Source organism: Pempheris klunzingeri, chromosome 17 (assembly GCF_042242105.1).
Source record: "Pempheris klunzingeri isolate RE-2024b chromosome 17, fPemKlu1.hap1, whole genome shotgun sequence".
Lineage (NCBI taxonomy): Eukaryota > Metazoa > Chordata > Actinopteri > Acropomatiformes > Pempheridae > Pempheris > Pempheris klunzingeri.
The window spans coordinates 6589338-6650285 of NC_092028.1; the positions used below are offsets into that span (position 1 = coordinate 6589338).

Sequence of the window (60948 nt, forward strand, 5' to 3'; positions counted from 1 at the left end):
TCGGTCGTTTTGAGGTCGCCGTCTCGAGGTCCCGCTGAATTTCTTCCTCTGCAAATATGCTCAAAAGAGCCTGGACCTCGTCGTCTGTCCACTTCTCATAGCTTCTCTTCTTTTGCTCCATTTTCCAAATGATCAAAACACAAATGAAGAGAAAGCTTGTAGAAATGTAATTAACAAGTTTGCAGCCACACTGGCTTAAACATGGTGGGTGAACGGAAGTGCGGAAAGTGTGTTCCACCAATCTGCGTTCTTAAGCACACAGCCCCGCCCCTCAAGGAGAATCTGAAAAGTCCTACCCCCCTACTAGGTACTTTTTTCAGGGAAAGTTTGGGGTTGAGGGAAAGTTTTTTCCCTGGGTAATTTCAGTGGAAATGCGCCGATGTTTTTCAAAATTCAAAGTTCCTGTGGTGCAAAAGGGGCTAATGACCTTCAGGAGCTTCTGTGTGCCATTTTTAGAATAATTTTACCAAGGATCAAGGGCAGGTTTTTTTTTAAAAAAACAAGTTAGCCATCTTGAAATTATCAGGAACACAGCGGAGGTGAGAAAGAGATTAATAATTGATGGTATTGAAAAGAATGCATTTGTGACGGTTTGGTTGTTAGACAAACAAACAGCGAACAAACAATTTCTCACCCCCAGCCGTCCACACACACAAGCACGTACACAAGCTCTCTCTCTCTCTCTCTCTCTCTCTCTCCACACTTGGCTCCCACCAAGATATCAGTGGCGATATCACTTTTGCAGCCAATACAGTTTTACTGTGTGCTGACTCATTCAGACTGACCTGAAATACTTGTTTGTGCCAAGTTGTTCTTTCAGTCTTGAATGAGTTTGCCTCTGCATTAGAGCTATTGAACACTGCACGGTTTGACGATGTTGTTAAGGAAGTTTTCAAGAAATCCTGTGTCAGTAGATGTAGAAAAGGCCCCAAAGTAGTGTGTAATTGTGTATATGTAGGTTATAGTTTGGTTAGAGTGCTGTTATGTTAATTTTCTGTTCCATTTCGGTGCTTTACGTTCGGCAGTGAAGGTGCGTCACCTGCGGTGTAGCGCTGGTGACGTCACACAGTAGGTAACAGCGTGGCGGAGTTTTTGCTAGGTAGAGGAGAAAGTTTGTAAGGAGGTCTTTGTTTCCAGTGTGTGTGTGTCAATGCAAAAGTGAGTATGCCCAGGTTACATGTCTTATATTGTGGTTGATTGCCTGAGATGTTATGTCGTGAATGAATGTAAAAGAATAACGTTTATTTCGCTATTAGAGGAAGTGCTTTGTTAAGAGAAGTAGAGTTTTTTTTGCTTTATGTATTTATGTATGTATGTATGCTTTAGATGGGATTGTAATGATAATATATTGTTCATTCTTTCTGTAGAAAAATCACAATTGCAACAACACATAGATACAACCAGAAGAGTGACAAGAGAAATAAATAGACCCTCAAACAATGTACTGCATCTTTCATTCCTATATTCTGGCGTACTTGGCTGCAAGTGGTGTTCTGGCCGATACCCCTGTGTGAATCCGGTGATAACCCCTGAACCAGTGACTGGATCAAGTTACACATATCATCTCCACTACAGTAGATAAAAGTCAAAGGCATGATGGGTATGTGCACAGGACAAGCATGGCTTCCATGCTGTAAGATTTTATCAACTTCAGACAGGTCTATCTGTATATCACATTCAATGTAATCAGTCTAATCACATTCACTTACTCTCAAAGTACACAGTGTCACATTAAAAAAACAAGAAGTGATGAAATGAATACACTGTCCAGGAATACCTTGCTTGTTCATTAACTTTCCTTCATAGCAACCTCATATTTTAGACTATAAGAGCTTTGCCTGCCTCTGCTCTGACTTGTGAACCAACTATAGCTCATTGACCTAAGAGAAAAGAAAACTAGAAACCTGAAAGATCAGATAAATAGCAGTTTAACTGGTTCCACAGCTGACAGAGTTAACATCAAGTTGTATTCAGGTGCCACCCAGTGATTTTTGCCCATTCCCACTTACTGTAAAGACATTGTTTTCCTTTAACCCACCAGGAAATGTCTTGTCTACCTGTTATAGTTTTTTTCAGCACGGCAGAACTATATATAAGCTGTGGTGTTTCTGCTTCGAAACACAAAACAGCTAACACTTACATCCCACATGAAGCTGCTGCTGGCTGTCTGTCTGACCTGCGCTCTGCTCTACTCAGGTAATTCTGATATGTGTACGATTAAATGACCAGTTTTTAGTTCAAGGCAAAGACAGTGGAGTGGCTGTGGCTTAGAGGTAGAATAGTTTGTTCACCAATTAGAAGATTGGTGGTTAGATCCTTGGTTGCTTGGGCAAGACACTGAACCCCAAATTGCTCCTGAATTGTGCTCTTGATTGGGAATGTGAATGAATGAACAGTCTCCTACAGTTCGACTAGGTTCCGATATAAATGGGTGAATATGAATGTTGTGTTGAAGTGCTTTGAGTGGTGGAAAAAAATAGAAAATGTCTATACAGTACAGTCCATTTACAATTTATTGATCATCAGAAAATGTATCAACATTTTTTAATGTAAATTAATTTGTTTGAATGAAGCAAAATGGCCAAATATTCACTGATTCTGGCTTTTCCACTGTGAGGATCTATTGCCTTTCTATATAAATGTAAATTAATTATCATTGGGATTTGGATGTTTTTGATTGTTTATTCATGATGTCATTAGAACCCACATGAACAATCTGTGCGAAGCAGATGCTGTCACCTCGGGTGTGTCAAGATGTACTAACCAATTTCAGATTTTTTTTAATGAAAGTTTGTTTTCATATATTAAGACTTTGATTTTTCTATGGCAAAAAGATGCTTTTGATGAAGGCCTATTTGCAAGAGTGCTGCTGTAGTTGTTCTGTTGCACTAGTTGTAAACTGCAGCAGGAGAGTCAGTTTTACTCCATGGGGTATGGATAAATACAAGGCTACATTACATGCAATAAATATTATGTACAACAAAACAGTATGATAATCTACACAGGACAATGTACAGTGTTGTGGGATATACAGTAATTGCATATGGAAGAAAAAAACTGTCATCCAGTGCAGTGAAGATAAAGAATAATCGAATATGTAAGAATAGGTATTTGATTATACTGATTTGGATGTAGCATCATCAAATCAACTTTTTGACACTGGCATTGTACAATATTTGTGACGAAAGAGAAAAAAGGTTTTAAATTGATAAATCTGGTCTACAAACAATAATCCTGCAATTTTGGAAGAAAAGTATTAGTATGTATGTATTAGTATGTTATTTTGGTGCACAATATGGAGATATTGTGTTTTGTGTGTCAACTAGGATAAGAATCAGGCTGAATGACTGACAGAAATAAAGCAGAAATTCATTTGATTCTGTAATTTTGTTCACTTTTCAGCTGAGTCGCTGCACTGCCATGTGTGTAACAATGAAATATGTTCCAACTCATCCTCAGTCCTGTGTCCTGCCACAAGTACAGTATGCAGGACTCTCACCTCAGGTAGGTGCCAGTATATCCTGTGCTTTTACATCATCAACTATATTAATGAAATATCAGGGAAACAAAAGAACAGTTTCATCCTGTTGTGATGAGATCCAGTGGGTTTTTGTAATAAAAAGTGAAAGAATCATTTAACAATAAATCTTTCTTTACTTCTGTCTTTCCCATTTTTTTCCTTCCCTCCTGCCAGTGAGGCTAAGTCAATCAGCTCCCAGTGTGACTGTGAACAAAAGCTGTTCATCGCTGCTATCCTGCGCCAGTCCTTTGAACATTGAGACTGAATGGTCTATGAACCGAGGATTTCTAAGAGAAGCCCACAATCAGATTTGTTGCATTACTGACAACTGCAACTTTCCGACACTGGCCAGTAAGATCTACTGTCCTAATCTTAATTCTCTTTATTCATTTATAAGTAGAGTAAGTAAAAATACTTGCCCTACTTAGACTTATTTTCTTTCTCCTGAGACTGATATTAGAAGATTGATACTATTCTGATGTTTGTGAGTTAAATATGGAGCTGAGGTCAGGATGTGGTTAGCCTGGACTGAATGTAAGGGGACACAGTTAGCCAGGCTTTCCAAAGTTCAAACAGAGCCAAGTTGATGTTCACCCCTGATTTCAGTATTAATGCTAATTTAAGCTAAACATGTCTTGACTCTAGTTGTGTGACATGAAATTGATATCAACAGTAATAAGTTATAGTAATAGTAACAGTCTGTTGCTGCTTTAACGTTTGAAGTTTGATTTCGTTCAGTAGCAAACAACATCAAACAATGTGTATATGGCTAACAGCTAAGTTGCTACCCATCTGCAACAGAGTTATTATAGCATGATTATTCGGTGGCTTTTGTAGTCTCTCAGTGATCCTTTAAAGGAGTGGTTTGACATTCTTGGACATACACCTATTCACTGTCTTGCCCGGAGTTATGAGAAGATTGATACCACTCTCATGACTGTATGCTAAACATGAAGCCTCTGTTGCACTGTTGATTCAGTTAGCTTAGCATGAAGACTGGAAACAGAGTAACTGGTCCCTCCAAAGGGAACTGATTAACACACGTCGTATAGTCGACATATCATTCATACAAAAATGTTTAAAAATAATAGTTCACTATTATGTGTTCATGCAAGCCTGTCTCCCTCTGTATTTTCGTCTCCAGTACCTAATATTTTAACGAATGGGAAGCAGTGTCCTTCATGTGCAAGCCCAGCTGACAGCCTGGCAGGGACCTGCAACGTTACACTATCCTGTATGGGAGTCGAGGACAGTTGCTTCAACGGCACCAGTGAGTTTCTGTTGTTTTACTGTGCTGTTTTCTTATTATATATTTTTAGATCAGATGAATACTGGGTTAAGAAATTCAACTCCTTCAGAATACTTAAAGTGGCAATCTTGAAGATTTTCAGTTAAATAAAAAAAAAAAAAATGCAATTATCGCCATGAGTTCTGCTAGGGTACAGAGAATGTATCACTGCATTTATAACAATAAAATATATCTGACATGGTCTGAATTCCCCTCTTCGAAATTTTCAGTAAATCATATCAGAAGAAAGACGAAAATCCAAACCGCATAAATTCAAAGTAAATGCTTAAATGCTACTAATTTTGATGGTATTTACATTTACAACTAGCATTGTGTTAGTGATTAAATTTTGTTTAAATTTAGATATCCAGTTGCTTAATGATGCCTGGTTGTAGTCATGAACTTTTCACGTGTCCAACCCTTCTCTCTCTCTCTCTCTCCTCATATTTAATATCTTTCTCTACACTGTCGACTTCAAGTAAAGGCAGAAATGCTGATAAAATAAAAAGATGAAAAGATTCAAATTATTATGGCAATTATTTTTCACCAATTAATAATGTTACACTTGTATCTGACAGGGCAAAATGCCCCTTGCAGCTGCATGCTAGTTATCAGTAAACAATACATCAATATAGTAAGATAGTTGTTACACCACTTAATGAGAATATGTGTTATAACCCTTCTACACAAAGAAAGAAATATTTCTCGTGTCCCTCCTCTGTAGCAACATCGAACTCCATGGAGGCGTTGCAGCTCGGCTGTGTGTCCGGAAATCTCTGTGGCATTCAAGCTGCCCTGGAAGCTATGCTTGGTGCAGACATCATCAAGATCACCTGTGGAGCACCGTGGAGTGTCAGAATCAGCACTGTGCTGCTGATCTTTGCTCTCACAGCACAAGCACTTGTTTAGATAATGGTCACAGGCACATTCTGAAAATATTTCTGTATCGGTACATAGAGAATTTCATAGAATACACCAATGAAATATGTGAACAAATCATCTAAAACAGCACCCACACACACAGGGAGGCTACAATCATGCACATGCACAACAGACACATTCATACACACAGACACATTCATACACACATGCAGGTTACACAGATAAAGTCACAGACATGTAGGCAGACAATAATTCTTACTCAATGTAGCACATAAAGAAATGAGTACACATACTGACAGGAACATTTGCTGTCTTTCAGACAACTCTTGCTTGGACAGTATGAGTGCAGTATTGAAAAGTGCGTCTATATCTGAGTTGTTCATGACTTTTGGAGCTTAAACCTCTGACATGTTTGAGGGACACATCATGTACAACAAGAACTGCATAGTTAGTTGCCAATGTGTAGCTGAACACGGTAGCTCTTTAAAAATGTGTGATACCTACTGTTGCATAATAAAATGACAACATCATTGTGGGAAATCCTTCTATTACTACATTTTATCTGCACTGTGTTTTGTATTACAGTTCATATCTTGTATAAATGAACTCTCTCTCAAGGACAGAACTCTTAATTCTGGGAACAGATGATTTAGCCTGGCATAACTTGTTTTTCTTAGAATTATGGTGGGTGGTGGTTTGTGTGACAATGTAATAGAGAAGTAGAACATTTAATCTTGTGATTCATGTGTAGGTATACTGGAATGAAATGTTTCAGTAGCTGCCTGAAAGTATAAATACTGTACCCTCTCTTTGGAAGTGGAGCTCCTCACTCACCTGTGACTGTGATTTCTGAATAAAAACTTTACATACTTGAAAAAACTAGTAAAAGACAGACTTTTACTGTAAACTGTGAATCATGTTTATTTACTTTTGTTTTGTTTAATCAAACTTATTTCAAAAGATTTTTTTGCTTATTGGTAATCTGCATACATACAATCTGTATAAGCACACACAATACTGGGTTCTTCAATTCAATTCAATTCAATTCAATTCAATTCAATTCAATTCAATTCAATTCAATTCAATTCAATTCAATTCAAATTCTCATATTCCCAGAGATTCTGGACGTGGAGGTGGAGTTGCAGCAATCTTTAACTCTAGTTTAATAGTCCAACCTAGACCCAAACTCAATTATAACTCCTTTGAAAGTCTTACTCTTAGTATTTCACACCCAACCTGGAAAACTCTAAAACCAGTGTTGGTTGTCACAGTGTACCGCCCTCCTGGTCCGTACTCTGAATTCTTAACTGAGTTTTCAGAGTTTTTATCAGACTTAGTCCTTAGTGTGGACAAAGTGATTATAGTAGGTGACTTTAATATTCATGTTGATAATGATAATGATAGTCTTAGCACTGCCTTTGTCTCACTACTGGACTCAATTGGCTTCTCCCAGAGTGTAAATGAACCAACTCACTGTTTTAACCACACTCTTGACCTTGTTTTGGCTTATGGTGTTGAAATTGAACAGTTAACAGTCTTTCCACATAACTCTATTTTATCAGACCATTACCTGTTAACATTTGATTTCTTCCTACAGGACTATGCTCTATATGACAGAGAGGTCCTCACTAGATCCTTATCTGATAGTACTGTTGCCAAATTTAAGGAGGTGATTCCTTCAGTATTTCAGCCAGTGTGTCCCTGTGCTGTGGATGACCCCCATGCTAATCTTAGCCCCTCCCAAATTGATTATCTGGTCGATAGTGCTGCAGGTTCACTGCGAATGGCACTAGACTCTATTGCCCCTCTAAAAAAGAAGAGAATTAAAGAAAAGAGACAAGCTCCCTGGTATAACTCCCAGACACGTGAGCTTAAGCAACACTCACGAAGGCTAGAAAGGACATGGCGGGCTACCAAAGTGGAAGAATCCCGTTTAATCTGGCAAGATAGTCTTAAAACCTATAGAAAGGCCCTCTGTAATGCCAGAGCCGCCTACTACTCCTCATTAATAGAAGAAAATAAAACCAACCCTAGATTCCTTTTTAGCACAATAGCCAGGCTGACAAGGAGCCAGAACTCTATTGATCCTTGTGTTCCTTTAGAGCTCAGCAGTAACGACTTCATGAGCTTCTTTAATGATAAAATCCTAACTATTAGGGACAAAATTCAGCACCTCCTGCCCTTAACAGGGTCTGGTCCAACCTCAAACCTAGGAACCATAGAAACAGCTGTTAGACCTGATGTGTACTTGGACTGTTTTTCTCCAATTGATCTTGCTGAATTGACCTCAATAATCTCCTCATCTAGATCGTCAACATGTCTCCTAGACCCCATTCCTACTGGACTCCTTAAAGAGGTCCTGCCCCTAATTAACACGTCCTTACTGGATATGACAAATCAGTCTTTACTAACAGGCTATGTACCGCAGTCCTTTAAAGTAGCAGTAATTAAACCTCTCCTGAAAAAGCCTACTCTTGATTCAGGTGTGTTAGCTAACTATAGACCTATATCCAACCTTCCCTTTCTCTCCAAGATCCTGGAGAAAGTTGTAGCTAATCAGCTGTGTAATTTTTTAAACTCTAATAGCCTATTTGAGGATTTTCAGTCAGGTTTTAGAGCGAACCACAGCACAGAGACAGCACTGGTGAAGGTTACAAACGACCTCCTTATGGCATCAGACAGAGGACTTCTCTCTGTCCTGGTCTTGTTAGACCTGAGTGCCGCTTTCGACACCATCGACCATCACATCCTGTTACAGAGACTGGAACAGTTCATTGGTATAAAAGGAACTGCATTAAGCTGGTTTAAGTCCTATTTATTAGATCGATTTCAGTTTGTACATATTAATAACGAATCCTCTGTCCACACTAAGGTTAGACATGGAGTTCCACAAGGCTCAGTGCTTGGACCAATACTCTTTATCTTATATATGCTTCCTCTTGGTAATATTATCAGGAAGCACTCCATTCATTTCCACTGTTATGCAGATGATACACAATTATATTTATCAATAAAGCCAGATGAACACAATCAGTTGGTTAAACTTCAAATCTGCCTTAAGGACATAAAGTCCTGGATGAGCAGCAACTTTCTGCTGCTAAATTCAGATAAAACTGAAGTTATTTTGCTCGGCCCCAGACACCTCAGAGACAGCTTTTCCACTACCTTAACTGCTCTGGACGGCATTAATCTGGCCTCCAGCTCCACTGTGAGGAATCTGGGAGTCTTATTTGATCAGGATTTGTCCTTTAACTCCCACATTAAACAGATTTCTAGAACTGCCTTTTTCCATCTACATAATATTGCCAAAATCAGGCCCATCATATCCACTGATGATGCAGAAAAATTGGTCCATGCATTTGTCACTTCTAGGTTGGACTATTGTAACTCATTATTATCAGGCTGCCCCAATAAGTCGTTAAAGACTCTCCAGTTGGTCCAGAACGCTGCTGCTCGAATTCTGACGAGAACTAAAAGAAGAGACCACATTTCTCCTGTACTGGCTTCTCTTCATTGGCTTCCAGTAAAATCTAGAATAGAGTTTAAAATCCTTCTCCTCACCTACAAGGCTCTTTAGGGTCAGGCCCCATCATGTCTTAAAGATCTTATAGTACCGTACTACCCCACTAGAGCACTGCGCTCCCAGAATGCAGGTCTACTGGTAGTTCCTAAAGTCTCCAAAAGTAGTTCAGGAGGCAGAGCTTTCAGCTATCAGGCTCCTCTCCTGTGGAATCTCCTTCCAGTTTGGGTTCGGGGGGCAGACACCCTCTCTACATTTAAGAGTAGACTAAAAACCTTCCTTTTTGACAAAGCATATATTTAAGGGCTGGATCAGGCCTTAGACCAGCCCCTAGTTATGCTGCTATAGGCTCAGACTGCCGGGGGACTCCTATGGTGCACTGAGCTCCTCTATTCTCTCTCCTCCTCTTCCTCTCCATCGTTATGACTCATGTCAGTCAAATGTCTGCCTTTAACTTGCTATCTTCCCCGGAGCGTTTCTGTGCTTTCTCATCTCTCAGGTTCCTGTGGATCCTGTGGATCCTGGTCCTGGCCCTGGCCCTGCTGATGTGGTTCTCTGGTTCCTGTGGGTCCTGGTCCCGGTCCCGCTGATGTGGTTCTCTGGTTCCTGTGGATCCTGGTCCTGGTTCTGCTGATGTGGTTCCCTGGTTCCTATGGATCCTGGTCCTGGCCCCGCTGATGTGGTTCTCCACCAGCCAATGGATGTGCGTCTGTCCTAGGCTACAGCCTGTCCGTCCTTGGGAGCTGGATCTCTCCTTCACTGTGGTGCTCCCGGAGGTTTCTCTTTTCCCACTGGGTTTTTTGAGTTTTTCCTTCCCGAAGAAGGAGGGTCATAAAGGGCAGGTGATGCCTCGGACTGATCCATCGGACTGATCCACTGGCCTCATCGACTGCTGGACTCTTTATTAGATTGTTTGTTCGCTTACACTTGTTTATTTCAGTGAACTTTGTAAAGCACTATGAGACACTCTGTTGTGATATTGGGCTATACAAATAAAATTGAATTGAATTGAATTGAACATACAGGATTTATTGAACAGAGGCTGGATCCAGAAATCCTGTTCTTCGTACTCCTCATCTGTAGTATGTGTCAGGAAGAAAGATGGAAGTCTTTGCTTGTGCATAGACTACAGACTGTTAAATGGAAAGACCCTGCCTGACCGTCATCCAATTCCAAGGATACAAGAGATCTTGGAAAACCTGGGAGGCAACTCCTGGTTCACGGTGCTGGACCAGGGGAAGGCTTATCACCAGGGTTTCATGAGTGTGAGAAGCAGACCCTGTACTGCATTTATAACACCCTGGGGACTTTATGAATGGGTCAGAATCCCCTTCAGACTCACCAATGCACCAGCAGCCTTTCAGCGCTACATGGAGGGATGTCTGGGGGATCTCAGGGATGAAGTTTCTGTCCCATACTTGGATGATGTGCTGGTGTTCAGCCACAGTTTTGAACAACACATTCAAAATGTAAGGCAGGTACTGCAGCGCCAAAAACAGTGTGGAATCAAGTTAAGACCCAAGAAATGTGACTTCTTCAAACAGGAGGTATGCTATGTGGGCAGAGTGATCTCTGAAGATGGATACAGAATGAACCCCAAGGAAGTGGAAGCAGTACAAGCCCTCAGACATGAGACGCCTTCAACTGTTCGAGAGGTGAGAAAGTTGATGGGTTTCCTCAGCTACTACAGATCCTATATACCAGACTTTTCCCAAACAGCCAAACCTCTGTATGAGCTGTTAGCGAAGCCAAAGTCAGGACAAAAGTACATCCCAAAGAAAAAAGGGGCTGGCTGTCAATCTGCTCAGCTTCCACCATCCCACCCAGTTCAGTGGACAGAAATGCACCAAGAAATACTGAACAAAATAGTGAATCAGCTGATCAACCCACCTGTCATGGCATATCCAGATCTGGAGAAGCCCTTCATATTGCATGTGGATGCCTCAGAGGAGGGCCTTGGTGCAGTTTTGTACCAGTGACAAGATGGAGCACTTCGAGTGATAGCTTACGGGTCCAGAACATTGACAGCGGCAGAAAAGAACTACAAGCTGCATTCTGGCAAGTTGGAATTTCTTGCACTAAAATGGGCCATAACAGAGCAATTTCGTGATTATCTGTTTCATGCACCTCATTTTATGGTGTACAGTGACAATAATCCACTAACATACGTCACCAAATCAGCGAAACTCAATGCCACAGGACACCGCTGGGTGGCTGAGTTGGCAGATTATAGGTTCACTCTTAAGTACAGGCCTGGATCAGCAAATCGAGATGCAGATTTCTTATCTCGGAGACCAAAGCCAATTGAGGAAATCATGTGGGAATGCACAGGAGGAGTGCCAGCAGGAGGTCATTGAATCACTTGGGAAAGCCTTGGAGAGGGAGAAAACAGAAGAAGTCAATTGGATCTCCGCTGTTACCTGTAACACAGACACACTGTCAGAAGGAAACAATATCTCTGAACCAATACAGTGTCTGGCAGTGGAGGACATCAGAGCAGCACAAAATGCAGACCCAGTCATAAGTAGAGTTTTGGTCCTGAAGAGAACACACGCTCATTTAAAACATAGACACAAACTGGCAGAGAGTGAGACTGTCAGACGGCTTCTCAGAGAGTGGCCCCGTCTGCAGATCGATGGAGATGGAATCCTCAGAAGAGAGACAGTTTCCAGAACACAGTTGGTCATTCCTGAGTCCCTGAAGCCTGTCATCTACAAACATCTGCACGAGGAGATGGGACACTTAGGAGCAGACCGCATGGTTGCTCTTGCCCGGGAACGCTTTTTCTGGCCGAAGATGAGGCAGGAAATGGAGCACTATGTTACTCAAGTGTGTTGCTGTCTGAAAAGAAAAAAACCAAACAGGGTGGCCAGGACACCGATCCAGAGCATTGAGACTTCTGCACCGTTTGAGATGATCTCAATTGATTACTTGCATTTGGAGAAAAGTAAGGGAGGTGAAGAATACATACTTGTAGTCGTGGATCATTTTACCAAGTATGCACAGGCATATGCAACAAGGGACAAATCTGGGAAGACTGCAGCCAGAAAGCTCTTTGATGACTTTATTATGCGCTTTGGTTTCCCATCCAAGATACACCACGACCAGGGAAAGGAGTTTGAAAACAATCTTTTTCACAAGCTCCAAGGTTACTGTGGTATTCACCATTCCCGCACCTCTCCATACCATCCCCAAGGCAATCCAACAGAACGCTTCAACAGGACTCTGCTGGGTATGCTGCGCACCCTCAAGGAAACTCAGAAATCCAACTGGAAAGAGCACTTGAATAAAGTGGTTCATGCCTACAACTCGACTGTGCACGAATTACAGGGTTTTCTCCATTCTTCCTACTCTTTGGTCGTGAGCCAACCCTACCAGTGGATCTACTGTTCCCTAGGAAGGATAAAGGGGAGCACCAGTCACACAAAAGCTACGCAGAGAAGTGGAGAGAAGCGATGCAAGAAGCATATGCTATTGCGATGGAAAATATGAAAAGATGTGCAAAAAGAGGGCAGAGAACCTACAATCAGCGAGCATGGAGCTCCACTCCTAGTAAGGTGACCACGTCCTAGTAAGGAACCTGACGCCCAGAGGTGGCCCTGGGAAGCTACGCAGCTACTGGGAGGACATGACTTATGTCGTCAAAGGAAGGAGAGGCCCAGAGAGCCCGGTGTATGTGGTTGAACCTTTACAAGGAACAGCAAGAAAAAGAGTGTTACACCGTAACCTGCTCCTGCCATGTCCTTACCTGGTTGAAAAGCCAGAGGTCAGCGACCCCAACAGAACAGTGAAAAGAACTCCAAAAGCCAGATGTGACACTCCGGTGAACTCAGACAGTTCCAGTGAGGAGGACTATCAGGTGTGGACAGCAGTGAGGACGGCTGACCTTCCTCTCAATGCAGCAGCGGATGAATTCTGTCCTGGTATGGGTAGACTGAGAGACGGACCTGCAGAGGCAGTCATTCCTGAGGAGAGCTCAGGGGAGGAGCGAGTGCAGGGGACACAGTGTAGTGAGGAACAGGCTAACGCTCTTGTTGTTGAACCGGAGAACGAGGACAGTTTTGCTGAATCTGAGAATGAGGAGAGGGAACCAGAAGCATGGAGGGAGAGGCTGATGAGAGCCAGACAACCCAGGCGCATCTACACATACGACCAGCTTGGCCAACCAACCTTGAAGCTGTGAAGGACCTGCAGTGTCGGTGTGAAGAAGCCCTTGAGGACCAGCCATGACCCCTCTACTAGATCATCATTCATGTATCCCTTTCATAATGATGAGTAGGAGGACATAAATGTGCAGTATAATAAGTTAGTTTAACTGGCTAGTTAATGTTTTGGCCATAGTCTAATAAATATTACAGTTCATCGTAATGTGAAAACTTTTACTAGTAAGGAAAACACGTTACTGTTAATATATACATAGGCAATCTGAGCATTTATTTGAGTAAAAATAAGCACAGAGATGGATTACTATCTAAGTACTTGGTTTAAACTAAGACAGTAGTAAGTACACTTATTTAGATAAAATGCATGGCACAGAGACGTGGAAACATAATGTTGGGTGTATACGGTAGTTTCCTTGTCCCTTTGTGAAGATTGGGGGGCCCACCAATACTTCTATGGACTGTTCACCCTTCTATACTGATGGACTATGGACATCTAGTCCTGTATTACTGCCATGAGAGTTCATGAAAAAGAGGAAAAAACAGAGACACTGAGAAGAGATAGCACAGCCTGACCCTGTAATATGTAATGTGTGTTAAGATACTTACCTGTTTATTCGCTACCAACCAAGTGTTCTATTGTTGATACCTTATTGTATCATTGTTGTTAATTATTATTGTCATAATAGAGAAAAGAAAATGTTAGGCAACATTTTTTTTTTAGTGGGGGAGGGTGTTGCGACCTAGAAATATCCAGCATAGTACATTTGAAAATGTTGTACATAAGGCATCTCTAGCGGAACACATTTTGATTTTGTTTATTGTCCAGCTTTAATTCATTGTTTATACAGACGAAGAGTGTGATAAGCAGTGAGCGACCAATGTCATTAGGGGGCGCCACCTTTTGTTTTTTTGTCTTCTTCTCTGTAAAAAAGAAAAACGGTTGCGTGTGAGTGTTGCCACGTGAGACCGGACTGCTATGAGAGAAAATAGAGAAAAAATATGCAGAACCGGGAAGAATAAAGTTGACAAACAGAAGACTGAGTCCTGTCGTCTTAAGGGTGCAACACATGCGCTGTACATGCGGGCCAGCTCTAGTAGTCATTTGGTATTGCCTCGCAGGCCAAATATAATTACTCTGCGGGCCATATTTGGCCCGTGGGCCAGAGTTTGACACCTATGCCTTAGGGGTTCTATCCAAAACCTTTCAACCATCAAAGGGTGCTAACAAGGGAATTCTAAACCTTTTTATATTCAAAGTATTTCTGGAACCCTCTTGTCTTCTGACAAGAACAAAATATAATATATATTTTGTTCAAGAGGCAAAGAAAAATTCCAATTCCATTGAATATTGTTATTGTTGATATGTTCTACATGACATTCAAATAATGAGTAAAGAAATGGCTAAGGAGGGGAAACTGTCTGAGGATAAGCCAGCAGAACAGGAGAGGCTGTGTGGGTCCTGGAGGAACAGGTCGAAAGTGTGCATAGGACCAGTTGAATTACCTCATAGATAGGACACAAGTCAAGCACATCAGGCAGGTAAATTCATGTTATCTCAGCAATGGTGACAGAGCAGAAAAAAAGACAGTGGCATTGTGCCATGGTACACTTACAATACCAGATGAATCATAAGTCATCTACAAACAACAAAGTAATGAAGAGCCACTCTTCGTAATCAACTAACCCTTTTTTGCCAACGGTGTGTAATGTGTTGGCAGAAATCCAGTATGAAGCACACAACAAAAATGTTATATTCCATAAAAATGGCACTACAATTTCTACAAATAAGATATAAGATTTTGTTGTTAGATTTAGTTTCAATCTAGCTTCTAATATCAAGTGGTTAGTTGTCCCGTAGTTTGGGAAGTTAGGGTTGGTTTGTGTATATGCTGTTAGGCCCTCCCTCTAGCACCACCAGCAAGCCTAGCAGGACATCTGCTTATTTAGAAGAATTCCTTTATTGTCATTGTGCAAGAAGCACAACGAAATTTAAATACAGCAGCTCTCATGGACAGTGCAAGACACACTGTGGTGGCTACTGATCCAGGGTGCCAGTCAGAGACTTGCTCTGATAAAAACGTATTTTCACATTTACCACGTACAACATTTGCATGTTGTCAATGAACTGCTGCATGATTCCCTGGAAAAAGACTGAGTCAACAATCCACTTCTGGAGCTGGCTGTGGAGAATGACCACATGAGGCATGATATGATGGAACAGTTCCAGGAAGAAGCTGAAATTGTCATCCTCCAGTAGCCTCACAAATCCTCCTGCTTCTCACACAATGGTAGGATCAAACTCGCTCTATGATCGTTTTAAAACACTTGAGGAAGTCATCTTTGTGTTCAAACACTCTTGGGAGTCTGTATTCCACCACTCTATCGAGCACACTGGTTCTCTTGCGAGATCTTGAAAAAAAGAAATCCAGTGAGGTAAGAGAAGAACTGACTAACTAATGTGAGATGTCGCCTGCTGCACTCTGGTGGTGGTGCTCCCCACCAGAGTCTGCTGTTTGAGGGAGGCAGTGTTGTAATCCCATGGCATAGCATGCATGTTTTTTTTCACTTGTTTTTTTGGTTGATCTCAGAGTGGAGCTGGAAAGCCAAATCTGTCTGTTACCGTGGCGTAGATCCTGTGCTTGCTCTATGTCACACTTTTTTAGAATGACCATTTAATCCTCTAGACTTTTATTTTGAATTTGCGACATTTTACTTCTGCTTCCAGTCTACTCACTGGGAAAAAGCAAAACTGGATGGTTGTTTTTGGTTTGGAGACAAAAAAAAACCCATGTGACTTCCGTTTTTTAATTTTAGACCTCTCGTTCTTCAATCAACAAAGACTAATGACAAAAGGAATTGGCAAAAAGAAGATTCTGACACAAAAAATTGTTTTTCCATTTTGTTTTTGAAACAAAACACAGATTTATGGAATGAGAGTTTCACACACAGGATATTTATAGCACATAGTGCGTGGGGTCAATCATGATCACTTATATCAAAACAGCTTATCATGTGAGTACAGCTGGGGTAGGAATGAGGTAGTTACATACAGTTGTATCACATGAAGAAGGCACAACTACTAACAAGACACAACTGAACATTGTAAGACTAGATTGTAAGATTAATTTACGGAGATTCAAAATGTGTCGTCATTAACAGTTGTAGTGAAAAGTGCAAGGCTGTCTTTGTGGAACACAGGCATTCCTGACAGTAAAGCTAAGAAAGAGGCAATTGCTCATGTTTGTGTTCTCTCTTTGCAGCATTTGGATTTCTAGTGTTTCCTTTGCAGATCCTTTATCACTACTTAGTCACCTGGCTTGAGGCTGTGGAGGGTTTTTGAAGCTGGTGATGGGAGGGCAGTTTTGGACTAGCTCCACAGCTACCTCCACAGCTCCACATGGTCAAGCCCATGTGTCAACACAGTCTTCTCCTCTGCTGTGAGGGAAGATGGAACATGGAGACAGGGAGCGCAACAAGCAAGCAAGCATTCCGAGAAGTCGCCTTTGCAGTTGATTCTGCATTTACAAACTGCAATTGCTTTTGGTAGTAGAATAGCATCAAGGAGTGCTCCAACAGCCTGAGGATTCAAGAATGGTTATCCATCAGATTTAAAATAAAACTTGCTATACTTCCACAGTGCATCAAAATCATGGACATGGAAAGCGTAACTGGAGTCAGTGTAAATAGTGACAGACTTCCACTTGGCCAGCTTACATGCCTCAGTAAGGGCAATCAGTTCAGGAGCCTGTGTGTTATGATCCTGCTCTCTCTCCCTCTTGTGTGTTTTGTCTCTCTCCCTCTTGTGTGTTTTGTCTCCCCCTGTCTGTCGTCGGAGTGGAGTCAGGAGGGTTACTCCCGGTCATCTATCCACACACCTGCAATAATCACACACCTGTTCCTCATCAGCAATCCAGCCACCTACTCCTCCCCAGTCTTTATTAGCCCAGTTCACCCTCTCCCTCACTGCCAGAATATCCGTTTCCCTTGTGGTTACCTACGGCTCCTTAACCTCCTGTTGTCCTCGGGTCAAAATGACCCGCCACTGTGTTAAAAACCAAAAAAAATTCCCCTAAACGATATTTTTTCAACTTGAAATTTGGGGGTCGGGTCAAAATGACCCGACAGTCAAATTGAGTTGAAATCACAGTCACAGAGTTAGTTACACACCACAGAATGTGAGAAGGTTTTAGTTCTGTCTCAGATCAATCAGTAGCAGACCTAAACAAGACAAGACAGGTGGTCTTCTTGCAGACTGCACTGCCTTTGATCTGACCCAAATGTAACAATATTGCCCCTTTGTCTGTGGATTCCCAGAGGCTATAAAGGTGCTGCAGATGACAGTACCCCGAATTATCTCTGTGCTGAAGCCATGAGTGCGCGTCATAACGTCGAACAGGCTCTAGAGCTGATTTTTTCAGATGTCCAGCAAGACAACTCTGATTCAGAAGAGGAAGTGGAGGATGTATCAGAAGAAGAAGATGGGGAGGAATACCCTATAATACCCACAATCTTAGCATGTGTATACAGTCATGTGACTGCAGCTAGTCTATGGGATGCAGAGAGTGGAAGACCAATTTTCTGAGCCACAATGCCACTCAAACTCTTTCACACCTACTCAAGACTGCTACGATTTGATAACCGGGAGTCAAGACAACAAGAAACAATAATACAATTGACAGTGTCATAGCAATGAGTGGTGTCTTGAATAAATGCAATCTTTCTGCCAGGTGAAGAGGGAAAACTCAGGTATTCACACAATTTGTGGTGAATGACAAGTTGTTTCTTCAAGCAAAATAAGATTTGGTGTTTCAAATTCAATTAAGTTGCTTATATTGGGGGTTTAACGAAGATGGGTCATTTTGACCCGGAGGACACGGGGTGTATACAGAATATGAGGACAACAGGAGGGTTAAATTGTGATTTCCTAGCGTTAGCCTTTGTGCTTCTTTCCCTCGTCCTGGTCCTGTCTCCCTCTCCGGTTGTTTCCCCAGGTCTCCAGCCCGTTCCCTCCTGGTCTCCCCTCCAGCCCTGTCTCCCTCGTCTCAGCCTGCTTCCTCCTGGTCTCCCCGACGGCCCTGTCTCCCTCGTCTCAGCCTGCTTCCTCCTGGTCTCCCCGACGGCCCTGTCTCCCTCGTCTCAGCCTGCTTCCTCCTGGTCTCCCCTCTGGTCCGGTTCCTTCGTCTCCCCCACGGTTCCGTCCCTCACTCCACCAGCCTGCACCTCCCGGCTTCCACCTCCTGCCCAGTTTACAATAAACGTACCTGTCTTCAACCTCTATCTGTGTCAGTCTGCATTGTGGGTCCAGCCAGCTCGGTTCTCATAAGAGAATATTCTGGCCAACTATGGATCCCGCAGATCAGACTCCCAGCCCCGCTTTGGATCAGCAAGCCATGGCTCACCAAGGAGTCCTCCTGGGCCACCATGACTCCATGATTCGGACTTTGTTCGAGTCCAACCAGGCTATTTCCCAGCAACTGTCCACATTAGCCTCTCAGTTCTCCACCCTTCTCTCCCTACAGTCTCCTGCCGCCCCGCCTTCCCCCCCGGAAAGCTCCAGTCCCGAGACTGCCCCGCCACTGCAGGATATTGGCGCTTCTCCACCTGAGCCTTTCTCCGGACAGAGTCACCAGTGTCGGGGTTTCCTCTTCCAGTGCGAGATGGTGTTCAAACTCAAGCCAGCATCTTTTTCCTCTGACACGGCCAAGATCCACTACATCCACGGACTGTTAAGAGGTAAAGCACTGGTCTGGGCAGAGGCGAGGTTTGACCGTGGTTCACTTGTGGTTCACCCATCTCCCTCAACTTTCCGACGCCCTGGCGCCTGCTGCTCCTATGCCTGCGATGCTCATTCCACGAGCTACTGAGGAGCCTATGCAGTTGGGAGGGACCAGGCTAACCATGGAGGAACGCCGCAGGCGCTTGAGTTCTGGTGAGTGCCTTTACTGCGGTCAACTCGGACATTTCCGCTCTTTGTGCTGAGTTCGGCCAAAAGACCGGGCCCGCCAGTAAATATGGGCGTACTGGCGGGCCTTGCTGCATTCACCGGGTCCGGCCCTTCCAGGTTTCAAATCCCGGCTACTCTCTGCGCCCAATCACGGAATCTTTCCCTAGCAGCGTTGGTGGACTCAGGAACTGAGGAGAATTTTTTGGATATTCAAGTGGCGAAACAGGCTGGTTTTGCCACAGAGGCTCTAGAATGTCCCCAGAACACCCAAGCCATTGACGGTAGGAGTTTAGGACGAGTCACACAGCGCATGTTGCCCATCACACTGGTGTTATCTGGGAACCATCGGGAAATCATTCAGTTCCTGCTCATTTCCACCCCTAATACACCTGTTATTCTGGGCTACCCATGGTTGTTACGCCACAACCCGCATATGGACTGGGCCCAGGGAAAGATATTAAATTGGAGCTTACAGTGTCATGAGTCTTGTCTGCAATCTGCTCTCCCACCAGTAGATGGGGTGCCTGTCTCATTTCCATCCTCTCCTGACGTGCCTGACCTATCCGGTGTGCCTGAGGACTACCTGGATCTCGTGGAGGCCTTCAGTAAAAGTAAGGCGCTTTCTCTGCCACCTCACCGTCCATATGACTGTTCTATTGACTTGGTTCCTGGCGCAGCATTTCCTTCCAGCCGCCTATATAATCTGTCTCGACCCGAGCAGAAGGCCATGGAGAAATACATTAATGAATCTCTGGCTGCTGGAATAATTCGCCCCTCCACATCTCCTCTCGGGGCAGGCTTTTTCTTCGTGGACAAGAGGGATTCGTCTCTGCGTCCCTGCATCGATTTCAGGGGGTTGAATGACATTACCGTCAAGAACAAATACCCTCTTCCCCTCATTGACTCGGCTTTCACCCCACTACAGGGCGCTACCATCTTCACCAAACTGGATCTTCGTAACGCCTACCACTTGGTGCGAATACGGGAGGGCGACGAGTGGAAGACGGCGTTCAATACCTTGTTATGCCCTTTGGATTGACTAATGCCCCCGCTGTTTTTCAAGCTCTGATCAATGATGTGCTGAGGGATTTCCTCAACCGGTTTGTGTTTGTCTATCTCGATGACATTCTTATTTTTTCCCAGACGCTCCAGGAACATCGGGAACATGTCTGGTTCTCCAGAGACTACTGGAGAACAAGCTCTATGTGAAAGCCGAGAAATGTTCGTTCCATGCCCCCCAGGTGACCTTCCTCAGTTTCATCAGAGAGTGGTCAGGTGAGAGCAGACCCTGGAAAGGTTAAGGCAGTGGCAGACTGGCCTACGCCCACTAACCGCAAGCAGCTACAGAGGTTTTTGGGGTTTGCTAACTTCTACAGGAGATTTATCAGGAATTTCAGTCTGGTGGTTGCACCTCTAACCTCACTCACCTCTCCTTCTCGCCAGTTTTCATGGACCCCTGAGGCGGATTCCGCTTTCACCTGACTAAAATCCCTGTTCAGTTCAGCTCCCATCCTGACTCAACCAGATCCAGCCCAGCAGTTTGTGGTGGAGGTAGACGCCTCGGACTCGCCTCCGGAGAACATCCTTCCAGCCTCCCAGGTTATTGCCGCCATCACCTGGGACATTGAGACCACGGTCCGTCAAGCCCAGATCCAGCAGCTGGATCCTGGTGGAGGTCCTCCTGACCGATTGTTTGTCCCAGATGCCGTCCGTTCCCAGGTTCTGCTTTGGGTCCATGCGTCCAAATTCGCCTGCCATCCAGGGGTTAAGAGGATGTTATCCCTGGCTAAGAGACACTTCTGGTGGCCCACCATGGACCACGACACCAGGGAGTATGTTTTCGCCTGCACCGTCTGCGCTAGAGGGAAGAACACCCATACCCAGCCCATTCCCTGTCCCGGGCCGGCCCTGGTCCCACATCGCCCTAGATTTGTATGGCGTATTTCAATACCAGGGAAGCACCGAGACAGTGGGGAGAGAAGCTCGCTTCAATGTGAAACTCTTTGTCCTTGTCTCGACAGGGCAGACAGGGGCAGATCAGAGTTTCTCCTTCATGTGGCGTAAGGGCTGGTCTCTGGGTTCTCTTCACTCAAAATGCTTGTCTTTGTGAAGGAGCTCCAAGGAGCCTCTGTGTAGTCCTCAGTGAATTGATTTTAGTACTTGCAAATACCCAGGAAGCATTTGAGTTCCAACACTGCTATCAGAGCTTTGATGTCTTGAATGGATTGAATCCTACCAGCCTGCCGTTGATGCCAGCCACACCCACTGTACTCAAACTTAGCGGTGATTGCCAGCTTGACTGCTGTGGAACAGAGCTGGTTGAGCTGGCCTGTTCTTCGAAAGGTTCGACTTCTCATGAGGATGTCATCCACATAGATGAGGTTCAATTCAATTCAATTTATTTTGTATAGCCCAATATCACAACAGAGTTGTCTCACAGTGCTTTACAAAGTTCACTGAAATAAACAAGAAGTGTAAGCGAACAAACAATCTAATAAAGCAGTCGATGAGGCCAATGGATCAGTCCGATGGATCAGTCTGAGGCATCACCTACCCTTTATGACCCTCCTTCTTCGGGAAGGAAAAACTCAAAAAACCCAGTGGGAAACGTGAAACCTCCGGGAGCACCACAGTGAAGGAGAGATCCAGCTCCCAAGGACGGACAGGCTACAGCCTTGGACAAATGCACATCCATTGGCTGATGGAGAACCACATCAGTGGGACCAGGACCAGGATCCATAGGAACCAGGGAACCACATCAGCAGAACCAGGACCAGGATCCATAGGAACCAGAGAACCACATCAGCGGGACCGGGACCAGGACCCACAGGAATCAGAGAACCACATCAGCAGGGCCAGGACCAGGATCCACAGGAACCTGAGAGATGAGAAAGCACAGAAAGGCTCCAGGGAAGATAGCAAGTTAGAGGCAGACATTTGGCTGACATGAGACATAATGATGGAGAGGAAGAGGAGGAGAGAGAATAGAGGAGCTTAGTGCACCATTGGAGTCCCCCGGCAGTCTAAGCCTATAGCAGCATAACTAGGGGCTGGTCTAAGGCCTGAGCCAGCCCTTAAAAATTGTCAAAAAGGAAGGTTTTTAGTCTACTCTTAAATGTAGAGAGGGTGTCTGCCCCCCGAATCCAAACTGGAAGGAGGTTCCACAGGAGAGGAGCCTGATAGCTGAAGGCTCTGCCACCTGCACTACTTTTGGAGACTTTGGGAACCACCAGTAGGCCTGCAGTCTGGGAGCGCAGTGCTCTAGTGGGGTAGTAGGGTACTATGAGCTCTTTAAGATATGATGGAGCCTGACCCTTAAGAGCCTTGTAAGTAAGGAGAAGGATTTTAAACTCTATTCTAGATTTTACTGGAAGCCAATGAAGAGAAGCCAGTACAGGAGAAATATGATCTCTTCTTTTAGTTCTTGTCAGAACATGAGCAGCAGCGTTCTGGACCAGCTGGAGAGTCTTTAATGACTTATTGGGGCAGCCTGATAATAATGAGTTACAATAGTCCAACCTAGAAGTGACAAATGCATGTATTAATTTTTCTGCATCATCTGTGGATATGATGGGCCTGATTTTAGCAATATTACGTAGATGGAAAAAGGCAGTTCTAGAAATCTGTTTAATGTGGGAGTTAAAGGACAAATCCTGATCAAATAAGACTCCCAGATTCCTCACAGTGGAGCTGGAGGCCAGATTAATGCCGTCCAGAGCAGTTATGGTAGTAGAAAAGCTGTCTCTGAGGTGTCTGGGACCAAGCAAAATAACTTAGCAGCAGAAAGTTGCTGCTCATCCAGGACTTTATGTCCTTAAGGCAGATTTGAAGTTAAGCCAACTGATTGGGTTCATCTGGCTTTATTGATAAATATAATTGTGTATCATCTGCATAACAGTGGAAGTTAATGGAGTGCTTCCTGATAATATTACTCAGAGGAAACATATACAAGATAAAGAGTATTGGTCCAAGCACTGAGCCTTGTGGAACTCCATGTCTAACCTTAGTGTGGACAGAGGATTCATTGTTAATATGTACAAACTGAAATCGATCTAATAAATAGGACTTGCAGTTCCTTTTATACCAATGAACTGTTCCAGTCTCTGTAACAGGATGTGATGGTCAATGGTGTCGAAAGCAGCACTCAGGTCTAACAAGACCAGGACAGAGAGAAGTCCTCTGTCTGATGCCATAAGGAGATCGTTTGTAACCTTCACCAGTGCTGTCTCTGTGCTATGGTTTGCTCTAAAACCTGACTGAAAATCTTCAAATAGACTATTAGAGTTTAAAAAATTGCACAGCTGATTAGCTACGACTTTCTCCAGGATCTTGGAGAGAAAGGGAAGGTTGGATATAGGTCTATAGTTGGCTAATACACCTGAATCAAGAGTAGGCTTTTTCAGGAGAGGTTTAATTACTGCTACTTTAAAGGACTGTGGTACATAGCCTGTTAGTAAAGACTGATTTGTCAGATCCAGTAAGGACGTGTTAATTAGGGGCAGGACCTCCTTAAGTAGTCCAGTAGGAATGGGGTCTAGGAGACATGTTGGCGATCTAGATGAGGAGATTATTGAGGTCAATTCAGCAAGATCAATTGGAGAAAAACAGTCCAAGTACACATCAGGTGTAACGGCTGTTTCCATGATTCCTAAGTTTGAAGTAGAATCAGACCCTGTTGAATCAGACCCTGTTGAGGGCAGAAGGTGCTGAATTTTGTCCGTTATAGTTAGAATTTTATCATTAAAGAAGCTCATGAAATCGTTACTGCTGAGCTCTAAAGGAACACAAGGATCAATAGAGGTCCGGCTCCTTGTCAGCCTAGCTATTGTGCTAAAAAGGAATCTAGGGTTGCTTTTATTTTCTTCTATTAATGAGGAGTAGTAGGCAGCTCTGGCATTACAGGGGGCCTTTTTATTTTATTTTTTTTTTTTTTAGAGGGGCAATAGAGTCTAGTGTCATTCGCAGTGAACCTGCAGCACTATCGACCAGATAATCAATTAGGGAGGGGCTAAGATTAGCATGGGGGTCATCCACAGCACAGGGACACACTGGCTGAAATACTGAAGGAATCACCTCCTTAAATTTGGCAACAGCACTATCAGATAAGGATCTAGTGAGGACCTCCCTGTCATATAGAGCATAGTCCTGTAGCAAGAAATCAAATGTTAACAGGTAATGGTCTGATAAAATAGAGTTATGTGGAAAGACTGTTAACTGTTCAATTTCAACACCATAAGCCAAAAAGTTCAAGAGTGTGGTTAAAACAGTGAGTTGGTGCATTTACATTCTGGGAGAAGCCAATTGAGTCCAAAAGTGAGACAAAGGCAGTGCTGAGACTATCATTTTCATTATCCACATGAATATTAAAATCACCTACTATAATCACTTTGTCCACACTAAGGACTAAGTCTGATAAAAACTCTGAAAACTCAGTTAAGAATTCAGAGTATGGGCCAGGAGGGCAGAATACTGTGACAACCAACACTGGTTTTAGAGGTGTTGGTAGAAGAACAAGGCTTTCAAAGGAGTTATAATTAAGTTTGGGTCTAGGTTGGACTATTAAACTAGAGTTAAAGATTGCTGCAACTCCACCTCCTTGTCCAGAATCTCGGGGAATGTGAGTATTAGTATGACTGGGAGGAGTGGCCTCATTAAGGCTAACATACTCCTCAGGACGTAGCCAGGTTTCAGTCAGACACAATAAATCAATTTGATGGTCAGATATCAGATCATTTACTAAAACAGCTTTGGATGGCATGGTGAGGTCCCAACAACACCATATAGTTCTTTATCAGAAAGTACAGAGTTGGTTTGGTAACTTGTTTTCAATTAGTGCGTAAAGCATTTCAATATTACTAGGAATGTCTATAGGTGGGCCTTTAGTAGTGTACATACCTGGCCAAGCAACTGACTGAATAACAAATGGTGCTCGTGTATGCAAAGACTGACCATCTTCTTGTTAGATTTTGCTCATTTAATTTCAGGAATGAAACCCAAGTTGCAAAGACATGGAGAGAGAGAGGTAATGTTAAGGGAACAACATTGGATGAGGTCTGGATCATTTTTACCAAACATTTGCATCTCCTGGTATTTACTTACAATGTACTAATCCCTTCAAATAGAAAACACAGTAAGAATACATTTTGCTTTGTAAGCAGTTTGAGGAATAAAGGCTCCCTGAGCACAGAACAAAGTCGTACTCCCTGTATGTATGTGTTGAATCTATAAAAGAAGTGCACATTGCTTCTGGGTCTGAAAAGGGAAGCCAATGTGGAAATGCCTTAAACCTGCATTCTTTCTAATGGTCAACCATGGGGCTTGTTCCAAAAAGAAGTCTGATTGTGTGGAGGTCTATGTAAAAATGAACCTAATCCTCACTTTATTCATAATCTCAGTAAGATTTTTCCTAATGAGTTTGTGATCTCAATAGTTAGTTTCAAGTTTTCTTCAATAGAGCATGATGATTATTTTGTAAATGGTCCCATTTAGAGTAAAATGATAAAGGAGGGCTCAAAAGAGCCTGGACCTCGTCGTAGTTTCTCTTCTTTTGCTCCATTTTTCAAATGATCAAAACACAAATGAAGTGAAGCTTGTGGAAATTAATAAACAAGTTTGCAGCCACACTGGCCCCTTCAGACCCTGCGTCCACTGGAATGGACATGACATATTTATGGGTCTAGACCATAAATATCTGAGATTTCGTCATTTGAATAATGCTTTCTTGCTGATTGGTTTCTGATTATCCAGTCACAATGAAGTTATGACTGGTAATTTGATCTGAGAGAGCTGCAGACATCAGACAAGACAAGCATGGCTCTGAAGCTTGACAGGACGAGGAGTAAGCACCTTTTTTTTCTTATAAATGTGCATTTATGATGATTGTAGCCTAATCAATTTGCACTCAGCATAATTCAAACAATTCAAAGTGATGATATTTTATGTTATTCTGTATATATTTCATAACTGCAAAGTACAGTATTTTTTTAAAGTTCAGTGTCCATTCCAATGGACATCAGGAGTTCGGTGATGTGTGTCAGCAGTGTCAGTGTCACACTATTTAGTGTCACCATGCAAAGTCATGGAATATCTGTGAACATTTCATAGCTAAACTTTGACAGTTTATTTATATATATATATATACATATACATATATATATATACATATACATATATATATATATATATATATATATATATATATATATATATATATATATATATATATATATACATACATATATATATACATATATATATATATATACATATATATATATATATATATATATATATACATATATATATACATATATATATATACATATATATATACATATATATATATATATATATATATATATATATATATATATATATATATATATATATATATATTGAAGTCCAATGGTGGGACAAAAAGCAGGCCCGATTTTTGAATGTGCCCCGTCCAGAGGTGGTCAAGTTGTACAATGAAGCAATGGATATTGCTCCTTCTCACACTGAGGGTGGAGGAGTCTGTTGCTGAAGGTGGGAGTGGTATGGTCTCATGGATGATAGCGTTGCCATCATCCTCCTCTCTTCCACCACCTCCACTGGGTCAAGGGGGCAACCCAGGACAGAGCTGGCCTGTCCTGTAGGGACATGGAGTTTTGTGGACATGACCTGACTTCTCAGTCTGAGTGGAAGTGAGATCAAAACCATGTTTAAGTCCTATTTATTAGATCGATTTCAGCTTGTACATATTACTAATGAATCCTCTGTCCACACTAAGGTTAGACATGGAGTTCCACAAGGTTCAGTGCTTGGACAAATACTCTTTATCTTGTATATGCTTCCTCTGGGTAATATTATCAGGAAGCACTCCATTAATTTCCACTGTTATGCAGATGATACACAATTATATTTATCAATAAAGCCAGATGAACCCAATCAGTTGGCTAAACTTCAAATCTGCCTTAAGGACATAAAGTCCTGGATGAGCAGCAACTTTCTGCTGCTAAATTCAGATAAAACTGAAGTTATTTTGCTTGGCCCCGGACACCTCAGAGACAGCTTTTCTACTAACATAACTGCTCTGGACGGCATTAATCTGGCCTCCAGCTCCACTGTGAGGAATCTGGGAGTCTTATTTGATCAGGATTTGTCAGATTTCTAGAACTGCCTTTTTCCATCTACGTACTATTGCTAAAATCAGGCCCATCATATCCACTGATGATGCAGAAAAATTGGTCCATGCATTTGTCACTTCTAGGTTGGACTATTGTAACTCATTATTATCAGGCTGCCCCAATAAGTCGTTAAAGACTCTCCAGCTGGTCCAGAATGCTGCTGCTCGTGTTCTGACGACAACTAAAAGAAGAGACCACATTTCTCCTGTGCTGGCTTCTCTTCATTGGCTTCCAGTAAAATCTAGAATAGAGTTTAAAATCCTTCTCCTCACCTACAAGGCTCTTAAGGGTCAGGCTCCATCATATCGTAAAGAGCTTATAGTACCTTACTACCCCACTAGAGCACTGCACTCCCAGAATGCAGGCCTACTGGTGGTTCCCAAAGTCTCCAAAAGTAGTGCAGAGCCTTCAGCTATCAGGCTCCTCTCCTGTGGAACCTCCTTCCAGTTTGGGTTCGGGGGACAGACACCCTCTTTACATTTAAGAGTAGACTAAAAACCTTCCTTTTTGATAAGGCTTATATTTAAGGCTGGATCAGGCCTTAGACCAGCCCCTAGTTATGCTGCTATAGGCTCAGACTGCCGGGGGCCGGGGGTGCACTGAGCTCCTCTATTCTCTATCCTCCTCTTCCTCTCCATCGTTATGTCTCATGTCAGCCAAATGTCTGCCTCTAACTTGCTATCTTCCCCGGAGCGTTTCTGTGCTTTCTCATCTCTCAGGTTCCTGTGGATCCTGTGGATCCTGGTCCTGGCCCTGCTGATGTGGTTCTCTGGTTCCTGTGGGTCCTGGTCCTGGCCCCGCTGATGTGGTTCTCCATCAGCCAATGGATGTGCGTCTTTCCAAGGCTACAGCCTGTCCGTCCTTGGGAGCTGGATCTCTCCTTCACTGTGGTGCTCCCGGAGGTTTCTCTTTTCCCACTGGGTTTTTTGAGTTTTTCCTTCCCGAAGAAGGAGAGTCATAAAGGGCAGGTGATGCCTCGGACTGATCCATTGGCCTCATCAACTGCTGGACTCTTTATTAGATTGTTTGTTCGCTTACACTTGTTTATTTCAGTGAACTTTGTAAAGCACTATGAGACACTCTGTTGTGATATTGGGCTATACAAATAAAATTGAATTGAATTGAATTGAATACACTGAAAACACATGTTCAGCTTCTTCCAAAGAGGTTTACATCCATTAGAAAACCAGCGCCACCCGCTGGTGACCAATGAAATAAGTGCAGAATAAATGTTGTGATATGAAATTATTGTCGTCTATTATTTGTCCTCTACCAAGCACATATTTACACGGAAACTAAAAAGACTCTCAAAGAAGCATCTTGAAGGATTTAAAGGTTAAAATACCCACAACTCAGCTTGGTGTAGTTTGTTTGCTTGGACAGGCATGGAGCCTATTTTTAGACATAGAATTAAAAATACAGCTTTTCCTGTTGGGTTTAGGACATGGCTCCAAGAGACTTTTTTAGGTCTTGGCATGAACCATATACACAGTGAATTTTATACATGTAGGTGAAAGGCTTCATTAAAAAATTGTTGAAATTTTGTATGGGGCGCAGTTGAGCCGTTTTAACAAACCCAAACCCATAAACCAGATCAGATTACACATTTTAAGCCTCCTGGTGTGTGTGCCAAGTTTGGTGAGGTTTGAATCATGTCTGGCCATTTTACAGCAACTTCCAGTTTCATGGCGAAGGAGGCGTGGCCACGTTTCACGAAAGCTCAAGAGCTTCATAACATAGCATCATCAAAGTCTTGGGAATGTTTTCACCAAATTTGAGGTGGTTTGGTGAAGTGTGAACTCTGCCTGGCCTTTCTACAGCAACTTTACAGCAACTTCCTGCTTTGGGAATATTATACCACGCCACGGCCTTAAAGTTTTGTACAGACCTTTGATATCTTTTCATCATGAACATTTTTGCCACACACTGACCGGGTTTGAGGTGGAATGTTTTCACCAAATTTGAGGTGGCTGTGGTTAACCTGCTGGGAAAAAGATGTCCTAGAATAGAACGTGACACTTCCTCCCGCCACTAGGTAGCGCTATGACTATGATTCAACATTGGCCTGTACATGTGTTCAGACCCGGACTGTCATTAAACATTAAGGTCTGGATGTGATGCACCTGCTCACCTAATGTAATCTTTCTAGGGCAAAGCGAAAGGAGGGGGCTTCGGCTTTGAAAACTATCAGGGGGCGTTCTCGAGCCATTTCTGCACGCCAAGACAAAACACCCATAAAATATCACATGTCGAAGTGTCCAAATAATAATAATAATAATAATTATTATTATTATTATTATTTGAATTATGATTGGGTCCTGTGAGTGTTTCACACTCGGGCCCTAATTACATGAACTGCTTTTCCTCTATTGAAAGTCTTCATCTCCTCTCTCTCACTCTCCCCTCCTCGTTGCATTGTCAAAGGGGGAGGGGGAGGCACCAAACACACACACACACACACACACACACACACACACACACACACACAGAAGGCATCATCCACTGCTGATGTCAGACTCCAGTCATGTCGACCCTCCTCAGCACCATCATCTTCATGGATTTTCTACAAAGACGTAAGTAAACCAGCTCTGCCATCATTCGAGTCTTTCCACCCCAGTTTCCCCTGCTGTGTTCGCCGCTGAGATCTGCGTGGATCTCCGGTGATCTTTGATCAAATCACGGTTTTGTAAACAACCTCTCATTAGGATGTCTACTGGTGGGTCAGGCTAGGATGTTTTAGTTCCGCAGCGGTGGAAAAGGCTGTAATGATCATTACAAGGACAGTAGACAAATGCCACGGAGAGAAAGATTACAGGAAATGTGAAAGAGGGGGAAAAGGGGAAAAAACAGCATCGGGTTCGATAAGGTTGATGGAACTCTCTTCAGTCCCACAGATGCGTCGCTGTGGTAATATTCTATGGACTCTAGTATATTTCTGACATGGAGATGAAGGAAGATTTGCAATGAGTGGCGAGTTTTTAACAGAGCTGACACAGGGCAGGCATGCTCATGATGCGTTCAGGTGTTGTTTGGAGCACATAGGCAAGGGTTTTTTTTTTGCATCATGTTACGTAGGGATGCGAGGAAACGCTGCTACAATGTAACCCCCATTTCTCTCTCTCTCTCTCTCTCTCTCTCTCTCTCTCTCTCTCTCTCATACACACACACACACACACACACACACACACACAATAGCAGTATAGCAGTAGCCCCAGCTTCTCTTGCAGTAGCGTACATGTACATCACAGAGATAATTGTTTTCTCTTATGCGTGACAAATTATTCTTATTTCAGAATCCACAACACAATAATAACCATCTGGATGACACAATATTCCGTGTGCTGAATGATAAGTAAGCTTTTTTTTGTAAACCAGCTTTCTCTTTAAAAGTCTATTTAAACAATCCAGCCATTATCTTCCTCAACCTAAAGAAGAAGTCTTTTGACATCTATTCTGCTTATCTGTCGGGGGTGGGGGGTGGGGGGCTGGAGCCAATCCCAGTTGACTTTGGGCAAGAGGCGGGGTACACCAGTCAACCACAGGGCCAACACATGGAGAAAGATAACAGTTCAATTTATGGGCAAGTCACCAATTATCACGTTATAACATCACTGAAATCAAATACCTCAGCTCTCAGATGTCAAAAAGGAAGGAGGAGCACAACCGGACTTAAGACTGTCTGTCCTTCTCAACCCCCAAACAATTTGCACGAGTATATAAAGAGGTTGACTGAAACCTACTTCGTTTTACCCGGCAATTTTCCTTACTACACTTTCCTTTTAATCTGAAAAAATAAAACTAGCTGGAGGTGGGTGGTCTACTCCATCGTTCTCTGGTACAGCAGTTGGATAAAGTCCAATAGGGCCAAGAGTAGCAGAGAGCTTGTGGTTGGCTGTAAAAGCAGTAATGTTTGATGCAAAAGGTAGAGGGAGTTAAAGGAGTTTGGAGAGCATGTTTTAAGTTCATGTTTGTGTGCACATGTGTGGGAGGAGAGGGCAGAGAATGACCCACAACACTACAAAGTATCCCAAAGTGTACCTAAGACCTGACCAAAAATACATCTAATATGATATGGGAAAAGACCTACAATTCTCAGAGGGATGCAAGTTTAGGTCCTTCTTTTAGGAAAAAAAACACTTATTTGAACACAATCTCAGTCAAAGGGTCCCTGTGGAGTAAGGATAGCAATCACAAGTAATTGTTATTAAGGAAGTATTTCATGTTTCATATTTATATACATTATATGGACCATGCATGAAAATATCATTTCTTTTGTTTACCAAAAAAGTTGTTCACAGGTGAAGAAAATGCACAGTATGCCTGCAGTGACTTTGCTTGTGTTTGGGTCAGTTAGACCACAGACAGGTTGAACTCCCTGCTAGAGCTTTTATATTAAACTTAATCTTAAAAATGCTCATTTAGAATTTGAGATTGACAGTGCTGTCAACACTAATCACAGATACATTGCATAAGAACCATGTTTACAATAGTACAGCATAAGTATTGCATCATTTTTGCCACAGACTACCAAACAGACATGTTCAGAACCTTCATAAATCAGTATGGTGTAGTCGGCCTACATCATTACAATCAGTGGTGATGCAGGCCATATAACTGCAAACAGGTTTTAACACATTTTAAATGTTTGTGAAGCATTTCTAATGCTAAGGAAAATAAATACAGTCAATGTCCTCATAATCATGGGTGTGTTACATGTTGCAAAGGTCACATGACTACAGTAGCAGGACAAAAAGTTCTCTGAAAGGCCTTGTTTTCATCACCTCCCTCACCCTTTTCCCCTTCTCTCTCTATCTCTTCTTTGACTATCTCTCCCACTCTCTTCATGTCGCATTCTGTCGTCCTCAGTTATTCTAATCTCCTCTCATCTCTGTGTCTCTGTCACCCTCACTTTAAGTCTTCCTCTCCCTTTGTATGTGTGTGTGTGTGTGTGTGGTCACAAACACACACAGTGAATTAGTCTTCAGCTGTGCTCACAGATATGGTGCCATGTCCTCGAGCTTTCTGGTAGCAGCCACTTTTTTTAGAACCTTTTTATGTAACCTTTTTTATACCACATTAGGACGCTTTATTGAGATGAATTGTACAAAATGTCAAGTGATTGAGATACATGTTCACTGAAGTTTTACCAGTAACATGTCATAACACAGTAGCAGTTGGAACTGAAGTTTATTAAGGCTAGTCACAGCAGGTGACAGATCTCTGTCCCCACTGTCCATTGAGCATTTGCTGCTTGGTGTGCTGTGTCCCTTTCATTTTAAAGTTTTTTTTTCAATTTTGCACACTACTTTTTAATTCTGCTACTAAAACTAAATGGACACACCCCATACCTCTAGTTTGTCTTACAGGCTCATATTTGAAATCTTTTTTGAAAGAGGAAATGCAACTGTTTCACAGGAGCAGCATGCTTCATAACCTATAAGATGAATTTCATGTGTAAAATTAGTGAAGAGCCTCTTTTGAGAGCATAAATCACTGAGTTGAGACACTAGTTCCATAGTAATACAATTACAGTTATCTTATACAGTCTTACAGTTATGATAAAGATGAGCCAAAATGTAAATGCTTTAAAAATGGCTAGCTTCATCAAAAACTGATCAGTTCATCGTTGGCCCCTGGTCTAACTTTTCACCATTCATCATTCATAACTTTTGCGAAATCCAGCTAACAGAAAGAATCATGGTGGAAAAGCTGGTGGAGGTAGCAAACTGATGTGTAATACTGTAAATTAAAAAAGGCGATGTTAAACTCTATTTTAATGACATTTTAACCTTTTTCTTTGTATAATTTCTGAATGTTGAAAAAAATATCTTATATTAATATAGTAAATGTAATGCAATGCTGATGGTTACAGTATCACAATTGGTCAACATGTGTTCCATCACTGCATACACTATATGATGAGACAGTCCAGTGGGTTTTGTGTTGACTGCAGGGGGTTGTGGGTAACATGGCCTGTTAGTCCATTAATAAATGAAACAGCCATGTGATGAAGACATATGGCCCCGTACTGTTCTGCCCTTGGCTGGTACTATATGCGCTCCTTCAAAAATAGTCAATAGAGTAGAGTGAATTGAGTTGAAAATTGAGAGGGAGATATAGAGGGAGAGCTGGATAGATAGACAACAGACACAATGAGTGTGTGGGCTGGATGTGTGTGAGAGACATAGTCTGTGGGATGTAAGAGTGGGTGTTACCTGCAGAGAAATGCTTTGACCTCTATCCCTCTTTGGTTCTGCAGTTGCCTTTAGGCACTACACACACACACTAAACGTAGGAGTATTAGCATTTCAGTGAAGGAGACAGATGGAGAGTTAGATTTGTGAGTTGCCTCAGTTGAAATGATCACAATTATACAATGATCACTCTTGGCTTAGTCACTGGTCTAAGAACGGTAGCTGGTCTTTGAGCACTGCACTATGGCAGCTGCCACTCTTGATAGTAAGGATGTGTGAAATGCACAAGGCTCATCAAGGTTAATTAAGTGTAAATTAATCATTTAGCAATTTTGTATAGACAGATTTCTTGTTGACAAACAAACCAGGCTGCGTTCACAGCAGAGAGTAGAAAAAACATCATCACAATGTAATGATAATGTCATTATGCACATTTTAAGTGTTTATAAATGACGTAAGTTGCAGAAAACAAGTCAAAATACTGTTTAAATGGTACGTTTGTATTTGTAAGTTTGTCTTTGTCAAAAAACTTTTTACTACATGCCTGTCTTCTTGTCAGCTCTGGCTAGCTAACCCAATACCGGGATTCCATTGAGAAACGGCAGCTAGTAGCATTGATGCTAAGACTCAGAGCTTTTCCTATGAGCTAAGTAAGTGGCGGCTTAGGGCCCCGCAGCCACTGGAGGCTGAATTGGCAGATTTTATTTGATGTAATTTCACTTTATTGTCAGAACATTCTCCTGAAATTTGTCTTGTGTTTCCAAGCATTCAGTGTTGAAGAAAATACAATACAAACATTTAACCAGACAACAACAATAGTGTAAACATATACCATATCAGACACTGGTAATAAGTGGCTACAGTGCAATCCATCCAGTCACTTCCTTTTACATTTAGTGCTTAGTTCACACAGAACCTCTGAGCCCTGCTGAGAACCCAAACTGTGGTTTAACAGTTAGATAAACAAAAGAGTTCCACACTCTGAATCTTCTTGTTAATGGCAAAAGCTGATATCCCTGAAATAATAATAATAATATGAGAGTTGTCAGATGTAATATTACCTGGCAGAGACAAAATTCTTTTGATGTATGCAGCTTGAAAATTTAAGCATTTGACCCACAATCTTTGAGCAGATGCGCAGCAGTCTGGCTAGTCAAGCTTTAAGCTGAAGTCTGAGAGAACTTAATAAGTCATGACAAGTGAGTTCTTTTTGCACCACTCCACTAATTTATCTGTACAGTACTGATGAAGACTAGGATCATCACAATAGAAATTAAATACATCTGATTAACTTTAACTATATGTTAACTATATGTAAGAAATGGATGGTACCAGAAGATCTAGTAAGGAGTAATCTCATTTGAATCATCGGTAAGAGCTCTGGCTGTAAAATGTAAGAAGAGAGCCCTAGCTATAGTTTTAGGCTTGTTTAAATGCTTTCGTACCAGGTGCATCAGTGTTACAACTGCATCTTCTGTGCTACAGTTCTGCTTATATGCAAACTGGTAACTTTGTAGTTTGCCTCTTACAGACATAGTGAGCTGCTGAACCACAATTTTCTGTAGAGCTTTCATTAAAAAACAGGGGTTAAGGCCACAAGACAATATCCTTAGGATTCTTTGGAAGGGGTATTACATATGACGTCTTCCACATTTCAGGTAGTATGTGAGTGTCTAAAGAACACTGAAAGATAGGCTGCAAATGTTTTCAAAATAAATGTGCTGAGGTTATCTGATCCTGACCTTCGTCTGATTTAAATGTTTAAAGGTTTCCTGACCTCCTCAACAGAAACTTCAATTCTATCTGACTGCACAGGTCCAGCTGAATCATTTATGTTAACAGCATGATCTAAATAATTCCCTTTATTAAGAGAAAAAATGTTCAGTTAATTTGCAAACTGTGCCTCATTATCTGCCGCTAATGTTTTCAGAGTGGTTGTCATTGCCTTCACAGTTTTTGTTGTTGTTACTTCTCTAGTACTTTTCTAACCTTTTTTAGTTGTAGCTTGTGCACCGTCCTTGCCTCTTGCAATTTCCCCCATAAATCTTTTTCCACACGCTTTAATTCTCTTGTGTGCTTTAAGTTTTTCCATACTGTCAGATGACCACACTCTGATGACTTTTCTCTCTGGTTTACTGCTTTTCAGTTTAGACTTGCAAGTTTGTACAAGATGGACCACATTATTATCTGAGTTAGCTATTGGTGGTCTTATCCTTGACACACATGCCCCCTCAACATTTATAAAGCATTTGTCCAACATATTATCCTTTAAATTATTTAAATTAAAGTCCTGGCATTGTTAGATCCAATCTATAATGGTTCATGTCTCCAACAATAATTGCTGTGGCCTCTGGATGTCTGAAGGGTCTTGGAGTCAAGTATAAGATCTCAACGTCTTTGTCACAAATCCTGTCATTCACTGTGTACTGACAACACCATCAGTAATTTATATAGACACAGATCCCACCACCTTTGCTTTTAAAATAGCCAAAATCTCAGGCAAAGTTGGGTACTGAAAAGTGTAATCAAGTTTCCATGAAGCATAGCAAGGATGCCTCCTGAAAAGCTAAACAGTACCTTGCCTGAGCACGGATCTCTTCGGTGTTTATTGACCTGAGGTTTGTGAGGATCATAGACTGAAGTGGTGGCCTTGAGTACTGCAATTGCAAGCGCCTCTGGGCACTACCTCTCATTCATGATAGCTCAACAAACAAGGATCAGCATGCTGGTTTGATCCAAAAGTGGCAGCCTGCCTGTGGGCAGGGCTTCCCCAGTCTGTGAACGTAAAAGGTAAACATGTCTAAAGAATTTACCCATCAATATACAAGACACAACCAGAGTGAACCACCGCAGCCAAAATGTTTAGATAAAAATGTTGGAGTAGACTTTGTGCAAACTTGCAGGCTGGTTCACCTCAGACTCATCTCCTGTTAATCAAGAATGCTAAATGAAGCTAGCTTAGGCTGTTACCTTGAAATAGATGGCCCAGAATATAACCTACCAACAAATTGTATGAGAGTGTCCTTTTTTTTAACAGAGTGTGTCTGGAGGAAAAGTTCCTGTAAAAATGTGTGAAGTCCAGATGCTGAGAGCTTCTGTTAACCAGAATAGCTGCTGAAGAGATGTGCGCTGTTTGAAAAAACAATAGCAGAGTACAAGGATGAATTTTGTTACTCAAAAGAGGAGACTAGTGACAATGGAAACGTTACTGGACACTGTTTTCAGCCCTGAAATCCTACACAATCCTGGTCCTGCTGGAGATGAGCTCTTCCTTTGACACCACTGATCATACTCTCCTCCTAAACCGCCTGGAAAACACAAAGACATCCTTGGTGTTGCACTCTACTTGTTCACCTTATATTTAACTGGAAAACACTTAAATTGTCATTCTTTCATCTATTGACTGATTCTGTCATCAATTTTAGGTCCCATCCTCTTCTTTCTTTACATGCTCCCTCTGGGTGAAATCACACGTGATCATGACATTCAGTTTCATTTGTATGCCGACAACTTGCAACTTTACTTGCCAATAAAACCTAATGACAATGCCAGCCTTCATACCCTTCATGACTGCTTAGCAGACATAATAAGTTGTATGTTTGACAACTTTCTCAAGCTCAACAACACCAAATTTGAGGTAATCCTTTTTGCCCCTCCCCAGGGCTCAGATTGATAATGCCCTCATTGGTCCACTAGCTTCAAATTTAAAGCCCTCTGCCAGAAATCTTGGTGTAATCTTTGACTCTGATCTTAAACTATACTTCCTGGTAAAAAAGGTTATTAATGAGTTTCCTCCTGGTGATTTTTTGCGGCAGGGGATCAGGGAGGTACATGGCGGCAGATGGGAAACACCAAACCTTTTGGCTGGCGGGCTCATTGGGCTCCGGGTGAAAACACACACACATGTGCACGTGCACATACACACACTGATTTTTTATCTGATACCTCTGGTAGGACATAGGATTGGCATATTTATTGCCATTAGTGTGAAGTGGCAAGTGCAAAGTGACTTACTGAGCTGACATGGCCACTAGCCTTTTTCTATCTGTCTGCTCAAAGACCAATCTGTGTTTTCTGTGCTGCATTTCCCAGAGATCAACTTCAACTCTTTGTTTTCCTCTCCTACAGCTAACTGATGATGGATCTGTTCCGCAGAGGAGAGCTGGGGCTGCTCGGAGGAGGAGAGGGGCTGAAAGATGACGTGGGCATTTCTGGGATCACTTGGTCAGCCAATCGGCTGCCGGAGGACATGTACCCGGCATCAGGGTTGGCCCTGGCTGCTGCCTATCATGACATCAAGACCCGGTTAGCCAGTTTGGAGAGGGAGAACAGCAGCATTAAGAGGAAACTCAAACACTACGAGGTCAAGGTAGATAGCAGCACACAACCACATGATACACACAGGAAGCACACATTTATACACAAAATAGAATACAATAGATTGGAGAGTTTTGGAATGCATAACTGAGTGCATAGCTTTCTGGAAAGTCAAACTCCTCTGGTGAGTGAACAGGACGTTCACAGTCTGATAGAGAGCGGAGTGTTTGGAGGTGTCCCCGCTGTCGGTGCCCTCAATGTGGATCACCGTGTCCGGTGTTCCGCTGTTCATCCCCAACGAGCTGTTGGAGAACGAGCTCCGCAGGTTTGGTAAATTTGCCAGTGGATTTAAAACTGTCAGTTTGGGATGTAGAGATCCCAAACTGAAGCATGTCCAGTCTCTGAGGCGGCAGGTGTACATGTTCCTGGACTCGCCCACACAGACCCTGGAGGTGTCTTTCAGGGTGAAGCACGGGGAAGGCTCATACATGGTGTACGCTAGTTCAGGCTACATGAAGTGTTTTGAGTGTGGTGATGTGGGACACAAACGGTTTGCGTGTCCGCACAGGCAAAGTTCAGGTGAGGCGGCTGAACCCGCGGCTCGTGCTGTGGCCGAGCCGGTTGCCACCCGCGGTGCCGCCCGTTTCTAATAGTGCTAGTTTGGATAAGGAGGAAGAGGCTCAGGCTAAGGAGGCCACAGAAGGCCAGAGCAGTGCTGAACCGCTGCCTCCAGTGTTAACTGAGGAAGCTGCTTCCACCAGGGAAAGAAGTCCCAATGATAATAAAGTGAGTGAAGAACAGAATGTAGAGGCTGTAGCTAACAGCCAGTGATCAGGTGAGGGAGAGGACATGGAGTTTGACTCTGAGTCAGACACTGTGTCCATCAGTGAATGTCTTGGGAAAAATGCAGACCTCTATTCTTTGGAGGAAATCAATGGTTTTCTTGATGGAACATATAAAAAATCTGAGAAAAGTGGGTGATTATTTTAGTGACACTGACAAATTTATTCATTCAGTTGGGGCACTAAAGAGACTTGTTGGTTTCGACCTCTTAGATGAGAGAAAACGCTTCAGACTTAAAAAACACATCACGACACTCAGGAAAGCAACGAAAGGGAGAACTGTTAGGACCAGGACCACGAAACCATGATCATGATCCACCTGGTGCTTCTTCACTGCTGTCTCCTGGCTGTTTCCTGTCTGCTCCTCTTCTCCACCTCCCCTATGAAACATCTAAACATGGGGTATCTAAGCATCAACGGTGGCAGAGACAGACAGAAAAGAGCCTTCATTTCCGAAACAATCAATAATAAAAATATAGATGTCTTGTTTTTACAAGGAACCCACTCAGATTCAGTGGATGAGGTGGACTGGAGGTTATGGTGGGAAGGTCCATGTTCCCTCAGCCATGGAACCAGCCTTAGCGCTGGAGTAGCTCTTCTTTTTAGGGCGACTGCAAACGCTAACATTTTATCTGCTACTGAAGTAGTGAAAGGGCGACTACTGATTGTCAAGGCAGAAATCCAGAACTCCACCTTCTGCTTTGTAAGTGTGTATGCCCCAAATCAGGGAGCAGCAAGAGTTTCTTTGAAAAACTGCGGGATGAACTCAACAGTCATCACCAGGATCACCTGATTGTTGGTGGAGACTTTAAATGCACTTTAGACTTTACTATGGATCGAACAGGTGAGGAGCCTCACCCACAGTCTTCTCAAACCTTAAAGACTGATCACTCAGTTGGACTTGTTGGATGCTTGGAGGGTCAAGCATCCACAAGCTAGACAATACACATGGATTTGGGTTATTAACAACAGGGTGAGTGCAGCCAGATTAGATCACATCTATGACTCCCAAAACCTTAGACCAAGATTGGTGCAGAGTTGCATAAATCCAGTTGGCTTTACTGACTACCATCTCCAGTACACCTCCAACTCAACTGCAAGGATTAAAGCTGCAGTTGAGGAGCTGGAAAACTCCATTAAAAACAGTGAAGAGGGATTACACGGGGATCCGGATCCTACCTTGGGCCGCACACTACAGAGGAAGAGGCTGGAGCTGAGCTCTTTCCTGCAAGAGAGAGTGAAGGGAGCGCTGGTGAGGTCGCGGTTTCTCCAGCTTGGCGATATGGATGCCCCAAGCTCCTTCTTCTTAAATCTGGAGGGATCTGTGGCACAGAGGAGGCGGATGACCTGCCTGGGGGTCCCAGGGGGTGGAGTGACCGCTGATCTGGATGGGATGTGGAGCCTGCGGTGGATTTCTGTATTTCCCTCTTTGGAGGGGACCAGTGCTGCGTGGAGAGCCGTAGGGGGCTCCTGGGGGGTCTTCCCCAGCTTGGTGTGGAGGAGAGAGCTGCTCTGGACTCTGTGCTGTTGTTGTATCTCTTCTGATGCCGATGATGTGCAGTTGATGAAAGGAAACTTCCGCTGACAACGACTTAGTGAATAAAATAGGTTTATTGCAACAAGGTCAGTTGTCTAACAGGCACCATGGAAGCCTGGGAAGACATTCAGCCAATTGTAGGAACAGACAGCGTAACCCCCAGCCGAATCTGCTGTCTCTGTCCCCGTCTTCTCCTGAGCCCATTCTCTGGTCATCTTTTATACTTCTTCTTGACTTCCTAGCTTGACAGCTGATGTCTTTGTTAAAAATTTACAGGAATGCACCAAAATACTTACGACCATCTGTACCCAAATAAGGAGGTAAAATCAATCACTCCTGTCGAGTTCATGCTTCCTTTAGATAGACAGACACCAACAGACACAACCATAAACACCAAGTGAACGCAATCATAAATACCACTCTTTAGATGCACCCATCAGATACTACACTGTCTCTGGAGGAGTTGATGGTTGCTGTCAATCAGATGACTTCAGGACGGGCACCAGAGATTGACAGTCTCTCCTAAGAGTTTTATAAACGGTTTTTGGAACACGCAGATTATCAAACAGTGGACAATGTGCAGGCTTTTGTTCACAGGTGGATTGTTGGGGGCTTTCTGTGTTCTGTAGGAGGAGGTGGAGAACTGTTGCTGGACTTTTTGATTTTTGATTACAGTAGCACTTCGTTTTAGTTTGTATTGACGAATGGTTTTGTTGTATTTCAGGGATATTTTTTTCTCTTAGTTTGCTTTAATAGTGATGGTCTCTCTGTGATTTGTTTGTACCCTGCAATGATTTATTAAAGGGACCTTTAAAACCAAAACCTCTCCTCTCCTACCTTCCAGTTTCCTATGATCAGTGAATTTGAAGAGGAGAGGATACTATGCTGTTCCTGTGAGCCCATCGAAGATACCAGTGTAATCCAATCAGAGACCACCAACCTACAACAGAGGATAAACTCTCTCACTCAGGAGGTAAGATTATTGGTGTCGCACTTACCCAAGTCACTGTAGATATCTGGGAACAAGGACATTTTTACTCCCAGCAGTAACTACATACAGTCAATTGAAATACCTTCAACAGAATGTGTCCCTGTGATAACACGGACACTGAAAATCAAGCAAAAATGTGTCAGGAAGAAAGCAGCTCCAGTGTTTTCAACATATACTCTCATGTCATAAACTCTTGTTGTAACATAAGTGCTAAAGTGCTGGTGTCTTTTGACAGTTACTGAACATCTTCAGGTGGAGTTAAGTGTGAAAGCACTTTCAGCAATCAAAAATGCTATAAAAAGGTGCCATACAAGTACAGCCATCTGGACTGGAGTTGAGCTGTATAAAGCTGTATAAAAATGTCAGCCAGACACACCCCTGAAACTACACACAACTGTGTTGTGTTTGGTGGAGGAGCAACAGATACACACAAAATATATGTACTGGCCATACAGTTGGCTCAGACCCATTACATTTTACAAAATTAACAAGTTACACCTACCTATATTATATGACCAATATAGCACTAAAAATGTACTATTTACACTCGATTACACTTTCTATTAGCATTTCAATAAGGCTCAACACAGCCTGATTATAGATAATGATATGAATTTACTATTTGGAGCAGAGGCTCAACAACATGGAGGACTCAAATGCAGGACACCAGGACGCTTTTAGTCAGGTAACAGAGGTTTTAATGATACACAAGATTAAACAATACTTTCTAAATACAAGGCAAAGGTGTAGCAATACTTTCCTTGGATAGACAGACCACATGAACGCTTGACACGAGACAAGACGATCTGGCACAGGACAAAGGGAGACGCAGACTATTTATACATGAGGTAATGGGGAACAGGTGGAAACAATCAGGGTGGGTCAGACAATCACAAAGGCGGGAAACACACAAAGGCAGGAAGTAAAGAGGGAAAGAGGTTTTCAAAATAAAACAGGAAGTGAAAGACAAGACTAGGCACAAGTGAACTTGACAAACTTAACAGACACGACGAGACATAACAGTACCCCCCCACTAGGGCCGGCTCCTGACGGCCCAGGAGTGTCAGGGTGACACCTGTAAAAATCCTTGATGAGGTCCTGGTCCAAGATGTATCCGGCTGGGACCCAGGACCTCTCCTCCAGGCCGTAGCCTTCCCAGTCCACTAGGAACTGACGTCCCCGACCCCTCTTTCGGACGCCCCACAGCTTCTTGACAGTGTACACCTGGCCCCCGTCGACCATCCGAGGCGGCGAAGGTGGTTTGGTAGGAGGGACCATGGGACTGTCTTTGACTGGTTTTATTTTGCTGACATGAAATGTAGGGTGGACCTTGAGTGACCTGGGTAGACGTAGACGGACGGAAACAGGGTTAATTAAAGCTGCAAGCAGCGGTGGAGGGCCCTCGCACCTCCGTGCACGTCGGGGTATGCAGCGGCTTCGTCCCGTTGCCAGACTCCGACCCTTCCACATGGCTCAGAATTTGCATGTATGTCGGAGAGCGTGTGAAAGAGTTACACATCACTTCCTGTGTCCCCTATGTTGCTCTAGAGAACAGCCGCTAATGCCATCCTATATTCCAGTATATGAAGTGCTGACTACACTGTGACGGTCTTGAGGCTTTTCTGACTAAACATGAGAAGTGTGAAACACACTGGAGAATCTACACTGAACTTAGAAGAACTTTCCGTGCCATGGCGAGACACTAAACTTTGACAGCTCACCACGCCCAAACCGTAAAAGTTATGTCAAAGCTTTAAATAACTTTTCATCGTTGATATTGTTTCTACCAGCTGACCAAGTTTGAAGTCGATCGCTTCAACCCCCTCGGACTAGTTCCCTCATTTACGACCCCAGTAAATCGCTGAAATGTTTACCCTTAATTCAAAATGGCCGACTTCCTGTTGGGTTTAGGCCAACGCTCCAAGAGGCTTTATTGTAGGTCTCATTGTCCTGCATAAATATACCAAATTTGGTACATGTAGGTGAAACGTAGCCCTGGGGCTAGTTCGTCAAAGTTTTGTTGGGGGCGCCGTAGAGCCATTTTGCCCCACGCAAACATGTGAACCAAATCAAATGACTTATTTTGGGCCTGACATGTATGCCAAATTTGGTGAGTGTGCATGCATGTTTAACCTTCAAAACAAACGTCACTTTTCATGGCGAACGAGGCGTTGCCACGGGGACAGCGTTTGACGAAACCTCAAGAGCTTCATAAGTTTGCATCATCCACGTCTTGAGAATGTTTGGCCCAAATTTGAGGTGTGTGTGGTTAACCTGCTAAGAGAGAGAGAGATGTCCGAGAAAAAAACGTGCACTTCCTCCTGCCACTAGGTGGCGCTATGACTATGGTTAAAAATTGGCATGTACATGTCTTCAGAGCCAGACTGAATCAAACTGTATAAATTTGGTGAAGACCTTGTACAGTGGAGTTACAGCACTTTTAATGCTCATGATGAAGGAAAATTTTCGATCGAAGGTTGCTGCGTCGCCACGGCAGCAGCTTTTGATTTAGACTCATGGTGTTCGCTCCGGACCAACATCAACATCTTGAGGCTTTCCTGACCAAATGTGAAATGGATCTTATCAACTGGCTGGTCTTGAGCCATCATAGTGTAAAACATAGCATTTCCTGTCGCCACAAGGTGGCGCTGTGACTTAGAATGAATATTGACATGAAATCATCTTCAGGGCGGGACTCTCATCAAACATGTAAAGTTATTAACAACTTCCTGTTTGACTGCGAGACACTGAATTTTGACAGCTCGCCACGCCCAAACCGTTAAAGTTATGTCAAAGCTTTTAATAAGTTTTCATAGTTGATATTGCTTCTGCTGTTTCCAGCTGACCAAGTTTGAAGTCGATCGCTTCAACCCCCTCAGACTATTTGTTCATTTATAACCCCTATTTTTCACAAATTTTTGACACGCAATTCAAAATAGCCAACTTCCTGTTTGGTTTAGGTCAACGCTCCAAGAGACTTTTTTGTAGATCTCATCATCCTGCATATATGTACCAAATTCTGTACATGTAGGTGAAACGTAGCCCCGGGGCTAGTTCACCGAAATTTGTAGGGGGCGCTGTAGAGCCATTTTGCCACACCCATTTGTGAGACCCATAAAATACGAAATTGTTCACCTCAACTGATGCGTGTGCAAATTTTCCTGACTTTTTGTGCATGTTCAGGCCCCCAAATTTGCGTTTGTTTCGGACAGAGATAAACAATAATAATTCCTTGCATTTCAACTATGTTTTCGTCCCCCTGGTGCTCGGGTTCGACCCCTTGGTACTCGGGCCCCATGAGGTCCCCACACCTCTTGATGTTTGTGCCCCTGATATGTTTCCTTCCTTGCATGTCTTTCATTCACGAATTTCAATAGGGTCCTTGCACCGCGGGTGCTCGGGCCCTAATTATTCTTTCTATGGGAAAAGGACCCACAAACCTTGGGGTGAGCTTTGGAGAATGGACGTGGAGGGGAAGGTCCTTTGTAGATAGCCAAACCCTTTGGCCGATGCGATCCGCCGTCGTCTTCATCCGCTCCTGGTTTCGCAGTAGAACCCGACGAGCCGCTGCCCAGACTCGCCGACAGCGTCTCACCACTGCCTGCACCGACGGAACTGTGACCTCCCCCTCGTTGGCCTGAAACAATGGGGGCTGGAAGGGCGAGAGTCTTGTAGCTGAGGTGGGGAGAGTGTTATGTGGATATTCCACCCATGTCAGGTGGTCGCTCCAGGTAGTCTGGTTCTGAGAGACTAGACAGCGTAAACATGTCTCAAGTCTCAAGCGTTCCGTCTGGCCATTTGATTGTGGATGGTAACCAGACGACAGGCTGACTGTGGCCCCCAGTAAATGGCAAAACTCTTTCCAGAATCCTGCCATGAATTGGGGACCCCGGTCCGAAACAATGTCTGTAGGTAGTCCATGAATTCTAAAAACGTGGTGCATCATGATCTCTGCTGTCTGTTTAGCAGACGGCAGCTTGGGTAAGGCAATAAAATGAGTCATTTTCAAAAAACAGTCCACCACCGTCAAAACTGTTGTGTTACCTTTAGAGGGTGGTAAACCAGTGACGAAGTCCACAGAGATGTGCGACCAGGGGCGTTCCAGGGGCAGCGGATGCAACAGTCCCATCTGCGCTTGTTCATCTCACAGATCACACAGGCAGACACATACTCTGAAATGTCACTGACAAGGTTGGCCACCAGAAACACTGCGTCACCACGAAGGCAACACAACGAGACATAACATTTACTAACTTTTTGCGACATTCCGAGCTAAATAACCTACCTCCAGGATATCTCTAAAGAACTGGCCTCTACCAGTGGCATTTATTTCCTGAGAGAGAGCACCCGAGAACCACTAAACCTACACAAGTGGATTTATGGCAATTGGAGTCACATACCTCTGTATATATTACACCAGTGGTGGGCCGTCAGGGCCAGCAAGGCCTTCTCTGCTGGCCTAAACTCAGAATCACTGATTTACGTTTTAATATTTTCCCATTAATCTTTTTAGATTATTCCTGATAGCCTATGCTCTTCATTTCATAGCGTGTCTCTGGGCTGGGGTGCTTCCAGCAGTGTATGTCTATATTAGAGCTTTTATCCAATCATATTTCAGCCATCATGTGTTGCCAGGGTCAAAGAAATCTGCCCTGAGGCCTTCAGAATCAAAAGTGCAGGCGCCCGTAGCTTAAAATACGTCGCAATGAAACTGTTGCTTTAACCAATCAGATTTCGAGTTGGTGACCCCAGGGCCATCTAGCAGGCGTACGATGACGTTAGTATTTTCACGTCCTCTGGCTGGTCAGAGAGCTTAGCCAAAGCTAGCGATTCTTATCTGTAGCGACCTGAACAAGCTAAAACTTTATCATAATCGTAAGTATTAATAGCAGTTTTTTTTTAACCCACAATGGCTGACGGTGGAGAAGATGTTAATTTGGTCACAGATCTACTTAGAAATCCATTTTCAAGGCGGACTTTCCAAGAAAAGCTGGACATTTGGAGGAAATGCCAGCCCACCCCGAAGCTAGCAAGCCTGTCCCAGCCAGGAAAAGCGTTTGTCCACCACTTTCAGGTCAGCAACTACGAGCGATACCTTTGGCTTACAGGCTCAGAGGAGCAAATTGTATTGCTGGGAATGCCTGATATTGGCAACTGAACGACTCTGTGTTTGGAGCCGAGTCGGTGGTTAGAGTGTTTGATGTATATGGAGCAGGTGCACATTAGCGCAGCTGTAGCTGCAGTGAAAGGAGACTTGTTGAATTCTTTTAATTGGGTTTCTTGCTTTAGTGGTGACATTCATTCTCCAGCACGAGATACCTGTCTGCGATGCAACGTCCTGTTATACTGCCTTTCTGTATAATATTGATGGTTTCTATAGCCGTGGCGTCATAATGATGGTATTAAGAGGTGGTTTGATTCAGGTAGGATGCCACTTAAGGCCCAGGTGTAAAATGAACGGCCCGCCACTGTATTACACAGACCCGGTTACACATGTAGCCTGGGAAAACCAATATGGATTGCAATCAGATTTGTGGTGTGGACAGGGAGATTAAGGAGATCACCTCATTTAGTTCAGTTCAAAGATTTGTTCAGTGACATTGGTGATTCAGTATAGTCAGTTCACTTTGAAATGCATTCATGTGGTAAAATAAAAGTGTCTGGATTTGTTGAAAGGTGTACTTGAAAATACTTGAAAGGTGTAAATGTGACCCATATCACTATGGTCACTGCTTTCGCAGATTTCAGAATTAACCATCAACAAGGGACAGGACAAAGCAAAGACTGAAGTAAACCGGAACTATCTACTAAAGCAAAGTCTAAGAGGTTTCTCCTCTCTCTGTTTGTCCAGCTCCAAAAGAGTAAGGAGAGAGAAGAAAGGTTGGCGGAAGTCATCCAGGCTTACGAAAAGATTCACTTGGAGAAAAGCAATGTTCAGAGAGACCTGGATAAGATGGTAAACACACACACACAACACACACACACACACACACACACAGAGCAACGTTTCCTCCTAAGGATGTTTTGTGCCACAGTGTTAAGCAGCAAATTTGGCTCCAGTTTAACGCATGTGTTTGTATGTGTCAGACGACTCTAGCAGAGCAGCATGTTGAGCGGATCTGCAGTCTGGAGTCGGCTCTCAGACAGAGAGAATCTTCCTTTCAAAATCTCACCGCTCAACTCCGCAGCAAAGACGCACATCAGTCTCAACTCCATGCCAGTCTGGATGTACCCAGAGGTGTGTTCAGTTTGGGTCAGTAGCAGACCCATATAGATCAATGTAATTGTCATTGTCATTGAAGAGCAGTAATGCAGTAACAAAAGTAGTAGTTGCAGCTTCTCATTTTGAGCTGGCGATCGTCGATTTCATGTTATAAAGAAATGCATCCAAATAAACCTTGAACTCAACATTACTACCAACCACAAACATGTAAGAAAACACTACTAATTTAGGAATTTAAGTTTATTCTTCCATTCATATCACTGAGACTAGAAAACTAGAACCAAGGAGTATCGATGACACAGATTAAAGCTGGTGTGCGTTGTGGTTCTGTCAGAGGGCCGCGGGCCAACACTGCAAAGCTCCCGTAGTCTGGACGCACTGTCAGACCTGAAGCTGCAGCGACTGGAGGCTGAACTGGAAGGGGCCCGCCTCCAAGCAGAAGGAGCCTGTCGGAGAGAGAAGGAACTGAAGGCCGAGCTTAAGAGGCTGCAACAAGAGGTAGCCCAGCTCAAGGAAGCACAGAGACTGGTAGGTCTCATGCTTAAAAGACTGGATATTGACACATCTATCAGAACCTTTAACTCTACTGCAGGCCTCTAGACTATGGCCATTTTTAGAGAATAAAATTCCTAAGTAAGGGCACCAGGACTATTTGCAAATTCACTCTTAATTTACTAGTTATGTATATGTTGTGCTTTAACAAGTGGTAATGTTCAATTTGGCTGTCAGAAATAATTAATAATTATCAAAGATAATTAATAATTATTAAAATGAATGGAACTTTGAATAAAGTCCACCTCGATTGGGGCACCACCTCGAAAAACGAGGAAAAGACAGCCGTTTTAATTGATTTAGTCTCATGAAAGTACTAAACTATCAATTTGGAATTATGTTTTATAATTAATTTAATAATTACTACCAAAATTACCACATTGATAGCTAGCTGAAGGATTTTGGAGTTCTTGACAGTGTAGAGGTTGGCAGTGTTGAGGAATGTGAGATGGGCCCACAAAGGTGGGGGAGAGCCCAAACGGTGATGGCCAGCCCCCCTGGGGTGTGGGGCAAAGGAGACAAAGGAAGCTAAGTGCTGTTAGCTTAGCTTTGTCCCTCAGTGGCCTGTTGGAAACTGTGTGTGTGTGTGAGATAAAGGTGCCTGGTTAAGAAAAGTTGGTTAGTTGTGTGTAGACTCTGTGTCTGTGTGAACAAACTAACATCAACTAAACTTAATGGCTACACAGTAACTACAACACATCACAATAATCAAACTCAGTGAACATTAAAGCAAGTCAATACATTAACAGGGGTAAACCATGTATGCAGTAATGCTATGCTAATTATGCCCAGTTAGAGTTTGTTACCAGTCCTTAAAGGGGAGAAGAAGTGTCCTTGAGGATGCTGCTTTCTCAGCCTGTTGCTGGAGGAAGGGTGTGGTTCTTTTGTGTCCTTGCTGTGGTTACAGGCTGGAGGAATCCAGTCGCTCCTTGATTCTGGCTAGTTAGCAGCTTGATACCAACTTGCTGGTGTGCTCCTGTTGTTGGTTCTGGTTATCAGCTGGCAGACTCTGGGTCGTACCTGCTGGCGCTGATCTGCTTACTTCAGGCAGGACCTTGTGTCGCTACCATGAAGGAGGTGGCTGCTCTGGTACAGGCCACACTGAGGCATGGGGTCATGGGGTCATGGGGTCCAGAGCCTTCAGCCGCTCTGCCCCCTGCCTCTGGAACTCCCTCCCACCGGACATCAGGAACATCAACACTTTGACCATCTTCAAATCTCACCTCAAAACCCACCTGTTTAAACAAGCCTACTCACTGTAACATCACTCTGCAGATCTCCCACCCCTCGTTTTTTACATTTTTTTTTACTTTTTAACTTGCTTTTTCACTGTTTGTTTTTAACTGTCTGTTCCACAGACAAAGAAACATGCGGTCTTCACCATGTGCTATTCACCGTATAGTGAAGCACAACATATATAATTGAACTGAATAAATGTACACTGAACAAAAATATAAACGCAACACTTTTGTTTTTGCTCCCATTTTTCATGAGCTGAACTCAAAGATCTAAAACATTTTCTATATACAAAAAAAACCATTTCTCTCAAATATTGTTCGCAAATCTGTCTAAATCTGTGTTAGTGAGCACTTCTCCTTTGCCGAGATAATCCATCCCACCTCACAGGTGTGGCATATCAAGATGCTGATTAGACAGCATGAATATTGCACAGGTGTGCCTTAGACTGGCCACAATAAAAGGCTACTCTAAAATGTTCAGTTATCACACAGCACAATGCCACAGATGTCGCAAGTTTTGAGGGAGCGTGCAATTGGCATGCTGACTGCAGGAATGTCCACCAGAGCTGTTGCCCGTGAGTTGAATGTTCATTTCTCTACCATAAGCCATCTCCAAAGGCGTTTCAGACAATTTGGCAGTACATCCAACCGGCCTCACAACCGCAGACCATGTGTAACCACACTAGCCCAGGACCTCCACATCCAGCATGTTCACCTCCAAGATTGTCTGAGACCAGCCACCCGGACAGCTGCTGCAACAATCGGTTTTCATAACCAAAGAATTTCTGCACAAACTGTTAGAAACCATCTCAGGGAAGCTCATCTGCATGCTCGTCATCCTCATCGGGGTCTCGACCTGACTGCAGTTCGTCGTTGTAACTGACTTGAGTGGACAAATGCTCACATTCGATGGCGTCTGGCACGTTGGAGAGGTGTTCTCTTCACAGATGAATCCCGGTTTTCACTGTTCAGGGCAGATGGCAGACAGCGTGTGTGGCGTCTTGTGGGTGGGCGGTTTGCTGATGTCAACGTTGTGGATCGAGTGGCCCATGGTGGCGATGGGGTTATGGTATGGGCAGGCGTATGTTATGGACAACAAACACAGGTGCATTTTATTGATGGCATTTTGAATGCACAGAGATTCCGTGACGAGATCCTGAGGCCCATTGTTGTGCCATTCATCCACGAACATCACCTCATGTTGCAGCATGATAATGCATGGCCCCACGTTGCAAGGATCTGTACACAATTCCTGGAAGCTGAAAACAGCCCAGTTCTTGCATGGCCAGCATACTCACCGGACATGTCACCCATTGAGCTTGTTTGGGATGCTCTGGATTGGCATATACGACAGCGTGTTCCAGTTCCTGCCAATATCCAGCAACTTCGCACAGTCATTTTATTGTGGCCAGTCTAAGGCGCACCTGTGCAATATCCATTCTGTCTAATCACCATCTTGATATGCCACACCTGTGAAGTGGGATGGATTATCTCGGCAAAGGAGAAGTGCTCACTAACACAGATTTAGACAGATTTGTGAACAATATTTGAGAGAAATGTTTTAGATCTTTGAGTTCAGCTCATGAAAAATGGGAGCAAAAACAAAAGTGTTATAAGTGTTATAATTTTGTTCAGTGTATTTCCACTGTATGAATTTGTTAGACATTTTGCTGTGGCAATAGCAAATTATAGAATTTTAAGCTTTGAAGTATGAAAAACTAATCCAGGTAAATGCTAGAAAGTAAACATTTTATTTTTTGTTATGTATTACGTCTTGGACCAAGAATCGGGAAGGACTCAAATGCACGACACCAAACACTCTCAGGCAGTTGAACAACTCTTGATTTCAATGGCAACATGGACGCTTGAACAAGACAAGACTATCTGGCACAGGACAAAGGGAGACGCAGACTATTTATACATGAGGAAATGGGAAACAGGTGGAAGCAATCAGGGCAGGGGAGACAATCACAATGGCGGGAAACACACAAGGGCAGGAAGTCAAACAGCCTGAAACGAGAGGAGAGTTAGATTTCACAATAAAACAGGAAGTGGGAGACAAGACTAGGCACGAGGGAACTAGACAAACTTAACAGATACGACGGGACATGACATTATGTTGTTGTGACATTAACATTGTTAGGTATTGCACTTGTGAGTATGAACTGAAAACTTAGGGGTAGTAATATTTTATAGTTAATTGTCAACAAACCTCATGTGCAGACCCAAACTAACAATAACTCTATCCACTAACAAGTATTGTGTGTATATCAAAGCCTGATACCTTGATCCTCTGTGCCATTGTTGTCCAAAAACTATGAAAAACAAGTTGCTTAGCTACACTATTTCGGTGGATGTTACTTCATCACCATGGACACACATTTTGCCTCAATCACACACACCATTCTGTTGCCCAAAACACTCACTGTAGTACCAAATGTGGATTAATCCACAGCTGAAAATAGTCCACCAAATACAATGACATTATTTTTAAATGTAACTATATAATTATGATATATGATTATCTCTGTTGAACAAATTAGCCCCTGTATGTTAACGATGGAAGTAAAGTTGTCACAGCTTGTAGGCAGGTGCACCCAAATGCAAAAGCATTGGAAGGAGCAAATGTCCTGGAAGTAGAAAGACAGAGTCACAGACCTCAGTTGGACAGCCTTGGGGCTGTACCCAAATGGATAAGCACTGGAAGGCAACAGGTACTGAAGATTTATTATCCAAGAAACATGAAAAGCAAAAAATAACGACCAACTCCAGGGTACATTTATGTTGGGCCCACCAGAAATGGTGAGGGCTATATGTTTCTTTGTCTTTTGAACAAGGGGCTCCCTCTCTGAACTCAGTTTCCCAGAGTCCTTTAGTTTCACATATACATGCTTCGTGCACCCCTGGACTCAGATTTACAGCCACCATTGGTCAGTGTGTGACAAACACCACAACCTCAGGTCAACAAAACCAGAGCTCCACCACTGCTCTCTCTCACACTTCTCCCCTGGACCCCTGAGAGTCCAGCTCTGTTCTGGTCTCTCTGACTTCTCGACCAGCTCAAGCCTTGCACCTCGTCTCACCTGGACCCCTGATGGTCCAGTTACAGGCCTGCAGCTTTCTCCTTCAGTTCCAGCCTCAGTGTGGCCTGTACCAAGCAGACCACATTTTTCATGGCAGCGACACGAAGCCCTGCCTGAACCAAGTTTCTCAGTACCAGCAGGTCTGACCTGAAGTCTGCCAGCTGATCTTCAGAGCAACAGCAGCACACCAGCAAGTTTGCATCGAACTGCTAACAGGCAAGGAACAAAGGAGTGACCGGATTCCTCTAGCCTGCAACCAGGACAGCAAGAACAAAGAACTACACCCTTCCAGCCCCATCAACAACTCATCAACAAGCTAAGAAGAAGCACACTGAAGGACCCTTCTTCTTCCCTTTTGAGGACTTGTAACAAACTCTAACTGAGCATTTATAGCATAGCATAACTGTATACATGGCTAAGCAATGGTTTAACCTTGTTAATGTATTGGTTTTGATTTGCTTCATTGTTCATTGAGTTTGATCATTGTGATGTTTTGTAGTTTACTGTGCAGTCATTAAGTGAAGTTAATGTTCACTTGCTCACATAGACACGGGTTCTTGTATGCAACTAACCATATTTTCCTAACCTGGCACCTTTAGCCTACACAATCAGACATACAGCTTTACAAATAGGACTTGACTGAGAGATGAAACTAAGTTAAATACCCCCCCAAACACACACACTCTCCCTATTGTTTGTTAGCCAGTCACACTTGGTTATATTGTTTGTATGTTTGACTTTGTTATGTTTTAATAAATGTTTTAATACACAATGTCTTCTTCAATGTTGTACAAGAGTGAATACTGCCAACCTCTACTCTGTCAAGTACTATTAGCTATCAATATGGTAATTTTGGTTTTAGTCATTAAGTTGATTATTAATCATAATACCAAATTAATAGTTTAGTTGTTTTATGAGACTGAATCAGTTAAATTTTCTATCTTTTTCCTTGTTTACAGAGGTGCTATACAGTGCTATACATAGATAAAATCAATGGATCAATCAATCAATAAATCAATCAATCAATCAATCAAGAAGCTCAGAAGTAAAGTGGGTCATTCACCAATCAGAAAATTGGTGGCTCGATCAGCTCGCTTCCTCAATCTGTATGTCGCAGTATCCTTATCTTGGAAAGACATTGTGTGTAATTCATTCATTTCCTCCTGATAGCAGATTGGCAACCTCCCATCAGTGTATGAATTGTTTGTGAATGGGTGAATGTGAATGTTAGTGGTTGATAAGACTGCAATGGTGCTCTGCAAGGCGCTGTACAAGTGCATCTACCATTTAAAAATGTTTTTGATAAGTTATGAAGTGCTTCAGCCCTCACCATAGCTCTGTGTCTCTTTGTCAGTCCCAAGAGTTGTCCGCCCACTGTGAGCACTGTGACGTAGAATGGATAAAGAAAGCCGGGGACGAACAGTGAGTCTTATTTCAAACAGGAGAACATTTTGAAACCAGTCTACAGTATGTGTCAGTTTGTATATTTGTCTTAATTTATTCAGTCCTTTTCTTTCTGTTACAGAGTGAACCTAGCTTTAGCCTACACTGAACTAACAGAAGAGCTGAGTCGTGTACACAATCTGGCTGTGAAACAGAGTGACCTTCTGCAACATGTTTCACAGGAGCCAGGTGGGTCACCTGACTGACTCTGTGGTATCATTAGATATCTTAAAGCACAAGGTAGTCTCATGGTTAGAGGATGTCCTTCAGACATGGTGAAAGTGTGTGTGTGTTTGTCTGCGTGATTTTTATTGCATAGATCCACTTCTTACATGATTTTGTGTCACCTCAACACCCAGTGAGTTATATTATTTATTTGCTAAGTTTCCTGATAAATACAGCATGCACGCTAATTTTTAAAAGTGCGCTCTGCTGGACCAGTGGACCACTTCAAATGGTCAGTTGTCTTTATAGATGGTAAATTTTTAATTGAAACAGTTCCACTATTTATTTATTTTTCACGTTTGAACCAATGTTTGGATTCTGAAGCCCTAGTTAATGTACACACATTGAAAATAGAGGTGTCACAGCCTCTGTAATCGTAACAGTCACAGCTACAACTATAGCCTGAATCCCCAATGTGCATAATCTAATCACAATTACTACCATAACATGTCACAATAAGAGCCATGGCAGCAGCTAGTCATAATAATTAGCCAAGCCATGACCTGTGATCACAACCAGAGACTGTAGCCAGTGTTGGAGCTTAGCTTAGCTGCTTGACTCATTAGATCTGATGACTCCCTTGTAGATTTTAGCTTATCTTTCTCTCTGTCTTCCTCCTCCAGTCTCTCGTCCTTCCCCTGCTTCTCAGCATCTCTCCCCTACATCCCCCCAGCGGCCCTCACTCTCCCCTGACAGGCTCCTCCCCACTCCCTCTCCTCCTCTGTCCCCAAGTGACGGCCCCACCTCTTACTCCCATCAGTCAACCAGCAGCCATCTACGGGCAAAGTTCCAGGGTCGCCGTAGTTACTCAGAGGTGAGGCTGGAAATTTTGGTGTAACCAAAGAGGGAAAATTAGACTTATGTACTTCTGCAGTGAAACTATGGATTTACTGCATAAATCCTTTCACCTTTTGACTTTTTCCTAGGTGTCTGACCCATCAGCTATCCAGAGGCCTTTAGCTCGCCTGATGAGGGATCCAGTATCAACCCTCCCCAAGCCCAGGACTCTCCTGGGGGAGAGACAGGCTTACGGGCAGACCCAGCCTCAGCTCCGTACCTCCTTGGTGGGCCTGGTCAGACCAGCCTCAGCTCATGGAGCTGGTGGAGAGAGAGGAGGAGGAGGAGGAGGAGGAAGAGGTGGGGGTGGGGGAAGAGGTGGGGGCAGCAGTCTGAGTAGCAGTCCTCATCACTGTGCCCTGGACCTGGGCTTTCCTCTGGGTGCTGAGGTGAGACTGAGAGCTTTCATTTGCTTTTATTAAGTTAGTGACTTTCCTCATTTCCTCATTCCTAATGTCTAACGTGCCCTACAAAATTTTGAAGTGCTTAGATCAGATATTATATTAGACAACAGTGGCAGGAAAAAATCCTCTTTAATGAGAAGAAACCTTGAAAAGAACCAGGCTCAGAGGTGTGTGTGTGTGGGGTGGGGGGTGGGGGGCTTTCTGTCAGGGTCCGGGTTGAGTGGAGGTTGGACAAAGAGTGAGAGAGAGGGAGGGACATGGGAGGGAGGGAGGGTTGGATGCACAACAAACAACGACCAAAATAATAACAGCAACTATAGTACTGACAAGGGGAATATGACTAATAATAATGTGGACGTGGCAGAAAGGGGAAGCTATTGACGACTTCCACCAGATTTCTGAGGAGAAAGGTAGCCAAAAAACCCTCAAGTGACTGCAAAAGACCTGCAGCAAGACTTGGTGGCAGCAGCACTGAGGTTTCAGTTTCTACAGTAAGGGGCATACTAAACGCTGAAGGCATCCATGGCCAAACTCCAAGCCGTACACCACTACTGACCCAAAAGCACAAGACAAGTCAGCTCCAATATGCTTGAATCCATATAAATAAGCCACAGACGTTTTGGGATTCTGTTCTGTAGAGCTGTAGAACGATGAAACAAAACATTGTAACCCTTAATTGCAATGTCTTTTATTTGTAATAGATTGGTTAAGCCATCTTTCAGACAAAGCAGGAATATCGGTATCAGATGATTTAGCCCAGATTTTCATTAGATCCAATTTAGGAAGTAGACATTTAGGTGAATAATACCAACCCAAAAACTGTCTTTAAACTCAGAAGGGGTACTCAGGTTAAAAACTGGTCGAGGGTTAGCTTGAACATTTCCAGACAGCAGTATATAATAATAATGATAATAAGACAGTCACTTTTCATTGAGTTATGCATTAGAAGTGATTGATTATTCCTAGCCTCTGGTCCACTTAGGGTATAAGAGAAGAATGAATAGTCATGAGAGTCATCAGTCAACAGTAGTTTGTCATCCAACTATAAGAGCTCCTAAAACATTTTAAATCCCAGTTTGTGCCTCTTTGAGGAAATAAAAGATGTGGCACAATATAGTCTTCAGACTTGTCATGCACCTCAAGTGGATAAAGTACAATCAATTAAAGCAAATAGGTGCTGGAATCCAAGTTAGTCTAGTAAAATCTGGTCCAAGTTTTCCATCCATCTGAATCAGATAATGACATTGCTTGACGAATCATGTAAACAGGAAATGAAACCCGGAGAACCCAATGCTTTAATGCATACATTTGTCCGATATTATGAGAAATATTGGGTTTTATAGGGTATTATTTGGCTGTGGCTCAGAGGTAGAGTGGGTCGTCCCTCAATCGGAAGGTTGGTGGTTCGAAGTGTCCTTGGGCAAGACACTGAATCCCAACACTGAAGCCCAGCTCCTGAAACATAGGTTCAGTGTGTGAATATGTGAATATGTGTGAAAGAATAGTCTCCTCCTCCTGTATGAATGATGTGTGAATGAGTGAATGAGGATGTGATGTAAAAGTACTTTTTTTAGTCAAAATGACTAGAAAGGCGTTACAACAAATATAGACCATTTACCATTATCAAAGTTATCAAACCAGGAAACAAAACTGCAGATCATTATTCCTTCAGATTGTGAGTTGGTACATCCAGGCAGGTAGCTTTCTTCTGAGCTTGTGTGGCCTACTACATTGCCATTTTAAAATGTATCTTCACAACAACAGCACATACTGTTCATCAGATGTAGATTGATGGCAATTTATGATTGTGCCATGTCAAGAAGTCTTGTCAGTGGAGATTATGTCGCTGTATGCTTGATATTAAGTTGAGTTTACTTTGTTGCCTCTTCTTACTATTTTCTCTAACCTTCTCTTTTTTCATCAATAGTCAGGTTACCATACCAAATAGATACTTTATTTACAGTATACTTAGCTAACAAAACTGTATTATTACATTATTATTACAATACTGCATTATTGTAATGTATTGATGTAATGTCCATCACTGCTATCCATTAATATATTACCTCATACATGTCATGCTTACAAAAAGGCATAGATATTTTTGAGGAGGGTTGTATTAGAAATAAACACTATTCTAATATTCTTGGAACTGCAAAACATTTCAGATCAATCATCATGCTCTCCTCTGCCCCTCCTTTCATACAGATACATCACTTCTGTCGCCTTGACAACCCACCTGAGCCCACCCCACTGGTGACACCACCGCAGTCCTCTGATGATGAAGAGGTGATGTTGATGATAATAATGTGTAGGTCTTCTTGTGACTGTAGAGATGGATTATTTATTTTGAAGGTTTGCATGTTGTGTAAATTTGCAGGATGCATGTACATACCTATCGCCGGCTGCTAGCCCGCCTCGGACACTTGGCGCAATTGGGATTGGCCCATTGTCACCTAGAGAAGAGCCCCTACACCCCTCTTTTCCGTCTCCAAGGAAACAGCCCTATCATCCCTCCTTCTCTGCCCCTGAGGGCCCTGTCACCCTCTCCTGCCATCTCCCTCCCTACATGAACACTGAGCATGCTCAGTCATGGCCCTCCATTAACGTGAGTAGAAAATGATGAGAATTGCATTAATAACACATTATTTTTAGAATTCCCTGCAGTCTTTGTGGGGAAACTAATCAAGTTCATTACAGCAGCCAAAAAAGATTAAACTTTGTATTGAATACAAAACCAAAAAGTCACACCCTGTGGGCTCACCACCTGCAGGGGCCGCTACAGGGGCCGCTACAGGGGCTGCTACAGGGGTTGGGTGCATGGCAAGCCGGCAGGGTCCTGTGCGTGTGGACTCCCGGCATCGTAGACTGGCTCTAGGGACATGGAACGTCACCTCTCTGGTGGGGAAGGAGCCGGAGCTGGTGCGGGAGACTGAGCGCTACCAGCTAGATGTAGTTGGGCTCGCCTCCACACACAGTGTTGGCTCTGGAACCAAACTCCTGGAGAGGGGCTGGACTCTCTCCTTTGCTGGAGTTGCAGAGAGAGAGGCGGGCGGGTGTGGGGATACTCAAGAGTCTCTGCCTGATCTGAACCAGAGTGGTGTTTTGTTATTGGACTTCTGTGCTAAGCATGGATTGGCCATAACGAACACCATGTTCGAGCATACGGTGGTTCAAAAGTGTACATAGCACTAGACCACCTGGGGCTTAAGATCTATGATCGACTTTGTGGTTGTGTCATCGGATCTGCAACCGTATGTCTTGGACATTCAGGTGAAGAGAGGTGCAGAGCTGTGAACTGATCACCACCTGGTGGTGAGTTGGATCAGATGGCGGGGGAGGCTGCCAGATAGACCCGGTAAACCCAAACGTGTAGTGAGGGTTTGCTGGTAATGTCTGTTGGAGGCACCTGTCAGGGAGGTCTTCAACTTCCAGCTCCAGAAGAGTTTCTGAGTATTGATGCCGTCTATGTTTTTTTTTTAACAATCTTCTATAATTTATAAACAAAAATGTATTTCAGCTTTTTTGTAGAATGTGTGCAAGTCATTTCCAGTTATAAGGCCAAGTTTCATTCGTCTGGCGCAATCCAGGGGAAACTGAGCCAGCGTGGAAGACATCAAATAATAAATATAGCCACTGACCTATTTCGCTCAACGGAAGGAAACAGCTCAGTTAACCAAAATTAACATTGTGAGCAGCAACAAGTGGGTTTCGGGTTTCAAAAAGGTGAGCAAATTCACTTCAGCCAGTTTAATTCTGTTTAAAGATGGAGTGTGACCAACCACACATTTGATTCATCATCACCTCAATGTGTTGCTATTTGACCCCCTTCAAAACTGGTGAAATTGTTTGTATTTGTATACTAGTTTTGAGATATGCGTTTGTGGCATTTTTAGTGCCCCCTGTTGCTACTGGAGGTCGGTTGATATGGCTCTAAATTTTTGTGAACATTGGACAATGCCTGAATGTAAGTACAATGAATATCACTTCCTGTGTCCAAAATCTAACAGTAGAGAAAATGAACTTAATGTACTTAATGTGGTCACATGAGGCTGATCATTGCCATTAGCTGGTCATATGACTATAACTCAATAAAGGCATGCAGATGTTTCTTCAGGCCTATCTATCCAGTATGTGAGATTTGGGGTAGAATCAGTGAATCACTGAGTACCAATTCACACAAGAAACTCGCAAATCTCACAAGAAATATGTACAGTGGTCATTCTACTCATGATCAGACAATAGAGATATCAACTATGCACATTACACGTGTAATGTTGTGCAAACTGGGCATCAGCAAAGAAATGGTATCTGTGAAGCATTTACACCCTTTTCAAAAGAGGTTCATATCCATTTGCAAGGCAGCACTGCCTTCTGCTGGTCGATTAAAAAAGTGCAGAATGTCCTAAAGCATTTTTGACACTAAAACTTCACACTGAATTCAAAATGTCCGTCTTCCTGTTGTGTTTAGGTCATGGCACCAGGAGACTTTTTTAGGTCTAGATATCATGGACATGCCTACCAAATTTTGTACATCTAGGTGAAACATGCCACAAGGGCTACTTTGTTGAAATGGGCGGGCACTGTTGAGCCTGCTTGCCCTTTAGTACCTAGTAGGGGGCACTATGGAGCCCCCTTGCCATGCCCAAGCCCATTTTTTGCTGTACTTTGCAGGGAGCAAAATAATGATAAAAGCAATAACTGCAAGCAGCGTTGAACAGGCCCCTCACACTCTGGGCACATTGTTGTGTGTTGCTACTGGTCAGTGTGGCAGTTAATTTTCATGAATGCTTGACATCTCCGTTCCTCAACGGAAGTAAGATGAATATCTCTTCCTGTGTCCACAATCTGGCAACAGACCACAGCATGTAAATGTCTGATCACCTTTGATCCTTGTCACTTGAGGCTAACTTCCTGTTGTCAGTAGGTACAGCTATGAGTATGACTCAATATGGGCATGTAGGCCTGGACTCTTATCCAGCATGTGAAATTTGGGACAGAATCAGTGGATCAATGATTCTGTGTAGAGTATCAGTACACACACACACACAGCCATAGTGGCTATTTACACGCAGGAGCAAATAGTATTGTTCATTACTGACATCTGGGTGCAAATAGTGTTGTTGATAAAAAGTGCTTTTAAGATAAGCTGCAGACCCCTTTAATTTAGCTTCTGTGAAAGTTAGATTGTAGGAGTTTCCTGTAATTTCAGGTTGAATAATTTGAAACCTTTGTCTGTCTGTAGTTATGGATGGAGTCAGAAGAGAGTGCTGTTCGTAGCTGTCCACTGTGTCAGCTGACCTTCCCAACGGGCTACCCTGATGATGCCCTCATCAAACACATCGACTCCCACCTGGAGAACAGCAAGATCTGACTTTTTTTTAAATCAAGCGTTTTATTCCTGAGATGGACACCAGGCCCATCTCGGCTGTTTTCTATTTAAGTTTTATGGTTTGATGAGATTGCATGCTTCTTTCTAGGAACTTGCTCAGTCTTCCACAGTCTTCTGGTACAGAGGTTGACATGCCTTGCTCAAAGGGCACTTCTCTCTGCCCTTCCATCCAGAGTGTGGAATCT

At 43.1% G+C, this 60948-nt stretch overlaps 1 protein-coding gene and 1 pseudogene across 1 annotated transcript; both read left to right on the forward strand.

Annotated features, from left to right (window-relative positions):
* The first annotated feature begins 2141 nt into the window (after positions 1-2141).
* Positions 2142-6584, forward strand: LOC139217277 (uncharacterized). Its single transcript, XM_070848599.1, has 5 exons — positions 2142-2196; positions 3403-3504; positions 3695-3871; positions 4665-4790; positions 5533-6584. Exons 1-5 carry the CDS (start codon positions 2148-2150, stop codon positions 5715-5717), a joined length of 639 nt encoding a protein of 212 aa, XP_070704700.1. The 5' UTR covers positions 2142-2147; the 3' UTR covers positions 5718-6584.
* A 23409-nt stretch (positions 6585-29993) lies between these two features.
* Positions 29994-60745, forward strand: LOC139217283 (TANK-binding kinase 1-binding protein 1-like; annotated as a pseudogene).
* Positions 60746-60948: the final 203 nt, after the last annotated feature.

Bases quoted from the DNA above. Each gene is read 5' to 3' on its own strand.
- LOC139217277 (XM_070848599.1), top strand. From the start codon at position 2,148: ATGAAGCTGCTGCTGGCTGTCTGTCTGACCTGCGCTCTGCTCTACTCA. The intron at 2,197-3,402 runs GTAATTCTGATA...TTCACTTTTCAG, and splicing joins CTGCGCTCTGCTCTACTCAG to CTGAGTCGCTGCACTGCCAT. The intron at 4,791-5,532 runs GTGAGTTTCTGT...CCTCCTCTGTAG, and splicing joins CAGTTGCTTCAACGGCACCA to CAACATCGAACTCCATGGAG.